The sequence below is a fragment of the Lissotriton helveticus genome, chromosome 3_1, assembly GCF_964261635.1.
Source record: "Lissotriton helveticus chromosome 3_1, aLisHel1.1, whole genome shotgun sequence".
Taxonomy (NCBI): domain Eukaryota; kingdom Metazoa; phylum Chordata; class Amphibia; order Caudata; family Salamandridae; genus Lissotriton; species Lissotriton helveticus.
Window position 1 is genome coordinate 1,992,824,394 of NC_136061.1, and position 72,089 is coordinate 1,992,896,482.

Below are 72,089 nucleotides of genomic sequence, written 5' to 3' on the forward strand. Positions count from 1 at the left end.
AGGTGCTATTTTAGCTATTTAAACATTTTTTAAACTACAGTGTGTCTCTGTGGCTACGTACGGATCTGAGATTTGGGGTACCGCAGACAGCTCCTGCATTCAGCAGGAAGAAAACCGGTTCTGCAGAAAGTTGTTGAGCATCCCAATTTCGAACACACAATACATTTGCCACAACGAACTGAACTTAAATAACACATATCTGATTTTATACATGCTCGCCCAGCTCTTTTTTGACTAGCAGTTTGGAAGAACCAGGCAGCTACCCTAACACAAGGTATTATAACAGACTATTCGAAGTGTGAGAAGGGGATGGCCATTCTCTGGCAATCTGGAGTGTACTGGAGCTTATGTAGCGTTAATAAGGGCTCCCTTTTCTTAAACCCCAGTGAAGCTGAAAATGTAAATAAAAAAGAGCTTAGAAGTGCGCTTTATTTGTAACATAGCACTGCAAGAACTGCGCTGAAATCAAAGAAATCCTCTGTTTCCAGTTATATGGCTTATGAACGTCATTGCTATCCCCTGCCGAATTATCTCACCCTGCCTATGAGTCGATGGGAACGGGGCCTTTTATTCCGCCTGAGGGCTGGGACAGTGAAATTTGCATGTGTTTCCCCTTGGGTTATCTTTCCAAACTTGACTCACTACCCTGCCCATGCGACGGGGTGAGTGGTCAATCAACCCAGCACTTTCTGTTTTTCTGCAAAAATTACATGAAATATAGTAAGTGGCTTCTTCTCCCGTTCTTCATTAAGAATAGGTCTATTTGCTTGGCTACCGCCTATTCAAGCACGCTTGCCTTGGTAGATGAAGAGTTGATTTTTCGCTTAAGCACATTCCTGAGAATTGCCACTAGGGCACGTAAGTCAATGTTCATGGACTGAGTTTTTAATTATGCATAGACAGTTCTTAACTATTGAATGGATTGGTTTTATACATTAGTGATTTATTTATGTCAGTCAGTCATAAGCTTTTATTCGATACGCAGAGATATCTTATAAGCACACTTACAATACAACCAATTACAATGTACTAAAAGCATCACTTTAAGAAATCAGTAAGAAACTCATTAAAAAAGATAAAAGGACATAGAGTGCCCATAATAATTTAGCTAAAAAAAGAATTAAACCGCTACTGACAATCTCTTACAGCGAATAAGCCAAAACTGTTTTAAAAATGTTGCTGTTCCACATACTATTGGGGGGGATGTGTCCGTTGTTAGGATGCGTAAAGCTACTAAGTAGCTACGTGTACCCATGTTTCGGCAAAGGGGTTTCAGCCAAAAACTCCTGGGCTTTGCATAATCCGGGCATTCAAAAAGAACATGTGCGATGGATTCTAACCTACTCGGACAACAAGCACAAAAAAAAATGCATAAATAACAAAACCCCAAAAACAACAAATAAAAACAAAACAAAACCCCAAAGAACAATAATACTACAATAAGTTAAATTCTAATGTAATCTTTATACACTTCACGCGCTCACTGCGTCTCAAGGGAATTTCTTCATTCTCTATATTTGATTGATTATCAATTTCAACACACGGATCAGGTCGAACATCAGAATTAATCACATCATCAGAATTACTTACAACCTCATTCTCTAAATTATCATAAGCCTCATGCGTACCAGAAAAACCTCCTGAATTATGGTATGTCATTAATTTTCCCGGAACGGTAGTTTTCTGAGTGGAAGAAGCAACAAAAGGAGCAACAGAAGACTTGCATAAGGAGACTCTTCTCAAATTCCATATTTTACCTCCTTCCACTCTGATAGCTTTGCTAAAGATTTCAGTGACCCTGACCGGATCAGACTATCTGGAAACCCTCTTGTGAAATAATCCACCCATTTTTACACGAACTAGATCACCAATCTTTACACTACAAGTATTATACTTCTTTTTGGCCGAATGTTGAATCATTTTCTCCTGGTACTTCCCAATTTTATCCTTTAACTCTTTAAAATCTACCTCATAAGGAGAATTACCTTTTAACCACCAGGGTAAAAGTCGAGAACCTGGTTTCCTCCCTCGTAACAACTCAAAAGGAGACAGACCAGTCACTGAATTGGGAGCCAACCGATAGGTTAACAAAGTGGCCTGAAGAGCTTTTTTCCATTTCAAACCACTCCTTACGGCTAATTGACAAGATTCCTTGATAACCCTGTTGAACCTCTCAACTTGGCCGTTGGCCTGTGGAAAATAATTTGAGGTTCTTTTATGCGTAATTCCACAATTCCTTAGAAAATCTTCAAATTCATCACTTATAAACTGTGGACCATTGTCTGAGATTAGTTCCTCTGGTAAACCTTCCCTAGCAAATATTTCATCAAGAAAATCAATTACCTGCCCTGAAGAAGTTTTCTCAACAATTCTCAATTCGGGCCATTTTGAGAAGTAGTCAACAAGAACTAATGCATACATTTCTTTACCAGATTGGTAACTGAAAGGTCCAATAATGTCAATGGCTAATCTCCGCCACGGGCCATGAGCATACTCAATGGGAGTGATGTCGACAGACAAACCCTTTACAGATTTGTCGCTCAAGGAGCAAGGAGAACAGTTCCTGACCCAACTATCCACCATGGCATCAACACCAGGCCACCAGTAATGTTCCCTAATCCTCCTTTTAGTGGTGGACATGCCCATGCGCCCTTCATGTGCTAATTTACAAATTGTTTCTCTCAAATTCATAGGAGGGACAATTTTATCAGATCTAACAATGATGTCCTGACATAACATCAAATCGTCTTTGACTTTAAAAAATGATGCCAAATCACCGGAAAGTTTCCTTTCCTCAGGCCATCCTTTAATTAAGAACCGTTTGACTTGATTCAAAACAGCATCATTTTCCATAGCTTCTGACCAAATTTTTTCAGAAAGAACCAAAGAGTTCTCTTGATTTGAAATTATATTAACGTCTGCAAACGAATATGCAACGTCACAATCAACCTTGTTCCCTACATCTACACTTGCTGGAAAACGTGACATGCAATCTGCATGGACATTCAAACGTCCTGGAATATATACAACCTCACAACGATATTCCTGTAATTTGGCTGCTAATCTCGCTAAGCGAGCAGTAAGAACTCTTCCACCTCCTGCAGCTAACATAGTGATCAAAGGTTTGTGATCGGTTCTCAAATAGAATTTTGTTCCCCACAAAAATTGTCTAAAGTGCTGGGAAGCCCAAGTACAAGCGAGTAATTCTCTCTCAATAGTTGAGTAATTCTTCTCAGCATCACGTAGGGCTCGAGAAGCATATGATACAACAAACTCACCAGATTTGTCTTTTTGCATCGGAACAGCACCTAGGCCAACATTGCTAGCGTCAACATAAACTATGCACTCCTTGCCCACAGAATAAGGTTTCAAAAATGGTGCTTCAACAATTTTGCGTTTCAAAATTTCAAAAGAATCCTGTTGTTCTTTGCCCCACTCAAACTTTGCATTTTTTTTCAATAAAATTCTCAAAGGGTGAACAATATCTGAATAATTTTTTACAAATTTACCATAAAATTCAGTCAGTCCTAAAAAAGAAAGTAATTGTTCTTTTGAATTGGGGGAAGATGCATTGACAATATTGTGAACATGGTTAATTTTGGGTTTAATACCATACTTTGAGATTTCATGTCCTAGGTACTCAACTTTCTGTTGTCTGAACTTGCATTTGGTATATTTCAGGGTAAGGCCCCTAGATCGAACTTTCTCCAAAACCAAAGTTAAGTTCTCATCGTGTTCCATATAATCTTTCCCAAAAATCAAAATGTCATCCTGGAAAGCTACTGCTCCCTTGCAATCTGTCAGTAACTCTTTCATTAGACGCTGGAAGACAGAGGCTGCACTTGCCAACCCAAAAGGCATGCGCAAATATTGGAACATACCTTTTCAGGGGTAACAAAAGCAGTTAGTTTTCTCGAGTCTTCATGTAATTCTACTTGGTGGTAGGCACTAGCCAAGTCAATAGAAGAAAACACAGTAGCACCTGATAATGTTGCAATTAACTCATGTATGTTTGGCAAGGGATGTTTATCTACCCATATTTCCTTATTGAGACTGCGAAGATCCGCACATAAGCGAAGTTCGCCAGAGCTCTTAAGTGATATCACAATGGGCGAAACCCAAGGAGAGGATTCAATTGGCTCAATTATGTTTCTTTTGACTAGGTCATCCAGAATTACTTTTAATTTGGGTCTATACGCTAAAGGAACATTCCTTACCCTGTGCCTGACAGGAACCGCATTATCATTTAGAATAATTTTGTGCTTGAAATCAACATATTTCCCCAACTTGTCATTGAAAATCTCAGGAAACTTTTCTAACACACTCTTAGTGAAACTAACATCGCTAGATGCATCTAAGGTTAAGTTTACCAATGAATTGGTAATAGACTTTTCAAGTCGGGGTTCATCAACATAAACTGGTGGATTGGCATTGGGATCTAATTTGATTCCTAAGTCATGTTGGTGAGGCCAACCAAGAATGGACACACCCTTGGTAGCTACATAAACTTTTGCTCTGATGTCCCAGTTCTTAAAAGATAACTTGGCCCAAAAAAAAACCTCTAGAGCAATCTTTCGTCCCGTGTACCCACCAGGATATATGTCTGGACTCAATAATTCCCTCTGATGCCACAATTGTTCGAAAATATTCTTACCAATAATGGTGTACCACGCACAAGAGTCAACAAAAATCTCAATAGGTTTGTCATCCACAAAAATTGTACAAGAAGGAAAACTCTTTTGAAAACTCTCATCAACAGAAAGAATGCAATTCAAGCTATTAAGAACTTCTTCTTCTTCAGGTGAAATGTAATTAATTTTTTGACCAGACTTACACACATTACCAAAATGCCCTTTTTTCTTGCATTTGATGCACACTTTGTCCCAAGCAGGACAACCCTTGTAATTGCCAACGTGGTTGGAACTACCACATCTATAGCATAATATCATACCTCTCTTAACAAAACTCCTATTGTCATTCGCATTTCTTGCATATTCTTTTTTGAAGCTGGGTTTAGTGTTGAAAGCACTCGAAGTGGGATAACTGGTTTGATTTTTAACAATAGCTACTTCAACTTCAGGAACATGTGTTTTCTGATTTTTCCCTCTAATTTCAGAAACAAATATTTCAGAATGTTCTATACCTTTGGCTATATTTACTACTGCAGCTAATGTAGTCTCAGTCCCTAACCAGAGTCTTTCTTGGATCTTTTTACTTTTCGTCCTCATCATGATTTGATCCCTGAGGACTTGCTCATATGATATGGTTTCGAAGGAACAGGTGCAAGCAAGTGAACGTAACGCTGCGACATAATCTTTGATTGTTTCATCAGATTTCTGTTCACGAGAATAGAATTTAAACCTTTCCATCACAGTGTTTATCCTTCTACCAAACCGAATCTTCATCTGTTTAGAAGCTTTATTAAATACATCTAAGTCACCAGCATCCTCCAAAGGTGGTAGATTATCAAATTCCTTTATTCCTGCACCACCGAGACAATGCCTTAAAAGAGCAAGTTTCCTTTTTGCAGAGCAATCCTCTTTTTCTAAGACATCCACATATGCAATAAACATAGGAAACCAAAGGTCCCATTCTATAGGAGGATCACCTGCAACTTGAAGAAAATGGGGTGGTGCTGCAATATTAGACATCTTGGCAATAACAATCAATAACAAGATACAATAGAATACTATTAAAGCAGTATAAATAACTAAGTGAATGAATGTAGAAACAGAAAAGTTTTTATACTTCTTTTTTTTTTTTAAAAAAAGGTGTGCAAATCACCGTGGAGATTTGCAGGAAAGTGTTTCAAGAGGGTGTGCAAATCACCGTGGAGAGTTGTAGCAAAGTGTTTTGAAGATTCGTGAAAACAATTTCCAATTTACACTTTAAATTCAAGAAAACTCGAAGCTTTTGCTTCAAACTGCACCAAAATGGCCGCCGTGAGCGTCTAATTGTGCGCGATGACGTGCATGGTGACGCTGGTATCCCAGAATGCAGCGCAAATGGTCGGTGAAGCAAACGAACTCAGGGACGCTCGAGGCTCAAGGTGAGTTCTTGAGTATACTTTTGAAAATAAACAAGCCAGAGAAAAGCGTGCAAGTAGACAAAACTTCGGATTTTTAGAGTGAAAACCGCTCGATAAATGCGGTCGAGTATCAGTAATGAAAGCCAGACATTGGGTGATCAGTAATGAAAGCCAGAAATTGGGTGAGGATAGAGGAAGCGTAGCGTAGTAACAGTCTGAAAAAAGGCTCACCGTCTGAAAGAGGCTCACTTACGTTTGAGAAGTACTGCCCAATAAGTCCTTTATGGCTGAAAAATGCGTGACGGAGCTTCTTAGCGCTGAAAAGGAAGAACTTTCCTTTAATGTCCTTTGCATTTAAAATGAAGAAAACAGGTGAACGCTGTCTTCAGAAATCCACTGCTCCCAACGTCGCCAGTAATTATGTAGTAATTCAGACTACACAGGAAGTAGGTCCAAGTGGATTTATTCATATGAAGAACAGCTTAACAACCACAGGTAGCAGGAGAAGTCCTCACAGCATCAGCAATACAGTAACAGTAATAATATCAAGGGAAAACATTCTAAGTTACACAGAGTATTCCAAATGACATAGAAAGATTCCATATGACATCAAGTCATGGAATACCACAGGGACATATGAGACGCTGATTTCCAATTTGAAACCACAGCACCAAGCGGGAGGGAACCAACTCTAAATTTAAAATATAGGGCTCGGTCAAAAGGGAGGGTAATAAGGTCCAAGTAGGGCTCAAAAGCCACAATGTCTTTAACTAATAAAAAGGCGGCCGTGGACTTGCAATGGTTCGAATTTGTAGTTAGACGCTCCGCCACCCATTTCCAAAAAAGGGCCTTAACAACCTCTTTTGGGGGGGCTGAACGTGATGACCAGCAGTCCCCCAGTCCAATTTTTTCCAATAGCCTTTTAGTGTCTCTCAACCATCTTATTTTTGTCCAAGCCCCCAAGCTCATTATTTCCCCCAAGCCATCAGCGTAGGATTTTAACTCTTCACTCCCCAAATCCGTGTCCATAAAAGGAGAGGGCGAAGTTGGGCTTGGTCTTTGATGTTTTTACAACCTGTGTCCAACAACACTGGTACAGTTGGTGTGCTCAGGGGGACAGCAATGATGGATTTTAGTACCTTGCTCTCCGCTGTCACCAGGGCATCCAATCGGCAATGGCCCCACAGTTCTGCCCCATACAAGGCTGATGTCACTACCATGGCCTTGTAGATATTGATTACTGGGGTGAGTGATTTCCTAGGTGAAGCCCGGAACTCCCTCAAGAGAGCTCCTCCCACTCTCTTATGGTTAAGGACCATTTTGTCGATATGGCTTGCCCAAGACATTCTATCCGTTATTCGAATTCCCAGGTAATCGAATTCGGATACTTTCTCTAGGGCAACAGAGTTAAGCATAGGTGGACGACCCAATTTTCTTGGTGGGTTTAGGACTAAATATTTAGTTTTGTCCACGTTTATTAGTAAACCTTTTGCAGCACAAAACTCCTGGAAACGTGTTAGCAATTTCTGGAGGCCTTGGGGAGTCTTCGAGATCAAAAGAGTGTCATCCGCAAAAAGCAGAGTGGGGATCCGGACTCCACCGAGACAGGGGGCGTCGGCTGGTTCCTGTTGGAGATGTTCTACCACCCCATTCACATATAGTGAAAATAGGGTGGGCGCCAGGACGCATCCCTGTCTGACGCCCCTGGACACCGGTATTTTCTCCGTGAGCTCTCCGTTTTTCCCCCAGCGGACCTGGGCAAAGGTGTGGGCATGGAGGCTAATGAGGAGGGACAAGATGTAGGGGGGTAATCCCAGCTCATGAAGGGCCCTCCATAGCTCCTCCCGGGGGACTAGGTCAAAGGCAGTCTTCAGGTCTATAAAGGCCAGATAAAGACTGCCCTTGCCTAGCTCCACCACCTTCCACCCCAAAAGTGCCATCCTAAACACCTGCTCTATTGTCCCCATTCCTGCCCGAAAACCTGCCTGGAAGTCCGATAGGATTTTATTCTCCTCCACCCACTGAAGAATCCTTCCAAGTATAGCTTTACCAGCTATCTTTTGGGTGGAGTCTATCAGGCTTATAGGGCGGTAGTTCCCCGGGGTTTCTCTACACCCTTTTTTATAAATCGGGACCACCACCGCCCCTTTCCAGGATTCTGGCACTGGCCCTCCCATCATGATGTCATTAAGGAGAGCAGCAATGACCCTTCCCCACTCCACTGGGTATGCCCTCATGAGGTCCCCCGGGAGGCCGTCTGGGCCAGCTGCCTTACGGGGTGCTACCCACCCTATTACTTTTTCAATCTCTAAAGGGGTAAAAAGGTCATAGACGTGGGGTTCAATTGCTAGTGTAAGATTCATCCTAACATCCGGTTCCCCGTCTGCAGGGAGGTATAATGACCCAAAATGTTTTACCCAATTATGGGGCGGGATGTTACAGGGTCTCATGGCTGCATCGGGTTTATTCCGCGTACCTATAAGATTCCAAAAAGCCCTTGAGTCCCTACTTTTACTAGCTTGGAGCAGGTCTTCCCAGAATTTATCTTCCCACTCCCTCCTAGCAGTTTTAAGTGATTTATTGTAGGCCTTCCTAGCTTCCTGTATGTCACTGCGGGGTTTGTGCTTTACTGCCTCAACTAGGTCTGCCTTGTGTTTCCTACATGTTTGGGTATACCAACCAACATCTAATTTTTTGGATCTTTTATTGCCCGGCTTACTAGGGTGTAAGGTAAACACATTTGTCAAGGCCTCTACTAAGGAGACAAAGAGCCCACTCACTCTACCCACCCCTTCTAGGGGGGACCCCAGGGTTGCATTTATGATGATTGTATTGTTTTAATTTGCCTAATAAAAATTCTTATGTTACTCTCCCCATACAACTGTAATCTCTGCTACTATATATTGTTAATTCTTATTGTCATTTTTAATTACTGTCGCACTTTTATGGATACATTGCTTATCCGAATAAAGTTTTTGTGAACTGAACTGGTGTCCGGTAACCATACTGTTTTGTGTTACAAAGATACGCAGCTCAGGGTGTGATTGTCTGGTATGTAGTAGAAGTGCCTTAAATTTAAAGTGCATATAGTCGGCAACTTAGTATAAGAGGACTTCCACAAATTCAGGTCAAGTACATTTTTCCACTTCTGTAGTTATGATATCAGTAAACACACTGTTGCACTTTCTAATAAGAATTGTTCAATGCGGCCTGGATGAAGTTTCTTTTTCACATGTGCCAAGACATTAACTTATTATGCACACCAACACATGTATAATGTCAGTAACATTTGTTATTTTAATTCATGCTTATGTGTTTGTTACTTGAGGAGCATTGATCAATGAGGTAAGACAAGTCTTTAAAATGAATATTGCAAGGGGAAGTTTGCCAAAGTGTCTGCGAGCAAACTGAGTTATTGGTACTGCATATAAGGGTAATTAGTGTTCTTTCCTTGGAACAAATTCAGTAACGAAAAGTGCCCTTTTCACATGATAAGATTGCAAAAGTGCATATAGCGCACTTGAGGTGAGCTCACTCTGCTGCGATACTATGAGTAAGCAGTTTCATGGAAATTCGATAAATAAATTATCATTTTGCATACATAAGATAAAACAACAATAAAGAAAGCAACATGCAGTAACACGTTAAAATCGATGAAAGCGTATATAAGAATCAGCTTATTAGATTTAGATCTCTTAAGTTATTCATTGCTGAATACTGTAAAGGTAAGCACTGCCGTTAAATAATGTTTCCTAACCATAACCAGCATGGGGGAATACAGAAAACATGAGGTATGGGCTCAGGACCCAACCAACAGAGGAGGCCGTTAGCATTCAAGTAGACCGGACTCCAAGAAGCAGCAGTATTTTCTGTGACTTCGAGACAGCAAGCTACCTCTGGGGCAAGGTAAAAAAAAGGTTTGCAGGGGGATCCCTGTTTTAGTTGTATGGGAAGAACTCACATCCTTATTTAAGGCTATGGACCTTAATGTCTCGTTTTACCTTTGTTTTAAAAGCACTTTAAAGAAGTGTTAATAATGGACCACGTATGATCCAGATCATATCTATGAATTGGGTTTTGTAATAAATGAAGGAAGATTACATTTCTGGTTTTAGTGAGCAAACAGAGAGGGATCCCCTGATCCCCACTGTTCTTATGTTAAAAAAGGATAGTTGAGCAGGCTCCTCATACAATTCATAATGATTAGACCAAACGCAAGGTGGATGATTTCTCATGGAGTAAACGTCCTCATCTTGAAGAGGCTCCTGATGTGCCTCATGAAGCACTAGATCTGCATTGGTTTCGCCTGAGTATACTGTAAAGAGAACGAATCAGAGGGCTAATTTTGGCGTTTAAAACCTCTAGGACCATGCCATAGGAAACAAAATTCAATTTTGCATGAAAGTCCTTGACCACTGCAACAAAGTTTTGAATTTTATTTTCAAGTCAATTCAACTGTGACAAACAGGATAAATTAGACAACACATGGATGCACAAAAAACATAGTTATATGTATATTCTAAATGATAATTATCAAAAACCTAAGAATCTGTGATTAGGTCTAGCAAATAACATGATTTTAGTTGTATTTACATTCATCATGCGGTTGTTGTATTTACAGTAACTCAAGGTGATGTCCAAAGACCAGTTTAGCCCAATATGGGGTCTTATTCAAGACAAGAAGTTCATCAGCATAAGCCAGAAAAGGAGCCTTTTTGCTACCAAGCTACGGTGGAAAGCAACTGACTGCGGGAAATACGTCAGGTGGGTAGATATTAAAAAGCATACAGGCCAGAATGCAGCTGCGTTTGGCCCTGAAGAGAGTGGGCATTCGTTTTGAATACTCAGAATGGTTGCCACTTTGAATTTTCACTGAGGTCGAATTGTGTAACTTTTGAAGATAAAATATAGTAGTGTACAAAATGTATGATTGTTGCTTTCATGAAATTGTACAAAATTTCAGATAAACAATGTGTAATTACGTGAAATGCAAATCTGTAATTTAACACATTGACAAATTGCTTTTTTGTATCTACCTATTGTTATTTTTAGCCTGCACTTCCTATTTGCACACCTTGTAGCAGTTTAGGCGTTTTTAAAATTTAACTGGAACAGGGGGGGGGGTTCGTTTAGATGTTCTAGTCTTGATTCTGATTGGCCAGTGGGGATCCAATTTCATGCCTGGGGCAGAGTCCGTAGAGTTCTGACCACGTAAATGTGTACTGCACTGTGCTGACTGGGGCCAGGAGCCAGAGACCGTGCACCTTTTCAGGTAATTTGATGCACTTCAGACCAACTAAAGACACTGAGACCCCCTCTTCCTGTTAGCTGCTTATCGCTTGACGTAGGGGCAAATTCGCCCATCTGTAATGGCTACAATTTCTCCTTCCAAGCAGACGAGATAAATGCCAATCTAACAATTGACAATGGTAATTATGGTGTTACTATAACACATCCTCGTGCTAATTGCAGTAATGAATTACATTTTTATAGTATAAATTGACAATCCTTCTACAAGCACCAGTAACAGCTATTCACCTTTCTGTGTGAATGCAATCCTGACACAATGTTCTTAACAGGCACTTGGTTTCCTGAGGGTTCACTTCCTGATGTGATTGTTGCTCTTCCCCCAATTACTATATTGTTAAGAAGGGTAGAGGGCTTGCTGTTGTTTTCAAAATGATATACAAATGCAATATAAATGACCTCCCTGTTTCTGCTTGTGAAGCTTTGCTTTTTTCAATCACTCTCTCCCCTAAATTTATGTTGTCAGGTGCTTTGATTTAAGTAAGATCTTCCAAAATTATGCGGGAAACTGGTGCACCACCATCCCAGACTTACTGGCCCACACATTTTGAAACCCATTAATTTCAGGCTGGTAGGGGATTTGAATATCTATTTGGATGACCCAAAGTGTAGCTTTGGTACTACTTTTATTGAGGACCTAGGAATCTGGCCATGTGCAACTCAGCTACTACCCATGAGACCAGCCACCATTTAAACACAATATTTGTCAAAGAAGGATAATCTGACCACAGATTTTTACTATCTGCACTCTAGCCAATCCTTTGAGTGTGTTGAATGAAACACTCACTACGTCCATGAGCTGGTCTAAATTGGATGTCTCTGCATTAAATTTGCAGCTTCTAACACTAAACCTGTTCTAAAGGAGAAGGCTAATCATGATCATGAATTTATTGACAGCTGCATTGTTTAATCTCTGAATATCATCCTGCCACCTTCCTCACTTCATTCAGCTACATCTCTCCCACCAGCCCCCTCGTTTTATAAATCCATTTTAATGTAAAGAAGTGCTGCAAGTGACTAGAAAGACTTTGGAGAAAGTCCTATGTTGAAAAAGCCAAACAGAAGTATAAACTAGTGATTAAAAACTATCATGGACTGTGTAGAACAGCGTGCGCCTGTTTCTACTCTTGCATGACCACAACTGCCCCAAGACTCTCTTCAAGGTGGTTAGAGATCTCTCTGATCCCCATAATGTGCTTCCTGTTCCTTTGCTCTTCCAGACTCAGTGTGAGGTGTGTGCAAAGTTCTTCATCAAAAGGGTGGTAGAAAGCCATCTTCATCTGCCCAAAAGATGCTAAGAGCAATCCCTTATTTATGGTCACAGCCATTTTTAACCACCCGTTGAATCGTTCTCAACAAGAACTTAATGACAGTGTGACCAGCTCTAATTTGGCTCATGCTATGTCATCTTGACCTCCCCTTGGCTTTTCTTCCTTCTCCACTATCCTTTAATCCATCAAGCCAGGCTCCCCAGTGGGCCCTCCACCTTCCAAGCTTTTTCTGTTGGATCCAACACAACTACAGATGACGGTGGATCTCTTTTTCTTAGAGTTTTATATAGCGAGAACTAGACCTGAGTCATCGGGTATCAGAGCGCTATACATGAGCGGACAAAATCAAGAAGAATTAGCACTCATTAAGGAAGCTAAATGTTCATGTTCTGGAATAAACAATTACTTTTTTATGAAAACCCTCACCTACCAAACTAGTTAGTGGCATGCTTCATCATTGGGTCCCACCGAAGGTGCTGAGTGCGCCCTGGGTGTGCTACTACGCCTGTGTTACAGCAGGGCTGTTTTTTCAGTGTGGAGATAGTGCAGTGAAGTGGACAGTGAAGTGACAGTGAAGTGCAGTGAAGGTGACCGCCCTGACGATCTCAGAAGCGGTCGCTCCCCAACGCTCCCTGCTCCAGTGGTATCGTTGCTGAACTCGCTGCTTTGCTCTGTAATACTCGTGTCTGATAATTGCTGCTTGTCATAGCGCTGGAGTGATAGAAGCTTCAATCGAGTGTATTTTAATTATTAATTGCGCTTTGCAGATTTTAGCACTGTCCTGGTTCACAGGCGCAAGCCCAGTTGTTGTGTCTGCTAGCTGCTGCTTATCATAGCGCTTGACTGCTAGACGCATTATCGAGTGTTTTTAAGAAATATTGAGTGTTTAAAGTCATCATTTACTCGGTGTGCCCCATCCTGTTGCCAGTTTCACTTTGCTGCCTTTTTCTTTGTTGTTTGTGCCTCGGGGCCCGTCCTCTCCGCCCGATCCCGCCTCCCAGCTGACCCTCCCTCCCACTGACTGCATAGCCTGGCCCCCACCCTCAGGAGCGCTGTGACCGCCCTGACGATCTCAGAAGCGGTCGCTCCCCCACGCTCCCTGCTCCAGTGGTATCGTTGGTGAACTCGCTGCTTTGCTCTGTAATACTAGTGTCTGATAATTGCTGCTTGTCATAGCGCTGGAGTAATAGAAGCTTCAATCAAGTGTATTTTAATTATTAATTGCGCTTGGCAGATTTTAGCACTGTCCTGGTTCACAGGCGCAAGCGCAGTTGTTGTGTCTGCTAGCTGCTGCTTATCATAGCGCTTGACTGCTAGACGCATTATCGAGTGTTTTTAAGAAATATTGAGTGTTTAAAGTCATCATTTACTCGGTGTGCCCCATCCTATTGCCAGTTTCACTTTGCTGCCTTTTTCTTTGTTGTTTGTGCCTCGGAGCCCGTCCTCTCCGCCCGATCCCGCCTCCCAGCTGACCCTCCCTCGCCCCTCCCCCCCCATTACGCCCCTCCCCCCCATTATCCACTTATGACAGATGCACTCGCGCGCAGCGTTCACGCGCAGCGGTTGCGCCGTATGCGCGCCGAAGGTGAGCCAAAGGTAAGCCCGTCTACGCCCGTCCGCGCCTGGACCACGCCCAGCGCCAGACCCCCTGGTCCCCGCAATACCTACCCCACCCGCATAACGTATGACGCCACCACTCTCCTCGCCCTTAACCCCGGAAACACACCACAATGCTATGAAGCTGCCCCGGGACGTACCAACGGCCCCTTCGCCTGCCACACCTGCAAATTTACCAGCATCAAGACCCATACCACATCCATTAACCCCCAACACAGCTCCGACTCTAACCACCTGAAGTGCATCATGCTGAACACCCGCTCGGTCCACAGACACGCCACTGAACTCTGGGATCTACTCGACACTACATCACCGGACGTCGCCTTCCTTACCGAAACATGGATGAACGCATCATCATCACCCGACATCGCCACTGCCATCCCGGACAATTACAAGATCATCCGAAAAGACCGCACCGTACAAACAGGAGGAGGCATCGCCATCGTCCATAAGAACACCATCAAAATAACGACCAGCTACAACGATAACCTTACAACCGCCGAACACCTCCACTTCCAGATCCACACCGACCCTAGGACCACTCTCAGAGGCACCCTCATCTACAGGCCTCCAGGAACACGTAAACAATTCAGCGAAGACATCACTGACTTCATCAGTCCACATGCCCTCGCCTCCGAGAACTACATTCTACTAGGAGACCTCAACTTCCACCTGGAAAAGAAAAACGACAGCAACACCACCACCCTTCTTGACAACCTGGCCAATCTCGGCCTCAAACAACTTGTTGACACCCCCACCCATGTAGCCGGACATACGCTCGACCCAATCTTCACCTCCAGCAAACACATCTCCTTCGATCGCACCACAGCTCTCCATTGGACAGACCACTGTTGTGTTCACTTCAGCTACAAAACCACCTCGACCCACAACCCCCCACAACCTATTCCCCGAAGAAAATGGAACAAAATCACCACCGACCAACTCCTCACATCACTCAACCAAAACCCACCCGCCCTCTCATCGGACCCAAACCAAGCTGCCATCAAATTCAAACAATGGATCACTCACAGCGCTGACGAATTAGCACCATTGAAAAACCATCACACCAAACAAGACAGCAAAAAGGCCCCCTGGTTCAACGATGACCTTAAGAAATCCAAGAGGCTATGCCGTACTCTCGAGAAAACATGGAGAAAAAACCCTACCACCGACAACATGACCACCCTCAAGGCAGCCACCCGCAAACACCACCAGCTGATTCGATCCACCAAGAAATCAGCATTCAAGAATCGTCTCGACAACAACGCACATAACAGCAAGGAACTATTCAACATCGTCAAAGAATTCACCAACCCCACCGCAGCCTCAAACGACATCACTCCCTCCCAAGATCAATGCGATTCGCTATCCTCCTTCTTCTACAACAAAATCGCCGACATACATAACAGCTTCAAAAACAGTTCCAACAAACAATCCTCTCCACCCCCCTCAGAACCTAAAACGCCCTCTAACAACCTCAGCACCTGGAACCCAATCACCACTGAAGACACCATCCGCCTAATGAATTCCATCCACTCTGGCTCTCCAACCGACCCTTGTCCCCACCACATCTTCAACAAAGCAGACTCAACCATCGCACCCCATCTCCGTGATGTCATCAACTGCTCCTTCAACACTGCTACCTTCCCAGAAAGCTGGAAACATGCCGAAGTCAGCGCCCTCCTGAAGAAACCCACAGCAGACCCCTCTGAACTTAAAAACTACCGCCCCATATCCCTCCTCCCATTCCCGGCCAAAGTCATTGAGAAAGCCGTCAATAGCCAACTCGCCGCCTTCCTCGAATCCAACAACTCCCTCGATCCCTCACAGTCCGGCTTTCGAGCCAAGCACAGCACCGAAACCGCCCTCATCGCAGCAACAGACGACATCCCAACACTACTGGACAACGGAGAAACAGTGGCCCTCACTCTACTCGACCTCTCCGCCGCCTTCGACACTGTCTGTCATAGCACCCTCATACATCGCCTCAGCAACATCGGCATAAAAGGAAAAGCCTTGGACTGGACCATCTCGTTCCTAGCTGGGAGAACTCAGAGAGTCCGACTTCCCCCATCCAAATCAGAGGCCACCGAAGTCATCTGCGGTGTACCACAAGGATCATCACTCAGTCCCACCCTCTTCAACGTTTACATGAGTCCACTCGCTTCCATCGCGCGCCAACACAACCTTAACATCATCTCCTACGCTGACGACACCCAGCTGATTCTTTCCCTCACCAAAGACCCCAACACCGCCAAAACCAATCTTCACGAAGGCATGAAAGAAGTAGCCATATGGATGAAAAACAGCTGCCTAAAACTTAACTCAGACAAAACGGAAGTGCTCATCCTAGGGTCATCCCCCTCTGCCTGGGACGACTCATGGTGGCCTTCGGATCTGGGCTCAGCACCCATACCCACAGACCACGCACGTAACCTAGGCTTCATCCTAGACTCCTCCCTCTCGATGACCAGACAAGTCAACGCCGTCTCATCCTCCTGCTTCAACATACTTCGTATGCTCAAAAAAATCTTCCATTGGATCCCCACCGAAACAAGAAAGACTGTCACCCACGCACTGGTTACGAGTCGACTAGACTACGGAAACACCCTCTACGCCGGAATTACAGCCAAATTACAGAAAAAACTCCAACGCATCCAAAACGCATCAGCGAGGCTCATTTTGGACATCCCTCGCCAAGATCACATTACCGGCCACCTGAAAGACCTCCACTGGCTTCCCGTCAACAAGAGAATAACATTCCGTCTCCTCACCCACGCACACAAGGCCCTCTACAAACTAGGGCCCGAATGCCTCAACACTCGACTATCCTTCTACACACCCACCCGCCAACTAAGATCCTCCAATCAAGGCCTCGCCGCAGTTCCCCGTATCCAAAGATCCACCATGGGAGGTAGATCCTTCTCCTACTTGGCAGCCAAGACCTGGAACTCACTCCCCACTCACCTCCGCCTCACACAGAACCACATCTCCTTCAGAAAAGAACTAAAAACCTGGCTATTCGATAAACAATGAACCCCCTCCCCAAGCGCCTTGAGACCCTCTGGGTGAGTAGTGCGCTATATAAATTCTTGAACTTGAACTTGAACAGAAGTGTGTTAAAAAACTGTCCACCGGGTCCCTTTAAAGTGAAGTTTATTTATATAATACTGAGCCCTCTGGCTGTGCTTAAAAATTGGTGGATATGTGTTGAGGTAAATTATGTCTCTAATATCCATGAGTATAAAATCAGGTCTACATCTTTCAGCCAGGCTACACCGTATGCTGGCTTTCTTCAGGACCTATGTGTGAGCAGAAAGGTGCTGAATGTGAAGGTCAAGGGAATTTGTCGTGACCTATGGTAATATCGCACTCTCTAAAGTGAGTGTTGAGAACGGAAATATCCTCCTGTTGTTGCTAAAATGATGAGTTTCTCATCAGTGGAAACATGATCTCGCAGGGAGGGCAGGACCTGTAGTCACACTTTCATCAAAGCATCTGCCCGCTTCCCGTACCTACTGCAGACTGCTGGACGGGATTCCGAAGGACGCAGTAGGAAACCGGAAGCGGGTCCTGCCCTCCCTGCGGGATTCATGTTTCCACCAATGAAAAACTCATCGTTTAAGCAACAATAGGAGGATATTTTCCTCCTCAACGCACACCTTAGCTAGTGCGATATCACCATAGGTCACAACAATTTCCCTTGACCTTCACTTTCACTACCTTCCCCTATCCACTTCACTTCTCCACACTGAAAAACCAGCTCCGCTGTAACACTAGAGTTGTAGCACACCCGGGGTGCACTCGACACCTTGGGTGGGATCCGATGATGAAGCATGCCACCAACTAGGTTGGTAGGTGAGGGTTTTCATTAAAAAAAATTTTTTTTCCAGAATATGAACATTTAGCTTCCTTAGTGAGTGATAGTTCTTCTTGATTTTGTGTATATCTACCAGAGGACGTGAACTAGCCCCCGTGGACACTAGTTCCTGCCTCTCTTTTAGATACATACGCTATACATGATCACCAGTTTCATTACAGATGGACACATTCATTTTTGTTAGGCACAGGGAAATTAAGGGGCATATTATCAAGGGGGTTTATCTCCACTTTTTTGGCTTTAAAAGCCAAGAAAGCGGAGATAAAATTATCTCCCTATTACCTATCTCTCGCTAACACCAGTTAGCGACAGCTAGTAGGAGATAGCGACCATCTTGGGCCCCACTTTGCATGTCAGTGATATTTATCACTAATGACATGCAAAGTGGGCGTGCCAAGATGTTAGCGACTGGAAACAGTCGCTAACATCGCTATCTCCTATTACCAACTTTTGGAGATATTCGCGCTAAGCGCGAATATCTCCAAAAGCTAACACCTGCCCTGAGCAGTTCTTAGCCATGTTATCCAATGGGAGGTGGATAACATGGCTAAGAGCATTAGCTCGGTAATGCATGAATATCGCTGACTTTTCAGCGATATTCATGCATTGTGGCCGTTTTTTATCGCATTTGCGATAAACCTTGGTAATACCAAGGTTTATCTGCGATAAAAATCGCCGCAGCTCAGCGGTAAATTTTTGGCTCTAACCAAGCAATAGCGATAATTATCGCTATTGCTTGGTAATATGCCCCCTAAGTGATTTGCCACGAATCACAGGATGTTGAGAATCGTTGCCGAAACTCGAACCCGGTTCCCCAGCTTTGAAGTCAACCGGTCAAGGCGTAAGGCTACATCCTCTCCCCTCATCCTCTTGAACACCTCTTTACCTTAAGGCCATGTCCCTCAGAGCTGGAAGAATGCCATGGTTGTTCCGCTCTTAAAAAAACGAATCTGGATACATCGATTTGTTTGAATTTCTGACCAATCCCGTGCTCTACAAACTTTTTGGAGAAGCATGTGATTGCTCTGCTTACATCTTATGTAGAGGGTCAAGAGTTTTGTCCCTCTCAGTTGTGCTTCAGGGCTAGACACAGTCCTGAATCCTACCTCTTTGTAGTCACGAAACACCTCAGACGAATCCTGGATGAGATTGGTACAGCTGCGCTTATTTTATTAGAAACTTAGTTTTCAGCCTTTGATGCTGTGTCTCACTCTCACTCCATCTTGCTTGAACGCTTGTCTTCTTTGGGTTTGGAAGGAAAAGCTTTCACCAGGCTAACATAATTTCCTAAGGATTGCATGGTTCAAGTCTCTTCAGCCAATGCTACATCCGAAACCTGAGCCTTAACCTCTGGAGTCCCTCAAGGCTCTGTGCTAAGTCCTCTGCTATTTAATATCCACATCCACCCTTAGGCAGACATAGTGGAGAGTTGGGGCTTGACCCTTTTTCTTATGTACATGACACCCAAATTATCCTGTCCTTGTCATCTGCTCAGGATCATGGACCTCCTGATCCTAACCTGGGCTTGAGCCGAGTAGCCACTTGGAAGATTTCTAACGCTCTCAAGCTTAATAGCAATCCCACATAGGTCATGGTCCTTGCTTTGGGGCCCTCAACACTGACCCGATTCCTTAGGACCTCTCCCCATTCTGTCCTCCAAGGTTAAGAACATTGGTTTGTTCTTGATGAAAAACTATTAATTAAACCTCAGGTGTCTAAAGTTACTAAAGTTACCTCCACCTGTTTCGCTGTGCTGAAATGGATGAGCAAGATCATCTGGATGATCCGCCAATCTTCCCACATGATTGTGATTCAAGCTTTAATACTATTTAGATTGGATTACGGTAATGCCCTATATTTGAGAATAGACCAGGCATCTATTAGGCATCTGCAGATGGTTCCGAATTTGGCAGCCACACTGCTGTTCCGGCTTCCCAAGCAAGCCTCAGTATCTCATCCTTTTCTTGAGCTGCACTGTCCCACAGTCTCTACATGGATCCAATTCAAGGCTCTTTGCTACATGTTTAAGTCTGAAGCTAGAACAGGTCCATGTTACAGCCAGGACCTAGTGACATCTTACATCCCTTCTCATTCCTTGAGTTATTCCAGCTTGGCCTTATGCACTGTACCTAGGTTCCACCTGGCCCAGATGGGAGGGAGTTATTTTGCGGTGTTGGTTCCGATACTGTGGACCTCCCTTCCCAAATATCTCAGGGACTGTACCTCTCCATTTATGTTCCACAAAATCCTGAAGACATTTGTTAATCATGTGTGCAACACACACACACAACAGTGGCACACTATGCACAACACAAAAGAGACCTCAAACAAGGTTATATAAAACATATCTTGTATATTGTACATAAACACATAGACCACAATCACATGAATCACTTTGCCAACTAGGCAACTGTCATAACATTACATTTGGTGCAATAAGGCAAATACTCATAAGTTGCACAAGTCTTAAACACATCACCAGTGTACATAATATGTAGTTTCTGAAAAGAATGCTTGTCTTCCTATCATTGCCAGATGTAAATGACATCATTCATAACATTAGGGCACGAAATGCCGTAGGTCAATAGATGAGTCAGAAAGGAGGCATAGGAGCAAAGTACCTAAATCCCCAAATCGTCTCTGTGAAAATGCCACTAACTGCCATCTATCGCTATCGGCAGATCAGATGCATGAAGCCCACACTGGCCTTGGCCCTGTGCTCCTATTCTAGGGAGTACAGTACAATGTGAATATGGGTTTTCAAACTAATGATCAAATACATCTGAATCTACAACAGGTTTCACAATATTTGTTACTGATGGATGAGTCTGACTCAGATACTTCTCAAGGACGGTGCCCAAGAGGGGAGGAGGAATACGTGCTTGGCCCATCCCTGGTGGTAGATAAGAATGGTCAGTTTGTGGACGGCAAGGTAAATAGAACACCTATTTCATTTCTTGTTGATACTGGTGCTACCCGATCCACTGTGAGAACTGAGGAGATTGCCAACCTACCCCTCTCTGGAGAAACAATCCACGTCGAAGGAGTATCAAATAAATTGATCCCAACACCAGTGACAGAACCTATGCAGGTACAAATTTGAATATTTGAGGATATACATAAATCAGTGGTGTGTGACTCTAGTCCGGTAAATCTGTTAGGATGAGATTTGTTGTGCAAAATGGATTTTTCTATTTATTGTATTTCAGAAGAAATAGAATTTCATACTAAAGATGAGGACGTAGTGTTCAAAATGGCTAGGCAAAAGACAGAAGTAAAGAGTTTCTATCCTTTACTTACTGACTATGACTTACCTCCTGTGTAGAGAGATACAGTTTTACCTGAAGTGTGGGATTTTTCAGAAAAAGACATTGGACTGATAAAAGGAGTAGCTGCAATTTGAATCACAGTAAAACCAAATGCAGAATACCCAAGAACTCCAGCATATAATCTGAGTCCGAGACTATTGCTGGAATAACTCCATTGATCGAGAATCTGATTGAGCAAGGGAAATATAGAATTGTTCAGGATTTGAGGAAAATTAATCTGACTCTGATACCATTTTGTCCAATAGAACCAAATCCTGCTTTAATTCTATATCAGATTCCATATGAAGCTGAATGGTTTTCGGTAATTGCCTTCTGTCAAGCATTTTTCTCCATCCCCTTGCATCCAGATAGCCAATATTTGTTTGCATTCTGGTTCGGAAACAGTGTTTTGGCATGGTGCTGAGTTCCACAAGGGTATAAGGAAATCCCCTCAATTTTTAATCAAATATTGGAAAGAAATTTGGAATCTTTGAAAATGCTGAATCACTCTGTGCTGGTACAGTACATTGATGATTTATTAGTTGCATCTGGAACTAAAGAAGCTTGTATTTCAGATACTGTTGCTTTACTGAATCATCAGTGTGCATAAGGTGTCACAAGTAAAACTCCAGTTTTACAAGAGAGAGGTTCTCGATTTGGGACACCATATTGAAAAAGGAGTCAGGAAACTGTCACAAGATCGAATCACTGCTATATTACAGATGAATCCAAATGCATAAATGAAGCAGGGTCTCCGGCTAGGATTACCTCATAGTGGAAGAGCCCACGGTAAAGTGCCCCACGGCACCTGCGCTTACAGCCTTCGCACGGTCTGCCTTGACCGGGCTGCCACTGGGACTGTGGTAGGTTGAGCTCAGGCCTGCTCCACCGAGGGCACTCAGCTCCATCTCACAGTACCTGACTCCACCGCAACGGGGGCTGCAGTGTGTGGAGCTCACGGGTCCCACACTGCAGGCAGCGTGTTTTCCTCTCATCCCGAACATGGCTTTTGTCTGACATCCTCGCCACAATGGGGGCCGCGGTGAGTGCAGCTCATGGGTCCCACAATGCAGGCAACCCAACATCCTTGAGGTGCAGGTCAGTAGGGCAAAGCCAGCAGCCTGCAAGCTGGCAAAAACACTCTCCGTCCCTTGCGTGTTATAACCACGACTGTGCACCTGAAAGGGTATACACGTTTGGGGCATGAATTCTGCTCCTTAACTTCATGGGGTTGGGGGACTCCTTCTTGTCAGGTGTGGAGAGCTCCCAACACACTCACGGAGGCAGCTCCAGAACTTCAAAGGAAGGGAGAAATAAAGCACTCACCATGAGCTGGGCCCAACCAGAGCGCACAACATGCGCTTACTTTTCATGATGAGAAACAAAGCAATACTCCCTCTGGATGGCAACCAAAAAGCACTCTTCATGCGTATTCACCTATAAAGTGGGAAATACAGCGCTCACCATGCGCTGTCTTGAAAATTGGGTCCAGACATCAGCATCAACTTCAGGCCATCCTACCCCACACACCTCAGGGGCAGCGCTTCCCACACAGCTCCAAACCCTCCTTCCAGGCAGGTTACTCTTAGATCAGGCAAGGCTCTTTCCTGAATTCTTTTATCTCCCTGGAACTTCCAACAGGAGGCAAGCACACACCAGCCCTTGGAGATTCTTCACAAGCAGGATAGCACAGCAGGGCAAAAGGAGTCAGTCCCTTTCCTCCACCATAGACAGAAGCAGCAACTGCAGGCCAATCCACCCTCACACAGAAAAGGCAGCGCTCCTCACACAGTTCTTCCGCTCATATTCTTGGCAGCGTCCTATTTTTTCTTGAATTAATCTTAAGTCCTGGGGTTTTAAGTTGAGTACTTATACCCCATTTTGTCATCATTCTCTTTCTGGCAGAGTCTCTGAGCTCAGTCTAAACCAGTTCTGTCCTCCCTCACCCACCATGACCACAGGGCATGGAGACAGCATTGTGCAAAGGAGACTCAGCCTACGTAGTTGCTAGAGAAACTCCTCCCACCATTCTAAAGACAGACCAGGCCTATTCAGCCCAGCGATGAGTCACCCAGGCAAGGCAGGGCACACCTCAACCCCCTTTGTGACTGTCTAGAGTGAATGCACATCCCTGGCTCCTGTCACTCCAAAACCAGACACTGGATACACAAACAGTCAGAAGCACACAGAATGATAAAGCAAGAAAATGCCCACTTCATAAAAGTGGCATTTCAAAAACACAATTTAAAAACCACCTTTAGTAAAAGTTGTGTTAATGAATTCTGAGTTCAGAGAGCCTAAACTCCATTTTTCTATCTTGCCCCTATTGTTACACATGTAGATTTGTGACGGTGCAGCACCAATGATGGGACAGACAGCCTTTCAATAGTGAAAAATGAAATACAAAGTATTTCATAATCAGGACATGTCACACACACCAGTACATGTCCTACCTTTCACATACACTGCACCCTGCCCATGGGGGTACCTTAGGTCTACCTGAGGAATGCTATACATGTACGAAAAGGGAAGGTTTGGGGCCTGGCAAGTGGGTGCACATGCCAGGTCAACATGGCAGTTTAAAACTGCACGCAGACAATACAGAGGCAGGTCTGAGACACATTTACAGAGCTACTCATGTGGGTGGCACAGCCTATGGTGAAAGCCCACTAGTAGCATTTGATTTACAGGCCCTGGCACACAACGTGCACTTTACTAGGGACTTGCCAGTAAATCAAATATACCAATCATGGATAACCAATCATAATCACAATTTATACAGGGAGCATGTGCACTTTAGCACTGATCAGCAGTGGTAAAGTGCCCAGAGTCCTATAGCCAACAAAAACAGGGTCAGAAAAATAGGAAGCAAAAGGCTAAAAGTTTGGGGATAAACCTGCAAAAAGGGTCAGGTCTAACAGTTATCATAGATCTGGTTGAAGATGCAGAAATGAAGGGTTACATTTCCAGGAACGAGGCAGCCTTCCTTATGGAGGGAAAGGGCGCCATACCGTATTTTTATACGTTGCCCAAAATACACAAAGGCAGGACTCCCCCGCCGGGCCCTCCCATTGTCTCTGACATTGGCTCACTCCTTGAGCCTTTGTCACATTTTTGTGATCACTTTCTTAAACCATTAGTCCAACTGACTCCAACATACCTGAGGGACACCAAATCTCTTCGGAACCTCCTACACAACTTACAATGTGATATGGAACAAACCATATTGGTAACTCTGGACATCGAGAGCCTTTATACGAGCATTCCACAGGACGACACCATCAGAGTCCTGGGTGAAGCTCTCAATACTATCACTTGGGAGTACAACACACCCAAGGAATTCATCCTGAAATGTGTGACTTTGGCCTTAAAAAATAACTTCTTTGAATTTAAGGGGAGTATGTTCCTCAAGTCTACTGGAACTTCCATGGGCAGCACTTTTGCCCCTAGTGTGGCCCGGCTATATGTCCATGATTTTGAACATAAATACATCCAAGACGCCAACAACCCCTTTATTTCTTCCATAGGCCTCTGGAAGAGATACATCGATGATGTGCTGATGATCTGGCAAGGCTCAGGGGAGTCACTACAGGACTTCCTTCTCTGGATCAATACCCTTGACCTTAACCTAAGATTTACTCATACAGTAGATAGGCAAGAAGTCATCTTCCTGGATGTGGTAATCTCTAAACAGAATGGTCACTTTGCTACTAAAACACACTAAAAGCCCACAGCCAGGAACTATCTGCTGGAGTTCACAAGCTTCCACCGGAGGGCCTTGTAGGAGAATCTCCCTTATGGGCAATTCCTACGGTTTAGGAGAAATTGTAGTCATCTGGAGGACTTTCGGCCACAGTCCAATGATCTAACAGCTAAACTCAAAAACCGGGGCTACCAGACAACGGTCCTGACTAAAGGCTACAAAAGAGCAAGGAACCAACCAAGGGATGCGCTCCTTGAGGAGATTCCCAAAGTACCGAGCGAAATCCTTTTGACATGTGTCACCACTTACAGCTCAGCATCCAACGCCGTGAAGAAAACCATCAACAAACACTGGCGTATCATAAACAGTAACAACAGAAATTGGGTGAAACTATTGTTCTCATTTGAAAGAGGCCGCAGTCTCCGGGACACCCTGGTAAATACACGCCCCAGAGAGACAGTAGCGAGAGGCCTGCCATCTGTCATTGACGCCTGGGGTGTGCCAAAAGTTACGGGGCACTGCCCCTGTTCAAACTGCAGTATCTGCCACCTTACGTCACATAGAAAAACCTTGGACCTTGAACCAAATAGAGTGTGGACACAGAGAGTTCATACAAACTGCAACTCCACAAATGTGGTATTTTTAATAACTTGCCCATGTGGGTTGCGGTATGTTGAAATAACTACGCGCAAGGTAAAACTGTGAATATGCGAACACCGCAGTAACATAAGATGTGGCCATGCAACAACCAAACTGAGCGAGCACTTTATTCAAAGTCACCACACAACCAATGACATGCACTGGACTGTTATTGAGCAAGTTAACACCAAGAGGAATACCAAAAAGACTTTGTTTGAGAAAGAACAAAGGTGGGTGTACCGCCTTGGGACAAGCTTGCATGGTCTGGATGATAATATCCCCTGGTCGTCTGTGTTACAGAATTGATCCCTTGTCATATGGTAGTCCACCATGTACGGTTCACAACCTTTGGTCATGGATTGTTTATGAACTTTTGAGTGAGCCCATTATTGCATTAGTCCTTTACTGAACGAGTTTTGATTACCTTTCCATGGGTATCAGGCACAATCACCATGCTTCTCCTTCATGGTAATGTTTCCTTTTAACAACAAATAACATTGGTTTCCACTGTCCTTTTTTATTAGGCGCGTTACAGGTTCGCAGTGGAATTTCTCAACTGCTCCGTCTAGTTAAAACTATCCACCTCGCTTTGGGGTGTGAGAGCTGTGTATCATTGTGGTACCGGCCTCCCCTCATTTGCTTGACGAGTGGCGCATGCCTCCTTTAACTTTGATCTAACCAGTGCGCGTTTATTACCATGAACTTCTATTTTTATTCTTCTCTGTTCTTCTAACCTGATATCACCAGCCCTTCTGACACTTAGATACCACGTTCATGTATCGCTTGTGCCGAATACTGGGGTCTTGTCTCCTGTTCGCATTGTCCCACACACCGATTTCTCCGGTTGTCATATCAACACTTTGAACACTTTGGCTTGACAACTCCGATTGGGGAGCCAGATGCCTGGGCTCTAACATAGCACAGGATAGGCCTTAACAGTTGGTCACGTGGCCACGTCTTCACTCCTGCTACAAACATTGGCAGCTTCAGTTACGGAGCTCGATACTCTCCGGCTCTGTCCTTTTTCGATTATGCCTATCCCCCCAGCCACACCCACCATGCGCACGCTGGCAATGGCGTTTTCCCTCCTCCTGGGCTTTATGAGTGCCGACCTCAGTATACAGGACGTTCATCGGGGTCCGGTAATAGAGGGTTCACGCAGGTTCCAAGCGGGTGCCTAGCGTCCAGGGTGTGAGTACGACGACCGGTAGATAAGTACATTTGTGTGTTGTCTCTGTGTTGTAGAACTCACCCCTCCTTCATTTTCCATTTCCAGGGTGTTCTATTTCGCTATCACCCCCTCCCGAGACCCATGGTGCTTAGATCATTTACACCTACTGTAAGGAAGCATTTCCATTTATTGTCTTAATTTTAAGTTTATTATTGCCCAACAGCACCAGCCAGCTTGTCTGACCGTTCCATACTTTTTCACGAGTTAGAAAGTAGCGATAAATGGGCATATTGACACCATTTGCCCGCATTTGGCTTTATAACCACGCCATTTGGCTTGATAAAGGATGAGTCCTTTGTCTACTTCACGAGGTTATTGCTAATCCTGTATGTGCACGAGTTCACTTATTTTTGCACTCGTGTTTTTATTACGGTCATATGTGCACCCCAAGAGAACCTTAGCATGTGTTTTCCATTGTTTGACAACCGATATGGGCATATTGAATTATTTCTTTCTTTTTCTTTTTTGTTTCCTATATATGGGTTGTCAATCAGAATAAACTTGGTTCCGCTCCATTGTGAAGGAATCCAGACAAAGTGTTTTTATACTTTTTAACCTCAGGTCAGGGTGGGCCTTAGCGCACCCACACCGCCGGGGTTCATCACTACACTTCATTGGTCCTGACGAATGCCTGACGAACCGCTCACACATAGGCAGAAACATGTTGACCACACCTCATGGATAAAATTGGACCTTTGATTTTGGTCCTTTATCCTACACCTTTGTTTTTATTCATGTCCAATTGGCAAAACTAATAAACTACCTTTTTCAACACAATTTGGACATTTTAACGTACTTCTTTCACACTTCACCATTCACTGAACCAGCCCCGCAGTAAACTGGCATTGCAGCACACTAGGGTGGCACTCGGCCACTCCTGGTGGGGCCCGATGATGAAGCATGTCACCTACTAGGTTGGTGAGTGAGGGCTTTCTGAACAACCTGAATTGGTTTTCCTCACAGGTAATTCCTACCGTGAATATCGCTACATGCTTGCTCTTTTCCAAAACCTCTACTGGTATTACGCTCCTTTGTTGATTTTTTTTTTTTTTCAGGTCTAACAAGCAACATTTTTCTGCTGTGGCATTCTTAAACCAAACACACACACACTCAAGACATAATATTGAGAAGAAACCTATCTATTTCCACAGGGACCTACTCCTTCGGGAGTTTATTCAAGCGCGTTACAAACCCGCAAATAAAATAAATAAATAAATAAGTGTATCAAATCATGCATATTGTAAAGTTATGGTGAAAATTAATTGAAACTTGAGAACGTAGATGGAATTTGACTCCTGTGGGGAGCCACCTAGTGACATAGATAGAGTGGAAGATTAGAAATGTCTGGAATCAGCCCTAGGTATATGATTAACCATCAGTTTTTAATCCTGGTCTACACAATAATTCTCCTCAATCATTTTATAGCAATACATTGGTGAAGATATTAGCTTAGAACCTAGCAAGGTCAATGAGATCTTTAGAATAGGAGGCTATCCAGGAATTTATTTTCAAAAATCATCTCCCCAATGGAATTCAGCCACGAGGCAGACTAGCTGCGGACCGGAGAATTTTGACTTGTGATGCTTAAAAATATATAACATATGACTCATTCACATACTGCATACCTTGTTGCAGGACAGGTTATGACAGTGCATACGATGATACAGGTTGTATGTCACAATATTCAGGGCAGAAACATTGACCTGCACAAATATCAATCTCACTATATCGACTTCCACCGTATTGTCAAGTTAAGCATGTATATGGAATAATAGACATTATTCTAACTCGAAAATAAAGTGTAAGTCACTCTTGTAGGCTCAATATTGAAAACTCAATATTATGACATAAAATAGTGGAACATTTGCATTTTAGGCAGATGATGAGTGCTCGTCCCAATCTTGACTTGCATTGAGCTGTTCTGAGGCAGCTGCTACTCAGGACCTGCAATAGTTGCTATGGGGAGTGCCCAAAATGAAATAAACTGGTGAAGAAATACTCACCGGACTTTTCCAAATGTCCAGTCTAATGGCCAAATAATCTAACATCGATGATGTTAATCATTTCGACTGTTTTCCTTTCCATACAGAAATGTGTCATATTAAATTCCTGAAGCAGACTGCAACAATAAAGACACAGACCAAGAACACATTAAGAAGAGAGCTACCGTTATTAGTTGAATATGTTTAGCTGTCCTTAAAGATGGGTATATTCTGTTACATAGCTATCTTTAAAGACCAAATGCTGCCAGAAAAGACCACCAGTTAGTTCCACCAATACCAACCCAAGGTCATGCACAAAGGCAAGTTCCAGACCATGAAAATTAACCTCCTCCTCGACAACGAATAAGGGCTTGCCTAACTTCACCATGTAGACCTTATTCACAAGGCAATTTTGGACATCAATGTACATTTGTGGCTGACAAAACCTTCATTTCCGCATTCCATGAATTCACTGAAGGGTTCCTGGCTGGTGTAAACACTACTGCCAATGTCTCCGCTACAAGTGCACAGTAATGCAACCAATGCTCGGGTTGGTAAGTGGATGTTACAAGGTGAGATTTGCTTTGAAAATGTGTGAACCTCTCTCACTACGCGGGGGAGGAGTCAAGATGGCGGGCTGACACCGCCGAGTGAAGGTTGCTATGTGAGCCGCTCTGCCTAAGAAACGAATGCTGCGAGTCCGTGAATAATATGAGACTTCATCTGAGTACAAGGTGATTTGGAAGCGGCATGCTGACTGGGGGCTGGAGGAATCAGTACGCGGCACTTATCAAGCTTTCCATCGACGCTAGCAAACTTACAGTTGGGGATTGCCGACTCGGTTCTGCCTCTCTGGCTCTGCGTGGTTACTCTGCTCTCTCTTTGGTGTATTACGCGGCGGCTGGACCCCCTAAACTGATCCGATGTTAAGGGTTCTGCTTCGACACTGCGGCAGGACTTTGATACATTCCTGGAACTACGCCGCGGCTAGCCTTGCTAACCTTGCTCGCACGTCAGGGGGAGTAGCCAGCTTGTCGGCTCCACTGCAGCTGGGAGCCCACCTGACACCACGTCCAACCAGGCGAAGTACGCCGCTGAGACCAAAGGAGACGCAAGCAGGGAGAGCGCTGATGTCCACGCGACAGATGAGGTCTACACGGAATCGGAAGACCTGTCAGACGCGGAGTCAAACACACTCAGGTACGATGGCGACAGCAGCGGCAGCGGCAGCAGGGCTAGCGGTAGCAGGGGCGCCAGGCTCTAATAATGAGTCTCAGCAGACACAACAGTCACACACTGCGAGCATTAGCATTATCGCTGTGAAAGGTAAAAATCAGCCTAACAATTCAAAAGCTGCAATGGACCTACGCAATGAAATGAAATGTGCTCCAATCTTGAAGGGAGGTGGTAGTGCCGAGCCAAAACCCAGGTCTGAGCCAACAATAGAGGCCAAAACGAAAAAGAAAATGAACAGTAAAGATGTAGAAATCAATGAGAATGCAGCTACTACTTTACCAGTCAAGATTTCAATTTTGGCTGAAACCACGGCGGGGAACAATATCGGAGGAGGAGGAGTAGTGGATGAGGCATTTGAAGCAGACAGTGCTGCGATTAAAAATCTAATGAAGGGATCGGATAAGCTGCCCCACATAAACTCAAATACAAATGCTAACCTGGGTTCAGCCACTCATTCACCATCTTTGGATATATCGCATAGATGCCAAACGACCACACAGAGAGTAGATACTACTGAGGAATTACTATCTCTGGTACAAGACCAAAGGGTGTATGACGAACAGAGTCTTAATATTAATGCCCAATCACAGTCAATTAACAATAAGACAAAGGAGAAACTAAGTGGTGGAGGCGATGGCGTATCTCAAGTATCTACGGTCATATCAGACGAAGACTCCAACTTAGAATATGACGAAATATCAGAAGAAGAGGGAGCTGACGAATCATTCAAAGCTTTATCTAAAAAAACTATAATCAAGAAGAAAAAGACGAAGGGTAAGACCATCCAAAAAAATCTGCTATTTAAGACAGCTTCAAAAGAATTGCCAGGGAACAAGAAAAATCGCCTAATCGATGATAGCCCTCTGAGAAGATGGATAGAGGCAAAGGGAGGAGTCAAGACTATGGCTTTAAGACTCTCCGGTGCAAGCCCTGATGACACGATCTGCATACAAGATCCTAAATTAAACCACCTTATGGACCCTAAGGTCCCCTCATTAGATTCTTGTTTAAGTGCATTATCTTTAAATCAAGTGGTACCAAGGAACACTACTTTAACCAACACGGAAGGGATTTGTGAGCCCAGAGCTGGGGGCTCCCTAATAACCTCAGGATCTTCAGTATCTCTCCTACTTCTCCTACTTCTACTCCTACTCCCACTTATATTATTTCCTCTACTTCCCCTGCGTACATTGTAGAGGCCAATGAATCTGAAGACCAAGTTCCTGAATCAGTAGTTAATAACCTTGACCAGCCAAGTGAAGACACGGAACCATTAAATTTAAGCCCGAAGAAATCCCAACTACTCTTGGCTGAGACTCCTGTTAATATTCTCGGATCAAATCTTGAGCAAGAACTTGTAGAGAAGGTGATGGATGACTCAGATACTAACTCTCCAAAAGCAATAGCGGGTTCCGTAACCATATCTGCACAAACACCTGCTCAAATGTCTCCACAAGATTCCTTCAACCCCTCAGATCCATCAAACATATCAATGGTAACGATTATGCAGACGCTTCTAGAACAAAGAGCGGAGATACAACAACAATATCTGCAGCTAAGAGAAGACAATACTAAATTGCAGGAAACTATGAGAGATATTGGTCTAGGTTTGGGGGGAGTGACAAAGGACATCGAAGACATTAAACAACGAATAGTGGAAGTGGAAGAAGATGTGAATAAGACTACGCTAACTGCTAATCAAAATACACTAAGAGTCTCCAAACTTGAAGCTAAAGTTGAAGATCTTGAAAATCGGGCACGAAGGCAAAACCTCCGATTATTTGGCATACCAGAAGGGATGGAGGGCTCCGATCCGCGGGCATTCATGGTGAAACTCTTTCAAAAAGCCTTTATTGATCTCGCCGATTGGGACTGGGATTCCCAGCTACAGCGAGTGCACAGACTACCTCTGACTCAAAGAAACACAAGCAGTAAATTTCCCAGACCGTTTCTGATTTACTTTGGCAACTTTTTATTGCGGCAAGCTGTATCATTTAAGGCTAGGCCTAACAATCCGGTCTCCGTTGACAATCTCACCTTCTTTGTGAAATCTGACCTAAGTAAGGGCACAATGGACAAGCGTTGGGAGCTTCGGAAGATGATAGATGCCTTTAAAAGTTTAGGATGTACGGCCTATCTCCAAGAACCTGCTCGCCTTAAGGTCATTCGCAATGGTCAAACGACTTTTTTCACTGATCTTTCAGCCGCTGAACAATCTTTGGAAAAACTCTCTTGGGAGAATGCAAAAGCAAACCAAAACGAAAAAGTAAACTAAGGAGACCAAGTAACTGGCGCACATGCTCTAATGACACTAATGACACTATTTCACCTTTCGCTTCTTTAGTGTTTAGCTCACTGAACCTATTTGTATTGAGCACATGATTCACATTTTTTCTTTGTTTTGATGCATAACCATATTTAGGGCTTGTATTACTAAAGTATTTCTTTCATGGGCGCAGCCATTCTTTTTTTTCTATTTACTTCTTACTCTGTAGGCGTGTGTTTATGTATTGAGCAAGTTAAGATATGGCATGAGCGGTTCCTCACGTATGCACCTTCACTACGCTGCCCTTTCACCGGCAGCACAAGATAGAGGGGTGCTCCCCCCTAAGGGACGGGAGGCTGCTAGGGTGGGGTCGGGGTTGTTGCAGGGGAGGGTGCGACAACACCTGTCGAGGGTGGGTGGGGGGTAAAAAAATGGAGGAAAAATTGGTGGCAGGATTCAACTTTCATTTAAATAATAGTAGAGTGGTAAACCTAATTATTTTGAAAAGAGTAAAGATAGAGGGGACTTATAAAGATCAGAGAAACTCCCTAACAGTCAAATGCCTAAATTAAGAATATTATGTTGGAACGTAGATGGCCTAAATAGCAAAAACAAAAGGAATTTAGTACAGGAAGAGATAAAAATGTACAACCCCAATATAGTTTTGGTGTCAGAGACTCATATCAAATATCAAGATCGTAAATTACTATCACAATTGAGATACGAATTGGTTGTATGCTCTACTCTAAACGAAACTTTTAGGGGGGTAGCTATTTTAAAACAAAAAGGAGTTCCATTAGAAACTATCAAAACTACCTCTGATGCTCGGGGAAGGTGGGCAATCGCACAGATGCAAGGTTACTATGCGAAATTGGTACTATGTGTAGTATACGGATCAAATATTGATGATCCCAGAGTCTTCGAAGAACTAAGTATAGAACTACTCGAATGGGAGGGAGAAATCATTATCGCTGGGGATTTCAATTGTGTTATTGACTACAAAGTAGACTCCACTGGCCAAAGTAATTATAAAAGAATGCGCAAAGTAAGAGCAGCAATTCTAGAATTAGCAAGGTTGAATAACCTCAAAGATGTTTGGCGGTTTAAACACCCTAAGTTGGCAGGTTTCACCTATTATTCCGCACCGCACAAATCCTGCTCTAGAATTGACATGATATGGACCTCTGATCCAATTTTAGAGAACTGCGAGATTTAAATTTGCCCCAAAATCACTTCCGATCACAATCCCTTGCTAATAGAAGTTACCATTAAGGGTCAAAACCAAAAAGCAATTCGAAAATTTACTTTCCCAAGACACTTACTTGTTGATACTAGTTTTACTTCATTACTTAAAAAACATATCCAGGAGTTTATCTCATTAAACATTAACTCGGCCAATATTAATACTGTATGGGATACATGCAAATGTTGTATTAGGGGGTTCGCTCAGCAATATTTATTTAGGCAAAACGCGGAGAGTCGTAAAAATAATAAAAAACTAACATCTAAGATACTAGATATGGAAACACAACTCGCTGACGCAACACGGCACTCAAAAAATAATATAGTGGGGATTAGACTTAATTTGGCGGAACTGCAAGCCGGACTAAAAAAAACACTGAGGGAAAGATTTATTTCAAAATTGCAAAAGTATAAACTAGATCAGTACGAAGGCGGCGACCGCATTGGGAAAATATTAGCTTTTAAAACTGCAGATATGAAAGCTAAAACTAAAATTAAGGAAATAATAGGATCAGATTTAATCACTTATGCGCAAGAAGACCAAATACTGAAACAATTTGTTAAATTTTACCAGCAACTTTATACACCCGAGGTGATACCGACTAGAGCGGATATTTTACAATATCTTGATAGATATCTAACTTCACCTCGGGCATTAAATATTGAAGTACTACAACAATTAAACTCAAAAATAACACTAGAGGAAATAAAACTCGCAATTGATAATTTACCCTTAGGGAAGGCGGTAGGCGAAGATAGTTTACCCGTGGAAATTTACAAACTCTGTGCTCAAGAACTGTTGCCGCTTCTAGAGAAAGTGATTAATTCAATTATTGTTTCCAAGCAAGCTCCACTATCATGGAAAATTGCCAAAATTATCTTTTTTTTGAAAAAGGGAAAACCTGAAAAAGAATGTGGATCATATCGGCCGATTTCTTTACTTAATTCTGACGTAAAAATCTTTGCCAAAATCCTTGCCAATCGCTTATCCCCTTTAATGCCTGAGATTGTCAACCTTCAACAACATGGTTTTGTATTGGGCAGAGACACCACTATGCATGTCAATACTTCAATAACAGCTTTTGATGTAGCAGGAACTACCCACACCCCACTCGGTATGATTATGTTAGATGCAGAAAAAGCATTTGACCGAGTGGGGTGGGAATATTTGTGGGCTGTATTAAACAAAATGGGATTATCTGGGTCCTATTTAGATTGGGTTAAGTCACTCTATGACGAACCACAGGCGATGATAAGCTATGGTGGCAAAGATTCAGCTAACTTTAAGATCGCAAGAGGCACGAGACAAGGTTGTCCCCTTTCCCCATTACTTTTTGCTCTTTCTTTAGAACCCTTTTTAAATGCACTTAATGACCAAGCTAACATTACCCCAGTGAACCATGGGGGCGTATCTCTTAAAATAACTGCCTTTGCCGATGACATAGCAATCTATACAACAGACATTAATAACGCTATGCCAGAAATTATTAATGAAGCACAAAACTATGGTAGAATCTCCGGGTACAAATTAAACGTGAGTAAAACGCAAATTATAGTTAATTATACCCCCGATGTGCATATTTTTGATACCTGTAAAGAAGCGGTTTATTTAGGAATTAAACTAACTGCAAAAGTGGGGAAAATTCTGGAAATTAACTATGAGACATTTTTAAAAGAAACTACTAAAAGTCTCAAGAAATGGCATAAAATCCCTCTCAGCTTACTAGGTCGACTCAATCTGATAAAGATGAAAATATTACCTAAACTACTTTATTTGTTTAGAGCTATTCCGTTACAACCTAATAAATTTTTTTTTAAAAGGCTTGATAGTATATGCAGTAACTTCATATGGGGCTACAAAAAAGCACGAAGGGCCATCAAATTTCTGGCACTACCCACTTCTAAAGGGGGACTCGCTTTTCCAGACTTTAATCTGTATTTCTTAGCTTCTTTTTTTTTTCGAGTAAGGAGTTTATTAAAAAATGAGCCATCTCTATTTTTTCACCAATTTATGCTAGGTGCTGATTCCAATCAATTTCTATTGCGCGTCCATGGTCCGAACTACTACAAGCGGGTCAAATTTAAGACTGCTAAACATGCCATTAAAATCTGGGACAAAATCTTGCATACTAGTAAAAGTTCGTTTTATAATGCCGAGCTTCGATTATGGAGCAATCCTGGTCTCCCGGATACCTTTTCGGATCGGACGGGCTATCGCTGGATAAGACACGGAATAAACACGCTAGGAGATCTTTATGGAATTAATGGTTTGATTGATTTTGAAAACTTGAAAATCACCAATGGTGTTACGAACGATATGCACTTCAAATATAGACAATTAAGAGACTTTTTTCTTAACAAAATGAAAATAACGGAAGTTATGCAATCAGATATTTGTGAGTGTATTTATTCGGTTAAAACTAAGTCACTAATAAAACTGGGATACCAATTGTTGAGTAAAGACAAAGGGGAAAACATTACCAAAATAGCAGCTAGATGGTCCCGTAGATTAAATCTGGATGTAAACTCAACACAGATTGGAAATGCTTTAACACACCTAAGCGATATAGTACACTCTTCTAACCTTAGAATGCAATTGTATAGGACAATTACTGAGTTGTACTACACACCACAAAGAATATCCTTATGGTCCCAAGGGAACTTGCTCTTAGATAAAACTAAATGCCCAAAATGCAATATGCATGCTGCTGAAATCGATCATATGTTATTCTCTTGTCCTGCATTTTCAACCTTTTGGAATGGGATAACGGACTATCTAAAAAATAATGAGATAATGATACCTGAAATTACTGTGCATCTGGTTTTGCTTGATATGCAAGAGCTCAATTCTCCCAACAGGGACCTAACTACGATTTTGCTTTCGTGTGCCAGATTAACCATAGCAAGGGCCTGGATCTCTAAAGAACCTCCAAATGTAGCCGAGTGGCTGGCTTTGGTTAGCGAAATTAGAACTTTGGAATTATCACTAGCTAAATATCGAGGCCCAAAAACCCTTGCTAGAAAAGAAAGGATCTGGAAGCATTTCTTTGAAGTACCAGAATTGGAGATTACTTGTTAAAGCCATACTGTGTCTGGAATTATTTTTTTCTGCTTAAAGTTTTAGCTTATGTTATTTATTGAATTGTCTTTATAATTTTCTTTGATTTCTTTTGTATCTTTCCTCTCCTCTCTACTTTTATTTGTACTTTACAATCCCAAAAAAATGTGTCAATGGTAACTTTACTTTCATCAGATTTATGGATAATGTACGAATGTATTACCTCTGTACTTGTTGAATCCTGTAAATAAAAAACTTATAAAAAAAGAATAAAAAAAAAAGAAAATGTGTGAACCTCACAAAGATGTGCATGTTTGATCCTTGACAAACTGCGATCTGATTTCTTTCCACTTGGAAAAGGTTGGAGATTTACACCGTCCAGAATGGGAAGAGGAACGGACCACCCGCTAGATCTGGTGGGGGCATAAGAGAAGGGCTTGCTCAAAGGGGAACAATGCTTTTCAAGGGGAGAAGAAAACAAAAAGGAAATAAATGTGCTTTTGCATATTCAGCCACCCTTCCACTGTGCTGTGCACAATTGCTCACAGCAGAATAGGCGCCCTAAAAAAGTCAAATGACTCGTTCAACGGTATGCTTGGAAACCTGATGTTTCGTTAGAAAAATTCTGTTACATTTATGTTTTTAACAGGAAAAAAATGCAAATGTACATTAAAGAGGAGTCTCGGACCTCTGCCCCTACCTTTATATTTGTCTTTGTGATTTGGGTTTATATGTTTTCATTTTGGAGCTTCTTAATTCTTGACAGAAAAATAGTTCATAATGCCACTTTTTGTTTTTATATTATATTGCAAGAACTAGATCCGAAGCTATCAGAGCGCTTTACATGAGCACCAGTTGCTTTACAGACTGACACACTAATTTTTGGTAGGCATAGGAGATTAAGTGATTTGGCCAGAACCACAGGATGTTGAGCGTCCCTGCTGAGACTCGAACCCTGTTTTCCAGCTTCCAGGTCGACTGCCTTAGCCCTAGTCTTTAGGCCACATCCTCTTCCCACTCTTGCGCTGTGTTTAAGAAGATTAAGCATGACATTTGGCAAGAACCGTCAGCAGATATGAATATAATATACCACTCACAGAGTGTGAAATTTTCCCTAAACCTTCCATGACAAGGACAGAGGAAATATACGTTACCAGGTGTACTGTGCAACGGAAATGTGTGCACCATGTGAAGCCTGAAAACTGTCTGTAAATCTTGCATACACATCACATAGTGAGGACTGACCAACCACAAGATTGGGCTGAACATAGTCATCTCCCCATTGATAAAACCATGTTGTCAAAAAAGTGGCAACATGCTAGCTCCAGTATACAGCATCACCTTAGAGAATGTTTTGTAATGGCAGCAAGCAGTACCATGGGGAAACCTACAAAATGGCACTCCGTGCGTTGTACCAACATCTCAAGCAGATACAATCAGAGCCATGTCAATTAGTCATCAAACTTCATGTGCCACCCCAGTGCATTGCAACGCGGCAATAGGTTTCAGGAGAATCAACAGTAAGCACGCTTGCCTAATGCTCAACCAGCAATTACTCTTTCGAAGTGTTTCTGCCATATTTGTTAGCAGACATACCTCTGTCCAGGAGCCTCATGGTAGTAGAGATCAATACTGAGAACTCCCTAATCACACTTACTTTTCATGTCATGGAGTACTAGAGCTACGTCAGTAGGGACCTATTGGAGTGGATTTGGCAAATGATAAGTCAAAGACCTGTAAAGTTCAATTAAGCCTGTAATTGTGTAGGAGTACACCGCAGATATGACAGGAAGAGGGGGTGTTCACTGGGCAGTACTTGTTTACCTACAGCTCCACGTGGCCAGTGGAGAATAGTATATAATACCTTAATGTGGATCTCACAGATAGAGCCACATGATTACATTTCTTCACTTTTTACAGAAAGCAAAAACAACCAGCAAAATAATGTGGCACTCACCCAGGCAGCCAAATGACAGATGAACTATATCCTCTCATGATGCGATGATGGTGGGCCCTTAAGGGTGTGTGTGTGGTGGGGGTTGGGGGGGTAACAAAAAAGCGGTGCGGAAGAAAGAAGTGGGGGGAGGCTAGTTATGTCACTCATAATTGCTTATTTGGTAAAATTCTAAAAAAGAACCCAAAACACATATGCGATACAGAGAATTCTGAGCCAAAATAAAGAATGGAGGTGGGGCAATGGGGAGGAAGCAACACTCTGCTGATTATTATTTATATTGGTATTAAGATTGTGCCTGCAATTTAGTACATTGAAACCCTCATGGGCGATTTGCTGTGCTTTACAAATCCTGAATGTATTTATTTAAATAGGTATAGTGAGATCGTTGTGTCAAGCTATGGACGTGGGTCTTTGATAGAATGTTACATCCGCCTTTACATTGAAAAAACCAGTTGCACATTAAGCATCCATGTTATACTATATTTGAATTTTGCAAAGTAGAAAAAACATATTTTGCATTCCAAATTGAGATTGAGGGGACAATAAGTATGGCCGTTATCACAAAACAACGAAAGTAACTTTTTCTCAATTGAATCAATTTTTACATGGAAAGAGCAAGTTTCTCATGCTGAATCCCTATTAAGCAACAGGATTCTTTGACAAAGTTCTAAAGCTTGTAAATGTTATGCAAGGCCCACCAGCACTGTCAGAAATGTTCAAATTAGCCCTTCTCCTTTCCTACTTTCTAGCCCTCTCTTTACATTCATTTTTCCCCTCACCCTTTTTTCTCTTTCCAAATTTCCCTCTCTCTCTCTTTCTCTCTTTTTGAAGCCCATTCTATGCATGCTACAATTAACCTGGTGGAGATTTGAAAAATGAGGCGCAGCCTGGTGGTTGAAAAACTAGCCTCGAGTGGCTCCAGACCACCTCCCCAGAAAATGTCTAATGGAATAAATGGCCACTTTGACGTTAAGTATTGGGTGAGCAACTAAATTCTCCAAACGAGGTTACTGAGGGATGTTTTGCCTGGGTAGAAAAAATTACTTTTGGCAGAATTCAATCAATTTTCACATAGAAAAATCAACGTGCACATAGTGTGTCCGTGGTAAGCTAAATGACTCTTTGACAGAGTGTGAAACCCACCATCGTGCACCACACATTTAATGAGCGGAGCAAACAACAGTGCTCCCTGAAAGGCGCAAAAGGGATTTTGTGCAAGAGAACAGAAAGTTTCATTGGCAAGGGGTAAACCCACTTTACAAGAAAAAATGCTGCTTCCACATGTTACATACATGGTGAAGTACAAAATTGACATGCGTGGAGTGATTGTGAGGGTTCCCTGAATTTACCAGTCAGATAGAAACGCAACCAAGTGAAAACTTGTATTTGTTCTGGTAATATAAAGTCATTAAAATCACTAAACCACCAATTTAGTAATCTATAAATCAATTGACCCTAAATCACTGAAATATACATAAAACATTCCCTAACACTATGACAATACAGAAACAAAAAATTGGAGATACATACATTAAGAACATAACCTCGAATCCCCCTCTTTTTCACATAATTGTCACTGAAATGCAGCATCATATTGTAAATGATTATTGGATGGTATTAAAACAACTTTTAACACTGTCAGTACATTTTATGAGCGAGACGGCTGATTTTATATGAACTGCTCTCAGCCTATGTGGCCTAAGGCCTAGGGCGATCGACCTCAAATCTGGGGAACTGGGTTTGAGTCTCAGCAACGATGCTTATCATCCTGTGATTCTGGGCAAATCACTTAATCTCCACGTGCCCAACAAAAAAAAATTGTTCTGGTGCTCATGTAAAGCGCTCTGATACCGTCAAATTTGTGCTATATAAAACTCCGGGGGAAAAAAATCCCATTGCTTATATTGTTCTCCAACATAGGACACACACTGATCAAATAGAGAAAAGAGTCGTAGGGGCCTATTACCAAAGGTAAACACACACATGAGTAAATCTATGACTGTAAATTTACTGTTAAACTTTGTAGTGTAAAATAACTATTTTTGGATATTCATTATATACAAGTGTATATTTACTACAAAGTGTAGACTTACATGGTTCCAGCCCCCTAAATTCAGCCTGATTTAGGAGTGTAAAGTGATTAAGTTACACATGGATTGGAGGTCTCCACCACTTTGGCGTACATCTCCCTATGGTATAGAATAGAGAAAAATAAAAAGGTTTATTAAACTTTTAAAAAATAGTACTAAGAATGTTATCATATATCCTATTGTAAATCAATTTTATATATTTATTTTGTGTGTAGAAGAAAATAAAAAATCTTACAGCACCACTAACATAATTTTGAATTCAATATTTAATTCATTTAAATATATTAAATTGAATTAAAATACATTTTAAAAAGATGTATTTAAAATACCCACCTACGGTAACATATTTATATTTATTTATGGTGTCTTACAAAATTCCCAAATGTTATGCAAAGTGTTAGTTTAAATTAATTTATATTTTTAAATAGTTACATTTATCTGTACATTAAAGATTATGAAAATATGTTTAAACAAATTGATATTAATGTATTATTTATGTATTTTTTATTATTAAACGTAAATTATGTATATTCATAAAAAGAATAAATTAATTATTTTACTTAAACATTATTTCCTATTTTCTATCTTCTAAGTCTCAATCCCCTTTATTTTCTATGGGAGCATGTTGCAGTGCCAGTGGTTGGTCATGTATGGAGATGGACTTATTCGAGGTCTGAGTTAAAGTACATGTACAACTATTAGGTTGTCTATGGCTGTAGTAACTATAGAAGTGGCATTTGTTAATAGCAATCGGACTGTTCTTTTGTGTGTGGTTGCAGGTCCCTCCCTAAACCCATCTTTAATGCTTTCCAAACCCCTCCTTATTCCTCTCATAATTTACCCTTCCCATTTTAAAGTATGTATTCCCCATTTTCGATCCACTCCCCCACGTCCGTCCTGCATTGCTACTGAAACTTAGGCGTATGTGTGTGGGAATCATTAACCTTTACAATGTCCTGCAATTCTCTTTGTTCCTGTGAACAACTGCTCATCTTTCCCTCCAGCCCTGGAGCCACCTGCATGAAAATGGACAGGCCATGTTACCTCATGATCAGTTTGTGAAACACTCAGCGCTGGTGCATGTATAGGCTTCATTTTGTAAAGATTCTCCGCTAAAGAGGGAACTATTTCTGTGATTTTCCTTTGCAAATTATTCGGATGATCTGTGCTGCCGTAACAGCAGAACACATGCCAAGCTCCCGTTCCCTCTTTTCACAGGCATGTTTGGCGGTAGAAAACATGTTTATGGTATTTTGTAACAAACTCACGAACAAGCACTTGCACAGTCACAGTTCAGCTTGGAAACGAACCACAACGACAACGCACTTAGAATTGGTATTCTCTTTTGCAGGCTTCAGACCAAATGTTCGTGTTTTTGGTTAGAAATGTGTTCCTCATGCTTAGTTGAGGTGCCCAGAATGTCAGGATTACTTAAACGTTTGGCTCCAATACTCTTCACGAATTTCAAATGTTTATTTTTCTTTATTTTTTTTAACGCAAGACTATAACTAACTTTCTCATTCTATCTTAGCATAAAAAACAAATGAAACACAAGCCATGCACAATAAATGTTCATCGCTATCCGTTTCCTCTGCCTACACAATATTAGCCGAACAGCTTGTTCCACACGTGATGAGCTTCGGAAACCCTCGCCCTTAATACCCCAGATCTTGACACAAATCTCTAATGTCTAAGTCTAACCCCAAATAAATGTGGGTATTCCAGTGATTTCAAATGACCTATAATTTCAGCGGATTCGAGGTAGAGGGGCGTTTATTTTCTCTGGGGTCCTGTGTAGTCTTTCATGCTTTTTTCTTGTCTTTGCTTAAGACATTGCAATTTAGAGCACTCGAGATCAGCAGGGAAATAACTGAAATACCCTAAGAGCATTAGGCACAATTAAACTTCAAACCGAAGCGTGATTTTGCCACTAAAAAGGAGCAAGGGCTCTATAGTGACTGTAGAAAGGAGAGGAACTTTTAATCAGCAAATATAAAAGTAATGTTTTGTGGGCCCTGCTAGAACTCGCTCATCTCGGCTCCTTCCATACTAAAATTTGTTCCCAAACAGTTCCCTTCTTTATATGGAAAAATATCTCTCTTGTCACTACGGGGTCAATAATAAATACATGTGACATTGTACTGGTCATTAGCGAGCCAAATTTATTTAAGAGCAAGGTCATGGGGCGATCCTCAAAACCTACCTATGACATGTGATATCGTACACAGAAACCATGTATTAAGCATGTAGTTCCGAAATATAGCAACATACCTTGCCAGCTTAATTAGAGGCTAGCCAAAATGGAAGGAGTGTCCCTTATAGACTTTAAGAACAGGAATTACACGACCCACCACCACCTTGACCAAGGTCCTCGCGAGTTTCGAGCACTGTGGCGCAGCCCTAGCAGCAACCACAGAGTTTCTTCTAATATGCATTATCATTAGCAGCTTTTTAAGGCTGGGCGCATCACTTAGGAGCCCTTCACAATATCCAGTAATTTATACACGCACATATACATATGTGTACCTCTGAATGTCATTAAAGATGGCGAGTGGCGAGTTTCAGAGTACTTAGCGAGCTCGTAAAAGGAGGGCCTAATACCCTCTTGGTCTTTATTCACCCTGGAATCGAAAATGTCTGCTAATTAGCTTCCGCAACCCATGGAAAATCTGTTCATGGCAAATGAAGGATCCTGTTACTTTATATCCCAGTAAATGAAGCTTTCACCCCAGCAATACCCAGGAGAGGCTCAATTTCCTGCTAGTCCATATCTCATTTTCATGTTTTTTTTTATTTCCCAGTGGGTGGGGTTGGGAATGGGCGTAAAGTGGCTTTTACTTCAACTATATCACTTCTGTAAATACAACACAATTTCCAGTAAAACCAATAGCATTAACATCACAACAATATGGAGAGGAAAACAGATGCTCAGTAACAGTAAACACATTGACTGACCAGGCAATGTGCCTTTACGGGCAGGGAATGAACCCTTGGTAATGTAATGTGTACTCTGTTTTCATGCTGGTTTCATACCCTTTCTGCTAGATACAGGAATCAGAGACTGACTGATTGCAGAGCAGTCATGAACAAGCAAATGACACTACCATAGCTCCACTGGGTGGAAAACATGCTGATTTCTTAATTTGCTAGTCCCTCGCTGTTGAGAGCTAGGCTAGAGTGTTACATCTTCTAATTTATGTGTATGCATAAGCATGGACCAGAAAGGGATGACGGTTTGGAGCAATATGCGCTTCAGTAATAGGTTGAATATGAACAATATGGAAGTCATGTCAAGTAAACCCTAAAAAAGGCATTGCAGAATGTATTTGTGAGGGTGCCTCTAAATTCTCCTTAATGTATCCCTTGTATTTTGACAAGTAGATATGCAGAGCGCATTGTTGCATCATTCATACATCCAAAAGCATGTGGAGATCTAAATGCAGAGGTGAATTGCCAAAATTAAATAATAGGACACTCGCTGTTATAGCCATCAGCTTTTGCCCAATCTCCATTGCTCCATCCTCAGCAAGACCAATACGTCACTAATCAATTATGTTGGAATCACAACCTGTAGTAAATACAGCATCTAACATGACAAAATGGATATAAATGATAAACCTGTTAGGTCTGCATGCCACATTAAAAGGTGTGCTGTCATCAACTCACTTCATAAATCAAAGGCAGATACTACCCTTAATATGCATCCCTGGGTATTCAAGAAACCTACAATGCAGCATTGCCTGTAGTGAGGGTTAGGTTAGGTTAGGCTGATTTGTAAAGCGCAGCAGCTGCCCCAGCAAAGGGGCTTCCCGGCGCTAAGAGCAAAAAAAGGCAACTAACAGCAAAGAGTCCATCAAAACAAGCAGAAAGAGAGGCCCAAGAAACTACCACACCTGGAGGGCTGGGAAAAGATGAGTTTTTAGGGCCTTCCGGAATGTCAGGTAGTTGTCCATACTCCGGATGTAGACAGGCAGAGCATTCCACAGCTTAGCTGCTAGGATGCGAAAAGAGCGTCCACTGGCGCGGGCAATCCTAACCCGGGGAACAGCTGTAAGGTGTTGACTTGCTGAACGAAGGTCACAGGAGGGGGCGTAGGAGGAGAGCAGGTCAGCCAGAATGCCAGGAGCCGGGGAGTTCAGGATCCTAAACGCAAAACAGAGAAACTTAAACTCCACCTGTTTTGCCACTCGCAACCAGTGAAGCTGACAAATGGCAGTGGAGCAGCAGCGAGGCAGGCCTAGAAGAGTTCTGGCGGCCACATTTTGGACTCTCTGCAGTCTCACAACCTCCGTCTTGTTGGCCCCCAAAAATAGCGAGCTGGCATAGTCCAGTCTCGACAGCACGGATGCCCGGACAATCATCTGTCGGATGGAAGGTTCGAAGAAACCCAGCAGGGGTTTAAGCCCGTGCCAGACCCCAAGGTTCTTCACTACCTGTTTAGGGGTGGGTGCGGGGCCCAAGGTGGTGGGACACCACTGTTCACTCCACGACTCCCGGTCTTTCCCAACCAGCAGGACCTCAGACTCGCTGGCATTGAGCTGGAGGCAGTTGGCCATCATCCACCCTGCGACATCCGCTAGACCACTCCGGAATTTTGTAGCGTCGTTCAGACAGTCATCGGAGAGGATGACAACTAGTTGTGTGTCATCGGCACGTGACACTATAGTCAACCCTCTCCTCTTGGCTACCTCAGCTAGGGGCTGAACATACAGGTTGAAAAGCGTTGGACTCAACGCCGAGCCCTGCGGCACTCCCTGTTTGATAGGATGGGATCTGGAGGGGAAGGGAGGGGCCGACACCTGAAAGGACCTCTCTGAGAGAAAGGAGATAAACCAATCCAGGGCGCGGCCCATTATGCCAGCCTCCTTCAACCTCTGTATCAAAATCTGCTGAGAGACTGTATCAAATGCGGCACTAAGATCTAATAGGATTAGTGCCGAAGTGCGTCCCTCATCCAGTGCTGATCTTAGTTGTTCGATCACACCTAGGAGGGCAGACTCTGTTCTCAGACCCAGGCGAAACCCGCACTGGGAGGAATCCAGTATGTTATTGTCCTCCAAGTAACCTGACAACATAGAGTTGACATAGGCTTCGGAGATCTTAGTGGACCAAGGAAGTGGGGAATTAGGGCGAAAGTTCTCTGGTTTTGTTGGGTCAAGGGTGGGCTTCTTTAATAGTGGCACTACCCTGGACTGCTTCCATGACCTAGGAACCTTGGCCATTGACAAGGACATGTTGATGACCTTGCTCAGAGGTGTTAATAGCACAGGGAGCAGTCTTATCAACTGGTCAGCTTCATAGGGTCAACCGGGGAGTAACATTTAATCTTACAACAAAGTACACGTAGCACATCCTCGGAGATTGGCGGGAAGGTGGTCAGTGTATGAGCGGCAGGGGTTACAGCCCCCGGGTCGGGCCCGTAATGACCTGAGGGAATGTTTTGTAGATGTTATCCACCTTGTTTATAAAGAAATGTTTGTGTTTCATCACTATTCAGGGCATACACAGATCTAGACCCACCTCACACCACAAACAGAGCCCTCCTACCTCTTACCTCAGGTCACACCCAACACAGCAGAGCATGCATCATGGCCATAAAAGTGTCATATGTGGACCTAGAGTTGCAGCGCATTGAACTCGACACCACAATCATTAGTTTCATCTGGCACTCACTTTCAAGTCCAAATGGATGAAGAGTGCATGCAGTGTTGGCAGGCTAACAAGGGTAACTTGGCAGAAGTTATCTAGAAGATGGCAATCTGTGGTCCTCTAGCCAAAGTTGGTTGAAGGGTATGGAAAACCTGGAGCTCTTAAATGAATTGGTGGACTCTTAGAAGTGAAATCTAAGTGGAAAGAGAATAACAAGGAAGTTGCCCTGTTCAAAAGAAATGTACCGATTGCTCTTGTCTGAGATACCGAGAACTAGCAGACACACTTCTTCAGTTATTTGCTGAGGAAGAAAGCAAAGCTATAGGTTTTTACATTTCCCAAAGGGCTCCGAATCTCATTGAAAAGAGGAATGACTTGTCCAACAAGAGATTCATTTGTGTAGGGCTTGTATATTTATCACGAGACTCAGATTCTTCTTCTTCTACCAAAAGTTGGAAAGTTAGCATATATTACCTAATGGCGGTCACCACTAGATAGTTATAGTTTTGTCTGCTTTTTCATAGAAAGAGGTTTTTCTGATTTGCTAATCACTTTGGCCCTGTTTGACTAATCTTCACAAACCTTTCCAAAGAAATTGTTCATCCACCTCAGCAACTTCCTGGAAAGTTTCAGGGTGATCAACCAAATGTGTCAAGAAAAAAGGGGGGTTGGATCCTGCAAAATCCCTAATCATTTTCCATAGGCTCCTTTAGGCAGGGCTACAGCAAAAACTGCTGAATGGAATTACACCAAATTCGGCAGTAAACTAGATTTTGGTCAACAGATTGTACTTTTTGTAATTTGGTATACGTTCGTTAAGCAGTTTTTGAGAAATGGAGGGACAAACATAATTGTATAGCTGGACTATTGAGTCCACAAGAGTCTCGAGATTCTCTCCGGTAGTGTCAATTTATAATTAGAGCCCTGGGGAGGCGTTAAAATCTGATGCAATCCCAGGTTTACGAAACCTTATAATTCTGCGAATGCATCAGAATCCAATGTTGTTGCGTGGGAACCCCCACAGCACCACCCATGGAAAGTCACTTTCATGCAGAGTAATGAAATAAAGGAGGCCATATTTACAAGGCCCTGAAAAGTAATTCTGGATGGCTTAGCATGGCCGTGTAAATATGGGTCAGCATTGTGCCCCGCCAGAGCATCAAAAAAAGTGATGCTCCGGTGGTGCAGGGGGTTTGTAAATATGCCCTTAGTCCCCTGTCCAGAAGTAAAAAAAAAGAATAATATAAGGGGTAGGGTAAAGATGCCCTGACCTCCTAGGCCCCATGAGGGGCACTCAGAGGGACATCCCGGACAAAAAGAAAAAAAAACCTCCCCCTGAAATTCACATGGGCCCCTGGGCAAAAATGCGCCTGGGGAGGGTGCCATGACCGCCCCCCTCCCTTTTATTTTAAGGGAAAAAATATCCTGGGGGATGGGGTCCCCAGTGCCAGGCCCTGTGGCCGACCCCTTGCACGCATGGCTGCAGGCCTTGTGCAGTGTGGGGTTGGCTGTCTTTTGGGGGTTGACTATAGGGACTTGCTGCAGGCCAGGCTTGTGGCCATCCCTGCTCCGTGCTTGGCCGCATGGGGTTGGCTGCACGCTGGCAGTCGGTCACAGGGCCTGGCTGAAGGCCCCTTGCAGTGCATGACCAAAGGCCTTGAGCAGTGCATAACGTACCTGCATGGTAACATTCCATATTGTAAAGTATGTTAAAATAACTGGCGTGGTACTTACCTGCGATGTAAAGTCAGCATGGTAAATGTACCATCTAGTATAGGATGCATGGTAACGGTAACATACTTTAATCAGGAGATGTAAGTCCAAGTAGATATATCAGTCCTATAACCAGGGCCACTTGAATAATGCTGCAAGAAGCACCAAATTATGCGTCACTGTTAGCTAAAATATGCGGCTGTATGTGGCACTTTGTTTAGTATTGATTCATTATTATGTCATTTTTACATGTTGTAATACTGTCTGCAGAAGAACACCTCATTAGTACCAGTTTAACAATCAAACACTGACATAAGCAATTGTAAGATGGACAGCTAACCTTTGCAAACGGCCTTCCACTGCGAGCAAACACATGTTGCCATGTCTTTAGTCATTTTGATAAATTTGAGTTAAAAATAATATTTATTTTGTTTAAATCTGCAGATAATGTACCAGATGATGGATTATGTGGTAAATGCGGCAAATACATACTTTTGCAAAATAAGCTGTGGCTGCAGATTCACATAATTCCAGTGGCCCTCCTATAACAAATATCACTTTTTGTACAACATGGCAATATAAATTGTAAAGAAAATCTGAAGAATCTGAAGAAATGTTTATTTCAAAATGCACCGCTGTCTACCCTGGGCTGGTGCGTCCCTGTTAGGCTGTGTCCATGATGTGTTCCTACAGTGCCCACATGTGTCCTGGGTTTGTTCGGCTACCACAGTTTGGTACTCTATGCTGTACTCTATTTTCTGTTGTGTTTTATTTATGGGAATAAACAGAATAAAGAATTATTTAAAAAAATCTTACACAATTGGTATTATTCCCTATTTTGACAACATGGGGCAGATCTATTCCCACTCTCTTTCTTTTGGAGATGCAAGCATTCTCGATGGATCTACTGCGTATTCTGTGCCACTGCCCTGGATTAATGAAATACTGGTCCAATGTGTGGAAGGCACTTACTTCTGTATGTTACTCTCACATACCATCTCCGTCACATCCGGGTGTACCGCATGATGATGTGACCGTGGTGAAACCCTTTACTCACAAACATAGATGGTAAGCAGCATCCTTAGTAGTGTCCATTATCTCTTTAATAAGATCCACTATTGTTCCCTCACATGGTGAATGTTGATCGGAGGAGAAATGGGTCATTTATGGAGTGAGTGACCAGGCGAAGGCTTTTGAAAGTATTTGCGGCACTTCCCTCACCTTGTCTGTGGGACATTGGCACCATACATACCCACATGCCTTTCATCTTCTTGTCTCGTGGATTCTTACCTTCCTGTAAGCTCTTAGTGTGCAGTATGCATAGACTCACTCACAGAGTGTTTGATCGAGTAAGGTGGTCGCTACTGGTTTGGGCGTTCTGGTGCGATGTGGAATGGTGGGGACGATCCCTTCCCGGCACTGTGTCATTAAGTCCATTGTTTTCTCATTTCTAAAGCCCGTGGTCTTGAACACGTGGAAAGGTGTTTCCCATTACCACTGCTCGTGAGGTGGGGTCCTTTTGGTAAATGGGGGGAACATTCCTCATCTCTTTACCAGGCATTCCACTTCAGACCTGTGATTCATTGCTTAATTGCAAGTAATTTTGTTTTACGTATTGACTTTAAAATATTAATAACGAATTGCTTTAAAAAAAATGTAGAGTTTTCAATGTTGTTCCAATTGCATTACACTGTCGGAGACTCGAAGCCACTGCAGTGACATATAGGTGCTTATTAACATAATGTGGAAGTAAATCAAAAAAAATTTGTAACTCTAAATCAAATCATGCTATGTTTTATATAGCGCTAACTCGGCCCGAAGGTATTGGAGCGCTTTGCATGAGCACCAGTTACGTGACATTATGTAAAAATAGTAAATACCTAGCTGAAGGTCACATAACACATAGCAGCATGTAGCACTCTTTGGGCCTCATTTATGAGAAATGACGCATCGATGCGTTAAAGCAGTGATGCGTCACTTCTTGCGACATATCTGATGCGTCATATTTAATGTATGACGCATCATGTCGCAAGAAGTTACAGATACGTCAGTATTTCTGACGTATCTGTAAGTGCAAAAGTGACGCAACTCCAGCAATGCGTCCTTTCACTTGGGGCAAGCCCCATGTGAAAGGGCCTGCATCAGTTTTACGCCTGCTGCGAGGCAGGCGCAAGATTTTGACGCAACGGCGTCCTAAAAGTGACCCAGCTACGAGGCTTTTTGCGGGGGAACGACCCCCTGCATACATTATACCTGACGCAGGTATAATGTAGCGCAGGGGTTTACAAAGAGATGCATCTGCTTAGATGCGTCACTTTGTAAATAGTGCGCAACAGGAGGCATGTTTTACGCCGCCGATGCGTCACAAAAAGTGATGCATCGGAAACGCAAAACTGACATAAATGAGGCCCTTTGTGAACAGACATGCTTGCGGTAGTCATTTAGAGTAGCAAACCCATGATGTGTTAAGTTAAATGTATGAAAGCCCTGTGCATCTGTCCCCGCGGCCTCGCCCCACCGTTCTTCCGCGCTGCGCGAGGCCGGTGCCAGCTGTGGGGAAGGGGCGGTGGGAAGCAGCAGCAGTAATTAGGAGAGATGGTGGCGTTCTACCCGCGGGCAGGAGAAATACATCTTTTGGAAATACTGTCTGCCAGAGCACAGATCTTGAGGGGCAATTAAAGAGATGGCCATTATTTTTACACTTTTGCCCGTTACATGAGAAATAAGTTTAAGATAAAATATCCTCATTTCTTCCAAGCGGCCTGGAGGGAATACTTCACAGGCGTAATATATGGTCCCCCCGGGGTTTTTGCCAGCATTTGTTCCATTTTACTCTGACAAGTCACTTTGTCCTTTCTCCCTCCTCAAAGAGACAAATTGATGGCGAGTGCTGCCGAAAAAGCTCCTGCCTCCTGAAATGAAGGGAAGGATAGCCAAGGCTGGGCTAGGGCTGCGGCCTCGTCGCCAACACGCAGTATTTCTCACACTATACTTAGCCATTCCCGAGGTGTAAATGCGGTTCCTTTTTAGCCTGCTTGATTATAGGCGGTGTAAATGGGTCAGTAGATCTGACACCAAAACGTAGGCAATGCTTTGCACCATTTTATTTCAATGCACTGCGGAGCTGGTGTACAGTGAACATAGGACCCGCAGACACTGCCACACCGCACATCCCGCTTGGGACACACCTGGCAATGTAGGATATGGCCTAATTATTATGGCATTGTACCTGCGCACATTTTCGCTTTAAATTCACAACAAATAGGATGTCAGATCCCATTTAAATTTTGAAAATTGTTCTTCGGGCTGTAATAATCAGGCAGAAAATTGCAGAGAAGATCATGTATGTCCCAAGACTACGTAACCCCAGGGTGGACAATCTATATAAGAGACAGGGGCTGCACATGCTTTATGGACAAATTCAGGTTCCTCCCAGCGACATAAATGGAGACAACCTAAATTGACATTTTGTCTTGGAGATACCAGGAGGAGCAGTACGGTAAATATATCTATAAACAGTGCTGACCTCTAACAGGAATCAAGAAGTCTCTTCTAACAAAGGTCTACAGGTCTGTCCTTGGGGTCTGCAAAGAATGGACCTCCACATTCTAGGCTCTATTCATGTATACGAGGGTCATTGCTGTCTGAATGGCCTTGTGGATCTCCACAGTTCACTCTGGACCTAGCTTCTTTAAGGGATGTAGTTGTCATGTTTTCAACGAATGTCCTTGGGAGGGCTCAAGTATGTACTTTAGTACATCTCACTGTAAAATCTTTGAAAGAGATGCTACAGATCTGCAGCCGAATGTATATAATATTGAAGACACTGCACTTTGATAGATTGTGTGCATTAGGTGGGGTTTTAAGGGGTTAAAGATTTTCCAGTCAACAGATGACTTTTGACAGGTTTTGCAGGTCTGTTGAGCCCTACATGATTACAGCGGTATAACACAGGAACACTGAGCCTTAATAGAAGAAAAGAAAATGCTGCTTCCCTGTCCCCAGACTAGAAAGCAAAAGACAGCCATGACTGGGGTGCAGTGGACCACTCAGACCCCTGTGCTCTGGTACAACTGTACCTGCTGAACTAACTAGTGTGATATGAAAAAACAAGGCAAAAAAACAAATCATTAGCTGTTGATAGCCCATTTCTTATCCAATTCACATGAACAGAAATACAAATAAGTTGCACCCTTCACTACTTGGTGGGCTCAAACCTGGATTAACTCTCTCGTTCATAGACATTACATTGACTTGTCCCCTGACACTACCCTCTGGTTCAGTCCTTGCTTCAACCCACAATCCAGGCTAAATTCACTACCAGCTCAATGCCATTTGGCACAAATGTGTTTTGTTCATTACATGCACACTATGAAGAATTAATGCTTCCAGCACGTGAGGCCTTGCTTTCCTACCACTTTAGCTTACTTTGCAGTGCGTTCAGCGTCCAGTGTGCACTGGACCATACAATATCTGTGCCCTACTGTGGCATGACAACAGCTGTTGAAAGAAAGGTGCCTTCTTAGACAGATCGCCCAGCTTTCAGTACCACTGAGTTCACTACTTTTATTTTACATTTAAAATTCTGCACATCTCACATTTCCTGTTGACAGAGCTTCAAACCCTTTCCCAGTCCTACGATTAGTTGCCCCTTTTACGCTCTTTTTCAGCTGGATAAGGTTTTAAAGCATTTAAAGAAGCAGAACCGTTGTCCTACCCTCCCCCAGAAAGAGTTCTTTAATGTTCCTGTAAGTTATATTCTGTTATCGACTCCCTTAGTCTGCCTTCCTTTGCCACCTTGGTTTAATATATAATTTCAAGTAGTATATAACAATTTAATATTAACGTATCTACTGTCTGATTCACAGTTTTAACTTACTGATAGCCTCACTGTTTTAGTTTTTACAAAGCAGTGGAACTTGTCCTTATGTACCGCTTGGGTGTTCTGAATGATGTTTCTTATAGAAAGGTCATTTTCAAATATGAGGAACAAAAAAAAGATAAACAATGCAGGAAAATCTAAACCAAAAAGAAAAAGAATATTTAAGTTCATGGTGGAACCTTAAAACCCGACTTTACTTTTCGGTTAATAGAACTGTAAAGCCTAAGCTTTGGCAGAGGAATGCTTATCCCACTTCTACAATGTCACTATTGAAAATGGACTATGATTCTTTTTCCGGAATAACTATTGGGACTTGGGAGAGGAAGATAGGAAAGTCAGGTGTTGAAGCATTGTGTCACCAGAGCAGATCTAATTGTTTGATAAGGGAACCTAAATTGCTTGTTTCTTGACTCCGAATTGAAGGTCTTAATTTAGTATTTAATTAAGTGATACTTATGTTGTCGACCTCGGAAGGATGAAGGGCTAGGTTGGCTGTGGTGCGATGTAAACCAAGTTGATTCGTAAGACATCTCAACATGAGCAAGAATCAAAGCAATCTTTCCCACAGTATGCGCAAGCAAGTGCTTATGTAATGAAACAAAAGAAATATAGTTTTCAAGGATGCAACAGAAAGCGCCAGACCTTTGGTGTAAAAGTAAGCTTAGTAAAAATGGATAAAACGTGCCCTCCTAATGTCACATGATCTGAATGAGCGATCCCCACGGCTGCCTCTCGCTAGGAATCAATACATTTAATTACAAGCCTTGCGCTTTGCTCCATACAAAAGTGTGAAGCAGCCTTTGACCAGAGAATGGGAATTTTAGTTCCCAACTTTATCCCTTTTCTTCTTTGCATATTTATTGCTGCCCCTCACCCCTCCCAACGGATCCATGCAAAAGAGACGAAGCCTTATGCCAGCAATCCCCGGCCTGTCAGGCTCCTGCCGACGATTGGACACATACTGATGAGATTAGTGTTGGCTACTGACGCTTCCAATTTGGCAGCGCTCCTCTGTGTCACTAGAGGAGCCTGGTCTGAGATTGAGATATTTGCAAACTGTCATCTCTGATGAACATCTGCCTGGAGTGACACAGTGCCTCCCACCACCACCACTACACTTCCCCTCCAGCTCGGAATAATACCTCTCCGGAATTGAGCCAGTTCATGCCTTGTTATCACAGATTATTAAGGAGATGACGTGTTCCTGGCTTCTCTCCCTCCCAAAGACGTCGGGCATCCTTTAGAGCTTGGAGGAGTAACCCTGGAGGGTTCCCCTGCACCCAGCTTACATTCCTCCACCTAATTCAGTGGTGACAAAAGCACCAGGTGCACACAGGTCGAGGCTTAGCCTACAATGATGTCCTGGTGGACTGTCTGCCATTGTGCTGCAGGGTCATAGTGATGGCTGCCTTGCTCTATTTAGGGTGAGGCTACGATTATAGATTTCACCACCCAAAACTGCCATGCAAAGCATGGTGGACCAGAGCAAGAAATCAACCAATGGCCTTGATGCACAGGGAGAAACCCCCTCCGCGTATCTTGCCATTGTTTCCATGTTTTGAAGAAACCAACTCCCACTTTGAGAGTTTTATTTCTTGAAAACAAAAAAACCTTGCTGAGCGGGTGCAACAAACAAGATGTGAGCTTGGCAAAATTCAGCGCCGTCACTGGAGTCACCACAATGGTGACACCACTGAAGGCACAGAGATCCCAGTTGGTATGGAGGGGATCTCTAGATTTGGAGGTGGTCCTCTAATGGGGCAGTGGATGTCATAGATGCTGTTGCCCCGGGTGTTGGCAGGCTGCCCACTAGGGGCTAACTTCTCTGCTCTGGCACCAAGTTAAAGATCCACTGGTAGTCGAGGTAATCGCAAGGTTCATCATGCATTCATTGTGCAATTTTGAAGCTCAGGCCTTTTCCCTAGAGCATAACCTCTTTACCATCCTTTTGATTGGCTGACTTGTACCCTTCTACTGCTCACTTTCAGAGATCTTCTTTTTTCTTTTTAGTTAAGTACTCTGAGATTGTATTTTCTAGCTCACTCCCTCGTGTGCTTCTCCCCCACTAAATGCCTTCCTTTATGCTCTGTGTTGCTCTCTCCCTCATGCACTATTTCCCCTTCTTTATCCATTCTTTCACCATGAGTGAATTGTTTCTATTTTATTCTCTGCCCACTCTGACTTGCGTACCCCCGCGTTTTAAAAATATTTCTTTTTTTAATTGTTTGGAGGGCCCAGACCCTTCCATTTGCTGCAGGAATGCTCCGATATCTGAAATGTACTTCCTTGCAAATCAAAATTATATCTTTTCATTTACTGCATCAAGAGGCATCCACCAACTTGTGTCAATTAATAAAAAAATAAAAAAATGACCCATGCCTCATTCGGTTGGTGCATATAATCATTGTGTGCATGGTAATGCATGTGTACACATGTGCATATGCATGCCAACTGATTGAATTGTACATCAGTAGTATCATGATGTGACATGCTATGCACATATTTCATCGAGGCATATTTTTTTGCATTTTTTTACATTTTGCTTTTATTGATGCTGTATGTTAGCAATACAAAGATTTGGCAAAGCCAATCAACCCAAAGGTGAGACCTATTAGCTTTGTCAATGATTGCTGTCACAGACTTTGCACAATTTGACAACTTTTTTTTGAATAATTGAATGGAGAAAAGCCCCTTCCTGGCTGCATCAGTAATGGGTGATAAAGGCTGACTCATGGAGGAGGTTGGTCCAGTGATGTCATTATTTGTGGTGAGGGTCTTTAGGGTCTCATCAAACCCTCCATCAAACTTTCCAAAAAACACTACCATCTTGATATAGAGTGGCTTAACTACCTGACAGTAATCTTCATTTCTTTCATGTCTTTTTCTTCCTTACCAGTACCAGTAATTACTCATCTATGACTTTGCACCATCAAAGATGCACCTTGTCACCATATCTCAAGAAGCATCTTTACAACTCACTCTTTCAATGAAAATAGTGTGAAAACTCCGAGTTTGGATAGAGCAATGTAAGAGAATGCTAGCACAAGAAAGAGTTACAATAGGAGTAATGAATTTCACAGTTAAATACATGAAACTAGTGAAGTATCTGGGAGTCTGGATCCATAGGGACCCGGAAGTGGTGATTTCGGAGAACTATTGGCGGGCGATCACGAGTATCACAGAGAGGGCCGAGAGGTGGGTACATCTGCTCCTTTCATTGGCAGACAGACTGGCGGTCGTCAAGATGACCTTTCTCACAAAATTATTATATTTCTTCATTAATATCCCTATTCAACTGAATGTGGCATTTTTTAAAACTCTCCAGTCTGTACTATCCACTTTCGTCTGGGGCGGGAAGAAGTCAAGATGTAAGTGGATCTTCTGGTGCAGCCATTTGAAAGGGAGGGATTCGAAGCTCCGGATTTCAGACTGTATTATCTATGTGCTCAGCCTCAATTTGCTCATTACTGGCACTATCCGCAGCGTTACCAGCCCCACTTGGCTATAGAGGCGGATGCGGTACTTCCAATGGCGGTCCAGACGGCGACTCTGTCGGGCGGCACGGGTGGCCCCCGAACTGAGATTAATCCCGTGCAATGTACGGCTTGGGCTTGGTGACAACTGGCGGATAGAGCTCAACTATCGTATCTATATGCCCCGTTATTGCCACAGGCGTCTCATCCCGATATATTAGCTGCGCGTGAGTAGCGTGCTCTTTGCGAATTGGCCAAGGTGGGAGTAAAGCGGATTGGGGATCTTTAGGAGAATGGTCGCTTTAAAACTCTGCAGGAGGTGCAAAAAGGTACGGACAGGGGGTTCAAGTTAGGATTCATGTTTGTGCGGGTGAGGCAGGCCATCAGGAATGCATACCCGGACTTCCCGGCAGAGCCCAACACTCTTCAGGCCTTGCAGGCGATGTTGGCAAGTGCAGACCGTCAAGGACTAATTACAAAATTGTATAATGCATCGCTGCACGAGTGGGAGCAGCATGAGAACCCCTCATTTGTAAAGTGGCAGGCAGTGTTAGGAGACGCTCTAACCCAGGATATGTGGACAACATGCTGTACACTCACTGGCTATCTGACAGCTAACTGTAACTTGAAAATTATACATTTTAAGTTTTTGCACCAAATATATTATACCCCGATGCAGCTTTTTAAATATGGTTTATGGGAGAATGCTAACTGTGTGAGGTGTGGAGGAGCGGACGCAGACTTTGTGCATGTGGCATGGCAATGTGGACGTGTGCTTGCTTTCTGGGAGGATGTGACAAGGATGCTAACGGATATTACGCAGGAGCCGGTACATTGCACCCCCGAACTCTGCTTAATACAAGGGGGGGCCAATAGGCCCCCACGCAAGCATGGCGGGGCCCGGTCCCTCCCATAACCCGTCCCCTTCGGGGCCGCGTTCCCCGCCCCCCTCGCCCCGGAAGTACTGGTGTGCTTCCGGGGCGAGGGGGCGGGGTCGCGGCGGCGAAGGGGTTAAGAGCCTGGGGAGCGCGGGAAGCGGCCTCTTTGTGCCCGCGCTCCCCAGGCTCGCTCCTCGCCCCACCGTGGGGCCGTTTAATTTTCTCTTTCTTTGTTACAGGTTTTCGTTGGAGGTTCCTGTGTCGTTTGAGGACTCGGTATCTTCCCAAGAGCCCAGCAGACCGCCTTGGATCGGAGCGTGGCGAACGGGTCGCAGCGGAGGACACGGTGTCGAGGAGCACAGACCGGCGCCTGGTGAATCAGAGCGGGAGCGGTTGCTGCTGGAAGGCGGGAGGACGCGGCCGGGACAAAGAGTGAGAGGCGCCACACAGCCGTGCGGTGGAGACCGGTCAGGGAGAGGCGGAACACGAGGTATTTTGCGGGGCGGGGGCAGCGGCAGGAAGGCTTGGTGCACGTCGGGGAAAAGCCGTTTTTAAACGAGCCAGCACAGCGGAACGAATTGTGAAATTGGCAAATGTAAAGTCAACACGCGAGTGCCCCAGCGAACTGTTAATTGATTTATGGTTGCAGGCAGTTGTGGTTTAGACGCGCAAGCTGTGAAACAAAGCGAAGCAGGGGCAGCTAGGGCAGAAGCCGGATGGGAGACCAGAAATCCCTGTATTAGCGCTACCAAGGGCAGCAGTGTGCTAGAATTGTTTAGTTTTTATATTTTAATTGTATTAGCACGATAAGGTGCCCTGCTGGGTGCTGTTGGGATTCACTGCCTCATATCACGTGGTTTGATAATTTACCTGAATTTGCACGCTAAAAGGAGCCAGGACTGTCTATGTTGTGAGTTATTGACTGAAATCCATGTTTTATAAAAAGTCAATTGCAGCACAGTGCTGGAGTTAACTAGTGGGGGTAGTTTAACTGGAATAGCGCGCTAAGGGCCTATCGTGGAATCTATTGCCGCATATCACGGCTGGTATAAATTTTATCTTAAGTGTATGTTGTAAGGATTGCTAATACGGTGCAAGAGTTGTTTTGTTTTACATTTTAACGATTTAAAACGCTAAAGGTGCACGGCCACTTAATGTTGGGTTTTATGTGATAATATCAAGGATAGGCTGTTTCTCTAGTTCATGGTCACTAGTGGGAAAGGTAACGCTCTTTGTTTTGCAGGACTGCGAGACTAGGTTGTGGTCGCCACACATCAGCACAGGCGCTTGCGATCGGGTCAGGTATTACAGGTCGTGCACCACCAGCTGGGTCAGGTACGGAGCACGGTGTGCTCATAAATATGTCTCAAAGAAGGGGGCGTGTCAATCCAAATGTGGGTGTAATGTTACAAAAAATGATGCGCAGAATGTCTGCAATGGATAAGAGACTGGGGAAGGTTGATAAAATGGATAAGGCTTTAGCGGTTCTAGGGGCCAAAGTAGATGCCCAGGCCGGTCCATCTGGTAGACCCAAGCGGACGATAGTACCGCCCAAGCCAAGGGGCGTCTTTGTGTCACCACCCAGGCGAGCGAGAAATAAGAGGGTGGGGGGGCAGCCACAGAATATTACTCCCATCCTACCTCCCGCTGCACCAATTCTGCCACCACAGGTACCCCCTGCTGCCCCACTCCCGCCACTTCAGGTCCCGGTGCCCGTTCCAGCCCCGGTGCCCCAGTTGCCAGTAGCAGTACCAATTGTGCCAGTAATACCGGCGGCGGCACCAGTGCCACCCGTCGCGCCACCACAGGCTCCGGTGCCCCTAGGTGCGGGCCCTACTCCCACTCCCGCGCCAGGGCCCGTGCCAATAGACCTGGCAGCTCAGGTGGCGGCTATTCTCCCTTGGTTAGGGGGGGGTGCGTTGCCGGTCAATACTGCTCTGACAACGGAGCAACAAACATTGGTGACTCAGATATTGTTGGCTAGTGGTAGGGGCGCAACGCCGCCTGCACCGGTTTCTCCCCAAACAGGTCCAGCGAATGATGGAGGCAGTGCCAAGACCGCGGAAGCAATGTTACCCAACGACAATGGGAATGGTAAGGAGATTGCCCTGCCTTTGCTGGGCGAAGGAACATTGCCCTCTAGGGGTGAGTGCTTAGCACAGCATGTGTCCCAGAGTGTAAAGGAATTGATATGGGCCGACAAGTATGTGAACATGTTTTCATTGCTGATAGATAACAGGGAATGGGAATATGCAAAATCGCAGAAGGAAATGTTGTTGCCCAGTGAATGGAGAGCGAAGTTGTACAAGTTTAGGGTGGAAGAAAACCTAATCAACTGGCTGAGGGCTTTTGCAGTGTTCGGCGCAGTAATGGGCGAACGTTTTAAGGGGATGCAACCAGCCATGAACTGCTACCAAAGTAGGATAACAATGTTCCATGAGAATCATGCAGGGGATGTATGGAAGGAATATGATGTCGCTTTCAGAAAGTCCAAAGAATTTGATAAAACTTTATCATGGGACAAGGTAGACTCTATCTCATGGCACAATCAATTCGAGAAGGGTCAGGGGGCAAGCACAAGCGCAAATGCGGGTAGAGGTTATTTCCCCAGGCCGCAGCAGGCGTTTCAACAGCCCTTTCGATCAGCACCGGGAGGGGAGACGGCCCAAAAGCAGAGAGCAAATGGAGGGGCAAAAGGGGTATGTTGGGACTTCAATAGGCGGACATGCAACAGGGCACCAGGTACCTGTAAGTTCAGGCACGCATGTAGCGTATGTGGCCACACGTCCCACCCCGAAACAACATGCAGAAATAAAAATAGTGGTGCAGGAAGCAGGGGGAGGAGGAAACCTGAATAGTAAGATCCACCCGCTGATAGCACATTCACCCATCCAGCTGTCAGCATTGATCCCCTGGTTGAACAGGTACCCGAATCACACGTCTGCTAGATTATTACAAGAGGGTTTCACACATGGTTTTCGAATTCCTGCTGGGGGGTATGTCGGGAGACCACAGTGTAGGAATCAGCTATCAGTCCTGGCCAATCCAACAGTGGTGTCAACAAAAATAGCTAAAGAAGTGCGTTTGGGAAGGGTAGCAGGACCATTTCACGTCATTCCCACGCAGAATTTTGTGTGCTCTCCTCTGGGGGTGGTGCCTAAGAAAGAAATAGGGGAATTTAGGCTCATCCACAACTTATCCGCACCAAGGGGGGCATCATTGAATGATGCTATTGATGATACAATTTGCTCTGTGAAGTATGCGTCCTTCGATCAGGCAGCGGCCATGCTGAGGAGTTTGGGCGCGGGTACACTGATGGCTAAGTCAGACATTGAGTCAGCCTTTAGACTACTCCCGGTTCACCCAGAGGACCAGCACCTGCTGGGTTTCTCCTTTAAAGGAAAGTACTACATGGATAAGTGTATGCCCATGGGTTGCTCAATTTCATGCGCTTATTTTGAACAGTTTAGCTCCTTTTTGGAATGGGCATTGAGACAACATACGGGTCACCAATGGGTGATGCACTACCTGGATGACTTTCTTTTTCTGGGCCCGGCGGGTTCACGGGAGTGTGCGTCGGCATTGCAGGAATTTTGCGTGCTCATGCGCGCTTTCGGGGTCCCGTTGGCGCAGGGGAAGACAGTTGGACCAGTGACATGCCTGGAATTTTTAGGCATTGAACTGGATTCGGTTGAAGGGTGTTTTAGATTACCAGCAGAAAAGATCCAAAAATTCAAACAGACTTTAGGACTGTGCTTACAAGCGAAGAAGGTGAATTTAGGGCTGTTGCAGCAGACAGTAGGACAGTTGAATTTTGCGTTGAGAGTAATTCCTATGGCTCGCCCATTTTCACGCTCAATTGCGCAGGCCATGAGGGGTCTTCGTGAAAAACATCACCGGACACGGCTGTCTGCTGAGGTGCGCCAGGACATGCGGATATGGATGGCATTCCTGGCGGATTTCAATGGAAGAGTGCTGTGGGGTGCACCCACGGTGTCTTCGGAGGACATTGGTTTATGGACCGATGCGGCGGGCAGTGTTGGGTTTGGTGCCATCCTTGGCAAGAAATGGGTGGCGCAGAAGTGGCCCGCCTGGTGGGAGGAGAGCGGGCTGACGGTGAACATTGGTTTCCTCGAGCTCTTCCCAATCTGGGTGGCACTGAAAGTCTGGCCCGAGGAGCTGGCCAACAGATCGGTAATATTCTGGTCAGACAATATGTCGGTGGTTGAATGCATCAACCAACAAGCTGCACGGTGTCCACTCATTTTACGCCTGATAAAAGAGATTGTACTGTGTTGCATGACAAGGAATGTACTTTTCAGAGCGAAACATGTCCCAGGGGTATTAAACAATGCAGCTGATGCCCTTTCTCGCTTTAAGATGCAGGTGTTCAGGGATCACTTGCCGGAGGCAGAGACAGCGCCAGCCCAATTCCCGGCGATTCTTTGGCAAATTGGTGCCCCCAACTACATGACCTCGTGGCAGCCAGCCTAGCACCCAAGACCAGGACGGCATACGAAGGGGCGTTCAGGTCTTACTGTCACTTTCTGGGACAGGGCTGGGAGAGTAGGTGGACTATGGAGGCTAGCTTCAATAAGTATTTAGGCAGCCTACACAAGGAAGGGCGCACGGTGGCAACAGCCAACAGGCACAAGGCCGCTATCTCCTTTTTCGCACGGGCACGGGGGGGCAGGGACCCTACACACAGCTTCCAGGCCCACAGGGCATTAAAAGGATGGCGGCGCATGCAGCCCCCCTCCATAGATTCCAGGAAACCCATAGGTTTTGAACGTCTGTCAGCTGTTCTCCTCGCGCTGCCGGACACATGTAGCTCTACGTCTGAGGTGGGCCTATTTAAAGCTGCTTTCTCTTTAGCCTTCTATGGGGCATTCAGGGTAGGTGAACTCGTGGCGGCCAACAAAGGTGATAAGATAGGCGGCCTTCAGCTGCAGGATATCAGCATAAGGGGCGACACTATGTGGATCAGCATCAGGAAATCTAAAACTGATCAGGAGGCTAGGGGCCAAAGTTTGGCGTTACATCGGGCAAGGAACAATCCCTGCTGCCCGGTGACACATGTGGAGGAACTAATAAGACAGCGGGCACAGGAGTGTGTGGGGTCACTGCTGATGCATGGGGATGGGACTCCTCTTACCAGGTTTCAGTTCCAGAGGGTACTAGCCATGAGCATGGCAAAAGCGGGTTATAATCACAAAGAGTTTGGGACACACTCCTTCAGGATAGGGGCAGCCACAGAAGCAACAGCTAGGGGTTTGACCACAAAGAGTGTGCAAAGAATTGGGAGATGGTCCTCAAGCGCTTATAAACGCTACGTGCGGTTGCACATGTTGTGAGAGCTGCCGCCATGTGGAGTATTGCTAATACCTGCCGTTTTTCTGGTTATTTACAGTTTCACGGGCCTGTGACGCAGGACGGAAACTACCCATTGAGCATCAAGGCAACTCTACTACAGCATGGAGGGACCAGGAGGACAGACAGAAGACCGTAGTCATTTGGGTAGTGGGGCATTCATATGTCAAACGTGCTAACAAAATTTTTCTTGCAGGTTCAGGCAAACAAAGGGTGGAAAGTAGGGGGTGCAGGGTCTCCTTCCATGGCAGGGGGGGGCTCCGCCTCAATCAGTTCAGGGACTATATGTCGGACTTACTAGCGCGACATACTACACCACCCTCGGCGGTAATTCTTCACTTAGGGGGGAATGATCTGGCAGGTCTGGGCAGAAGGGTCCTCCTGGAAGAAATTATATCTGCAGCGGGTTGGCTAGCAAAGCGGTTACCAGGTAGTGTTGTAGTATGGTCACAACTGATACCAAGGATGCAATGGAGGGGGGGAAACTCAGTCAGCGCGTTGAGCAGCTCGTTAAAGAGGGTCAACAACAAGCTGGACAGGTTATTTAGGACTCCGGTCTTACAGACCATCCCTCACGGTTGCATTTGGGGGGAACACTTCTACTTGCGGGATGGGGTGCACTTAACAGAGGAAGGGAATGCCCTTTTTATAAGAAACATCCTGGCATGGGTGGAAATTTTTGCAGGGGGAGTATGACCTTTCTAGAAGGGGGGAGTTCTGGGGGGGGGCCAGATAGTCGGTTAACTACCTGGCCTGTGGCGGTAAGGTCATTAATCGGTGAGCAGCATTTTAAGGTCCTTACGGGGGGGCGGACCCATTCACGAAAGGGGCCGCCCGCGGGAGGGGCCATTTGGTCTCTCTCAGAACTTCAGGGGCAGGAGATGGTCTCCATTAATTTAAAGGGTGCGGGGGAGGGAGTCTACGCTTTCCTCAGGCTGGTAGCCACCCCTCACAACACTATGACGTCACTAAGGTGCGCGAGTGTCTGGGCCCTCCTGTTATGGTTAAATGGAGTTCGGGGAGCGCACGTGGGTGTAACGTGCCCTGGGTTGCGCATGCGCATCTTCAACGCGAGAGCGCAGCTGTAAAAGGATCTGACACCGGTTGGCGACCTTGCCGTAGGCCTTTATTAAAGTTATTAAAAAGTTATTAAAAAGTAATGGAAATATTAGAATGCAGTTTAATTTTCAGGATGATTAGATTACGTTAGGAGACACGCTGTATTAGCTATTTGTTAAGGTTAGCCCATCATACCATGTCGAAACGGATGTCAATCTAATATTCTGAAAAGTGTGCATTTTAATAATTGTCAGAAATGTTTATTTGATAAAAATTTTTGATTTGTTTTTATATTTTAATAAATACGGCCAGGGGGGGGGGCCCCGTACCCCCCCCTTGACTTCCAAAGACCCCCATGTGTTGACTGGTTGAATTGGGTAATTCAGTCGGTGTTCAAGGGGGGAGGTGGCCGGCAGTCCAAGACCATGATACAAGGGGGGGCCAATAGGCCCCCACGCAAGCATGGCGGGGCCCGGTCCCTCCCATAACCCGTCCCCTTCGGGGCCGCGTTCCCCGCCCCCCTCGCCCCGGAAGTACTGGTGTGCTTCCGGGGCGAGGGGGCGGGGTCGCGGCGGCGAAGGGGTTAAGAGCCTGGGGAGCGCGGGAAGCGGCCTCTTTGTGCCCGCGCTCCCCAGGCTCGCTCCTCGCCCCACCGTGGGGCCGTTTAATTTTCCCCACCCTCCATCCCTTATTAGCAGACCTTGGGGCTGGGCAAATGGTGAGTATCAGGTTTTGTCAATGTGCCGGAACATAGATATAAGGGGGACTTGATCCAGTAGGCCTTGAATTTCCTGTTTACTGGAAGGAAGTACAGAAGTTAAACGTGGGTGCAGTGCCGTGATTTTAACCAATTCTTTCCTTAGGCCCCTTTTTCCCGCTTACAGGAGTAACTATATATGTAGATGTTTATGCTTTGCTGTGTGTTAACAATTTTATCCTTAGGCCTTTTTCCTTTTAGAATAGCATTGTCGTATTTATTATGTGTGTCTGGCGGTAAGGTCATTAATCGGTGAGCAGCATTTTAAGGTCCTTACGGGGGGGGGCGGACCCATTCACGAAAGGGGCCGCCCGCGGGAGGGGCCATTTGGTCTCTCTCAGAACTTCAGGGGCAGGAGATGGTCTCCATTAATTTAAAGGGTGCGGGGGAGGGAGTCTACGCTTTCCTCAGGCTGGTAGCCACCCCTCACAACACTATGACGTCACTAAGGTGCGCGAGTGTCTGGGCCCTCCTGTTATGGTTAAATGGAGTTCGGGGAGCGCACGTGGGTGTAACGTGCCCTGGGTTGCGCATGCGCATCTTCAACGCGAGAGCGCAGCTGTAAAAGGATCTGACACCGGTTGGCGACCTTGCCGTAGGCCTTTATTAAAGTTATTAAAAAGTTATTAAAAAGTAATGGAAATATTAGAATGCAGTTTAATTTTCAGGATGATTAGATTACGTTAGGAGACACGCTGTATTAGCTATTTGTTAAGGTTAGCCCATCATACCATGTCGAAACGGATGTCAATCTAATATTCTGAAAAGTGTGCATTTTAATAATTGTCAGAAATGTTTATTTGATTAAAATTTTTGATTTGTTTTTATATTTTAATAAATACGGCCAGGGGGGGGGGCCCCGTACCCCCCCCTTGACTTCCAAAGACCCCCATGTGTTGACTGGTTGAATTGGGTAATTCAGTCGGTGTTCAAGGGGGGAGGTGGCCGGCAGTCCAAGACCATGCTAGGATATGTCAAATCTTTCAAGCCCTGTAATAGGCGAATAATTGCTATCTCTACCCTATTTGCAAAGAGAGCTGTTGCACAATGCTAGGGGGCAAAAGCGACACCGACAAAGAAAAAATGGCTCCGGGATCTGCTGTGCTGTAAGGCTCAGTTGCAAACGTATGAGGAAGTACTTCCTGAGGCCTCATGTCCGAAAGACTTTTGGGCCCCGCTGACAGCATATCTGCTCACTTTTCCTGATTTAGAGTGATTGACTGTATATGGGTCTGAGCTGGCTCCCTGCTCGGGCTCCTTCATTATCCTTAGCACTGTTCCATGGTGGGAACGTAAGAGTGCTATATTGCATTGGATAATGGTTCTGTTCTAATTTTGCGACATGTCTGCTTCCAGGTCATTAGAATTCCTGATTCTAAATCTTTGCTGATACTCAGCCAAATGTATGTATGGGCCACTTTGTACATATATCGGTACCAGTCTTGGGTCGGGTGGGAGGGAATGGGGTGGGGGACTTGTTAACCTTTATTATTTTGTTGGCATAGCTCATAATGCGATGTCAGACATGTTTGGCTGCTGTTTCTTTACTTGATGAAAATCAATAAACATATTAAAAAAAAAAATACATGAATCTACCTCCACGTTCCCTGGGATTGTCCCAGTATTAAATATTAGTGCCTAACGAGGGTATAGGGTTGGGGATGAAGGGATTAACACTCAGAAAAAGTTAGATTTATCTGGATGGTTGGTCCTGCAAGAGTCCCACAGGACTCCTACGGTACCAAAAAATAAGTAAATATTCCATTCTGATTGGCCAAGTGAGCTTTTTCTCCCATTGGTCCTTTTAGTACTGTGGTATTAGTGCTGTTATTCTAGTACCAAATGACCCGATTGGCGGCCACAGAAAGAAAGAAAATGTTGCAACTGCCATCGATGTACTCCGGTATTCGGTCCATGAGTCTGGGAAAAAGCGACAAAATGGCTATGTGAGGAGGCATGCTGGCCGCACTAAGACACCTAGGACCTTGTGGGGATCTTAAAGGGACTGTCGTTTAATTCAAAGGAAAAAATATATATGTCTGGTCGTTGTGGGACCAGCATCCAGTTTAGCATTACCTTATGTAGCATGCCTGTCTTTGTGCAGTTACGGTACCAGTTCTGCTGTACCAAATAAATTACAAGGCTCTGGTCATAGACCCTACCCTGTGTCCAGATGCCTTTATGCAGTACGTAGGTTAGGCGCAGTGGGGATTGGTCGTATGCAGTGAGTTGGGCATGGGGCCAATGCACCACTGCACATTTCTGAACACTATGCACAAAGAGAGGATGTTCATTGGATGCATGACCCAAACCAAAGTCCCTGGGCAGTGGGTTTGGGCGAAGACTAGGTGGCGTGGCCACCTCCCACTGTGCATAACAGAAGGCCGTATGCAGCACTAGTTGGTCGCTCCTCTGGAGTTGGACGCAGAGCCTGACCAAAGGCCAGTCTTTACTGGTTTGGCCTCTCCCAATGGGTTTGGACACACATTAACAAAGGGGGTTGGGTGCATGATCAACTTAGAATATAATCAACAAATCATTGACGTTCACTGAAGAAAACAATGGTTGAAGTGACGTTATAAATAGTTATGATAATAAGATCTTAGCTTATGTTTTAAAAATTCCTGGCAATTCAATGAAAAAACAAAGGTTAAGGTTACGTCATAGTAAGATGTTCAAATGCGATAAGAACGAAAATGTAAAAAAATGAAAAACCCTGAAATCTGTGTTATAATTTAGTGAATTTAACTATAATTTGCACCCTTATCATGTACTGCTTATGGAATCGCATATTACATCACTCATAAGATCTTGAATGACATAATTGATGACATATCAAATGACATCATTGGTAGCATTACTGATGACATCTCAAATGGCATCATTCTTGTTACTGCTATGCACATTACTCCACATGTGCTTCCATCATTTAAAAAAAGAAAGCTGTTAGTAAAGGGCCCATAGCCACAAACAGCACAGAGTAAATGTGTGTACAAGTGTAGGTGCAGTTACTGGCCATAGAGTAAGCCCTGGAGGTAAGTTGGTTGTACATGTTGAAAGTTATATGGTGGCCCACTTATATAAACCAGTAAAGCTCGAGCTGCAAGCAGCACTCAACAAGATAAAGGCTGAGCACATCTGGTTTGGTTTTAGAGGCATGTTTTAAAGTCGGTTGTGGTTTAAAGCTAAAGTCTGTTGCAAAAACAAATTTGTGAAAAAAAACAATAACTCTATTGACAATAGATTGTCCACCAGTGGATGTCGGGACATATGCCCATGTTACATAGCTGCATTACAGTGCTGAAGGCAGATTCTGTGTTATACGAATGTTTATGAGGGGTGGATGTTTAGTTCTAGAAGTTCGCTGAAGATTTTGCGACATTAAAGATTGTTAAATATTGTTTTAAGGTAGGGCCAACCAATTGGTGGTGTCTTAACTCACACTACAAATGTAAGCTTAGGTCTAAGGTGTCTGCCGTTGTGCTCATCTCAGGAATGTGTCTAGTGTGTTTTAGCAAACTATGGAGGGTTGTCCATAGGGTTTGGTAGGAAGTGTGTTTGTTATCAGTGGCAAATGCGTCCCTGTCAACTTCTTGATTTCAAATTTCGGGTCATGTGAAGTTATTAATGGTGTGATCCTGTTAAGATGAATAGATTACAAGCCCTTTTTTGGAGGGTGTATATGGTTTAGAAAGGGGGTGGCACCATTAAATTCCATGGAGGTATTTTGTTTGTTAATTGTGTGACTGCCAACAAAAAAATGGTAACATCTACCAAATGTGAATGACTTGACAGATATACTATGTGTCTAGCATGCGAACAAAGGTTTTGCCCATTACTACTTGATTTTTTACTATAAATTCACTTAATTAGTTACTAGAAGGACGCCGGCTCAGTTCACGAGCAGTCAGATGCTGAGCAATATTGCCTCTCCTTTAAAATGCTTGATTGACTCACCATTTTTTCGTGTACATGATTTATATTATTGGGTAGTCCCAAGTTTGAGTAGTGCTTGCTCTGAATAGCTTTACGGTCTTCAATGTCTTCTGAAGCTCTATGAAATTTATAATTCCGTTTCAGGAGTGGATTTTCCTCTAGAATGGGGTCTTCCTGCATTTTCTTAAATATTGTGGTCCTGAAGATGGTCTTGTGGATACATACCATATGAGTCCGAAATGTGGACGAGTAGCCCATCACCACTTTGGATTAAGCTTGTTACATTCACAAGATTTGTCTTAATACCAAGACAAACATTCCTGTGTTTTCAATAGAAAGTGGGCCTTTAGTACATTGCCAAATGTCAAGGAGTAAGAGTATGAAGCTTTTTTGGACACCACATTGTCAATGTACTATCTGTTATCATTATCTTTGAACCCCATCATTTACATTCAGTTTTATTCTAATATAATTTGTTACATTTAAAAAACATATATGCCTGTCTTTGTGATTCATTCAAAACTTTACTGCTTCATTGTTATAACAATTTCTATACAATGTCACAAAAGGGCACATGTAGGCACATTTCAAACAGGCTGTAGCTTAACCCGTTAGCCGTGGCCGTTTTTTCGCGGTAGTGCAGCGGTTTTAAAGAGTGGGCGGGGCTGTGTCGGCCGTTGAACGTTCGCAGCACCAGCCAGGTAGTGCTCTGAACGTTCAACGGCCGACGGCAGCACTGAAAGGGTTAAATCCAAGGCTGTTACCAAAAGTATGCGAGAAAGGCTGAAGCTTCTGTTTACAACAGATTAATCGCCTGTGGATATTTGGGCATTTCTTAGATAATCAACACCCCAGGCGTCCCCAGTTTTATATGTTACCAAAAGTACATAAAAGTTTAACTTCACCTCCTTTCAGACCAATAGTGTCAGCATGTGGATCTATCTCTGAATCACTGGGTCGATACTTGGATCATTTTTTGCAGCCAATGGTACAGAATTGGAAGACATATTTAAAAGACACCACAGCCTTTTTAAATCACTTGGAATCCCTACTAAAAGAAGAAATGACAAATTGGCTATTATGTACAATAGATGTAACTTCGTTGTACACTTCAATCCCTAACACTGAGGGTCTTGAAGCAACTGAATGGTTTTTACTCAATAATGATTGCACGGAGCTAGCAAGGTTTTTATGTTAGAAGTTATGCACTTTGCTCTGTACCATAGCTATTTTCAATGGGAGAACAATTTTTATGCTCAATGTAATGGCACATCTATGGGCTTTGCTGGAGCCCCCACCTAGGCAAACATGTTTATGTCTAAATTTGAGCACGACAACATTCTTCAAGCGTCGACATGGACTGATCATTTGGTGTCATTTAAATGATACATAGATGACAATTTCATAATTTGGAATGGGGAAGAAAGTTACCTTATTGACAACATTCACAGGTTGAATGAATGCCATCAGCACATCAAATTTACATATACCATTAATAAAAACAGTATAGCTTGTTTGGATGTTTTGGTACAAATTGAAGATTACACTATCAAGACCAATGTGTATACAAAACCCACAGATCGGATTAGTGGTTTACATTTCAAAAGTTTTCATCGGTTATCATTGAAAAGACAATTGCCATTCTCACAGTTCCTAAGGCTTAAACAAATCACCAACATAGAAGAGGAAGCCCAACAAACCATCGACACTTTTGCCAAAAGGTTCACGCAGAGAGGATATCTGGAAACCTTAATAAATCAATCCATACAGAAAGCACAGATAATTGAAAGATCAACTCTTCTGAGGCAGAGCATAAAAACTGAGAAGAACGTCAACATATGCATTTTAAAACATTCTACTGAAGCCAATAAAATAAAAAACATCATCAAAAAACATTTGCATCTGATGAAGAATGAGACCGATTTAGAATGCATCAATAAACAGAAAGTGATTTTTGCCTTTCAATGGTCAAGAAACATACAAGAATTGTTATAAAAAAAGCCACTAAAGATCTCTCTATGAAATTTAAAGGGATGCAAATTTGTGGGAACTGTACGCACTGTAATAACGTCATCAAAGGAAAAGAACTGGCTCATCCTTTAAAAGGTTTTACAATTGATTTGAAACACTCAAGTACCTGCGATTCCAAAAACGTGGTATATGCCATTAAGTGCCCTTGTGGCAAAATATATGTTGGCATCACTTAAAGGAAAATAAAAGTCCGCATCACGGAGCACAAAAGCAACATCAGACTGAAGAACGTAAAGTCAACGGTGGACATGCATTGGCTAGAAGCAGGGCACAATGTGTCACAATTGCGATATACTGTACTAGAAGCAGTAAGAATTGACCCGGGCATCGATCCACATAAACAACTATTGAAAGCTGAATTCTTTTGGATCAATACATTGAATACTCTCCAGCCGTTGGGGTTGAATGACTGCATCGAATTATCATGTTTTTTATAATAATATGTTTTTCATTAATATGTTTTTCATAATCATGTTCGGCATATATGATTTGGTCACTGACATCCACCTTTTAATGTATATTGATCGCAATTGGTGTGAGTCTACTGATAAGCATAATCATGATGCATGGTTGAATAGGGTTGACGATTTCAAATCTTCCTAAATCCTTGCTTTTCTAGTTAAATATTGATAACTACGCTTTTTTCACATAAAAACTTTATTGCACTCGTCCACTTTGTGAACAGGTTGCTTTTGCTTTAAATTTGAGAGGCAGGGGAATACGTGACCACGTCACGACGCATATCATACGCAGCGTAATCAGACCGGGCGGTTGCAACTTCTTGCACCGAACGGCTTGCAGCCTGAGGATTCAGAGCGACTACACTCGTGTATTTCAAGTAAGTTCCGAGTCGCGAGCACCTCGTTACCGCATAACACGATTCGAATAATAAGAGGCTATGGTCAAGCAATTCTTAGATTGGTTCGGCATCGAGCACGTAAAAGTTAGTAGGTTAAGATTATCCTAACATGTGTAGCAGGTTTTTTGGCTACATTACGGGTAGATATTGGCTATACGCTACTGTTTTGTCACGCTATTTAAGGAATATGCTATTATTTTTTAATACACCATATATCATGAAAGGTATTGTTTAACCTGAGGTGTAATAATGCACTAATGAAATTATCAGGCCTGTGCCAATAATACGTTTAAGATAGTGTTTTAGCACTAGAAGATCTGACCAGTTTATTAGCATTAACCCTGTAGTCTTAATGGACTGTATTGTAGAAATCATATAGGACATACTTAGGCACCATGACTTGAACAGTTTTATTGTTATGTTAAACAACATGATATTTTTCTATGTTACACTTATTCTTGAGTTTGAGGATTAATTTAGCTTCCTGTTTATCATTTTTATAGACCCCTAATGAAGGGTCGATGAAGCGACCCGAAATGCATTGGGTGATAATTCACGTGAAGTACATATAATGATTTGAAAATTGAAGATTTCATGAAATGAATGAAATAAAGAAGATTACAATTCACCATTGAGAGGATTTATGGTTATTATGAAGGTTTTTAAA